Here is a 57,367-nt window from a genome sequence, read left to right as displayed (position 1 = left end):
TATCGATGCCTGACGACTTGTTTTGCTTTGCTGTCGGTCTCCCCCTTTTAGACTGTGAGCCTGTTGTTGGGCAGGGATTGTCCCTAACTGTTGCCGAATTATACATTCCAGGCACTTAGTACAGTGTTCTGCACACAGTAAGCACTCAATAAATATGATTGAATGAATGAATAAATAAATTACAGTTAAGTTAACAAGTGTGGTGGGGATGAGGGAGTGGTAAATAAGGGAGTGGGAAAAGAGGAAATGGCTCAGAGCTTACGGTATACAGAGCACTGTATTAAATGCTTGAGCAATTACCATCCAGTTGGGTCTGATGACTCAGCCAATGGGGCTTTCTGGGGTCCATATTTCTCCTCCATCCATCTCTCCACCGTGATTTTTCAGTGGTTTATTAGTCCCTCTATTAGGAACAGAGCAAGGACAGAGGTGTAGGCAGGCGTGGGAAGTGGACTGTTTTGTAAGATCTGGGGGGCTCTTTAGCACAGTTCTGGAAAAGTGTCACTTTTGCTTTCATTCATTCAATCATATTTACTGAGTGCTGACTGTGTGCAGAGCACTGTACCAACAACTTGGGAGAGTATGATACAACAATGAACAGACACGTCCCCGCCCACGATGAGCTTACGGTCTTGAGGGGGAGAGACAGACAGACGTCACCCTGACTTGCTCTTTTTGTTCTTTCCTCCTCCCAGCTCCACGGCACTTATGTACTTCTCTGTAATTATTTATATTTATGTCTGTCTTCCTGACTCTAGACTTTAAGCTTGTTGTAGGCAGGGAATATGTCTGCTCATTGCTCTGCACACAGTAAGCATTCAATAAAGCCGATTGAATCAATTGAATTAAATGAATGAATATTAATATAAATTAATTACAGATATGTACATAAGTGTTGTGGGGCTGGGGGTGGTTGATGAACAAAAGGAGCATGTCAGGGTGATGCAGAAGGGAGTGGGAGAAGACCAGAAGCTTAGTCAGGGAAGGCCTCTTGGAGGAGATGAGCCCTCAATTAGGCTTTGAAGGTGGGGAGAGTTGTCTGTCAGATTTGAGGAGGAAGGGCATTCCAGGACAGGCAGGACGTGGGCGAGGGCCCGGCAGCTAGACAGACGAGATTGCGTTACAGTGAGAAGCTTAACAATAGAGGAATGAAATGTGCGGGCTGGGTTGTAGTAGGAGAGTAGTGAGGTGAAGTAGGTGGGGGCAAGGTGATTGAGTGCTTTGAAGCCAGTAATGAAGAGTTTTTGTGTAATGTACACCCCCTTCACCTCCCCTGAGCTAAGCCCTCTTTCCCCCCCTTTCCCTCTGCTCCTCCCCCCCTCCCTTCCCCTTCCCTTCAGCATTGTACTCGTCTGCTCAATGTATATATTTTCATTACCCTATTTATTTTGTTAATGAGATGTACATCACCTTGATTCTATTTATTTGCTATTGTTTTAATGAGATGTTCATCCCCTTGATTCTATTTATTGCTATTGTTTTTGTCTGTCTCCCCCGATTAGACTGTAAACCCGTCAAAGGGCGGGGACTGTCTCTATCTGTTACCAATTTGTACATTCCAAGCACTTAGTAAAGTGCTCTGCACATAGTAAGCACTCAATAAATACTATTGAATAATGTAAAGGTGGATGGGCAATCACTGGAGTTTCTTGAGGAGTAGGGAAACATGTCCTGAATGGTTTTGTACAAAAATGATCTGGGCAGCAGAGTGAAATATGACCTGGAGTGGGGAGAGACAGGAGGTTGGGAGGTCAGCAAGGAGGTTGATGCAGTAATCCAAGTGACCTCGGATGAGGGATTAAGGATTATATTACTACGGTAGCAGTTTGGATGAAGAGGAGAGGGCAGATTTTAGCGGTGTTGTGAAGGTGGGACCGGCGGGATTTAGTGATGGATTGAATATGTGGGTTGAATGAGAAACAGCGGTCAAGTATAACACCAAGGTTAGGGGCTTGTGAGACGGGAAGGACGGTGGTGCCGCCTAAAGTAGTGGGAAAGTCATGGGGAGGACAGAGTTTGGGTGGGAAGATAAGGGGTTCTGTTTTGGATATGTTAAGCCTGAGGTGATGGGAGGACAGCCAAGTAGAAGTGTCTTGAAATCAGGAGGAAACGCGAGACTGCAGAGAGGGAGAAAGATCAGGGCCGGGGATGTAGATTTGGGTCTCATCGGCCTAGAGGTGATAGTTGAAGCCATGGGATTGAATGTGCTTTTCGAGGGAGCGGGTGTACGTGGGGAACAGAAGGGGACGCAGAACTGATCTTTGAAGACACCAAGCTTGAAGATACCTTGGGGGTTCTCAGTGGTGGGGCTGCCCACTGTGCCACCGAGGCACACCCCTCAACGGACCAGCGAGACCCAGATCTTCTCCCACCGGCTCTCTGAGTACCTCCTGTTGTTTGGAGCCCAGCCCCACTGGTTTGCTGTGAGGAGAATCGTCCCTTAGCCCCCTAAACAGTGGCTCCCCCCGTATCAACTTCCTCGGGCCTGGACGTGCCCCTTAACCTGTGGTCACACAGCTCCTCCTGGATCTAGCCCACTGTACCCTACTCTCTGTTCCTCACCCTTTAATTCAATTCACTGCCGCCCTCTTGCCCGCATCCACCCTCAGGCCTGGAACTCCCTCCCGCTCCATATCCAAGAGACCACCCCTCACCCCACCTTCAAAACACTGCTAAAATCACATCTCCTCTAAGAGACCTTTCCCCAGCCAGGCTGTCTTTGCCACTATCCTCCCTCCACTCTGCATCAACTGCACGCTTGGCTGTGTACTCCTTAAGCACTTCGACAGTTACCCCAGCCCCATAGCGTTTGCTCTACTTTTTCCCCTACTGTAATTTATTTTAATTCCTGTCTCCCCCCCTTTGACTGGAAGCTCCCTGAAGAAAGATATTATATCTACCAACTCTATTACATTGTAGAGAAGCAGCGTGGCTTAGCGGAAAGAGCACGGGCTTGGTAGTCAGAGATCGTGGGTTCTAATCCCTGCTCCGCCACTTATCAGCTGTGTGACTTAACTTCTCTGTGCTTCAGTTACCTCATCTGTAAAATGACGATTGAGGCTGTGAGCCCCCCGTGGGACAACCTGATTACCTTGTATCTACCCCAGCGCTTAGAACAGTGCTTGGCACATAGTGAGCGCTTAACAAATGACATCATCATTATTATTACCCTTCCAAGAGCTTTTTACAGGACGCTGCATAATGAAAGCACTGAATAAATGTGACTGATGGATCGATTGCTCCCTTATGGGACTTTCCAGCTCCTGCTTACATACTATAACAATAATAATAATAATGATGGTAATAATTATAATGATTAAGCACTGATAAGCACTTAATACCGTGCTCTGCACGCAGGAAGGGCTCAATAAATTCCATTAATTGATTGACTGAGTTTTGATGAAATGATCGATTGATGGCGGTCCTGCTCCACTGTCTAAACTGTGTACCCAAAACCCACCACCTAGACCCCTCTGGTATAAAACTGCTTTTCCCACAGTTCTCAGAGGCCGATCGAACCCCCTGAAAAACTGCCTGTAGAATGGGAAAGACAGAAAATGTAAACATTTTATTTGGCAGCTGTTTTCAACCCATGAATAAATAGAAGGAGAGACCACACTCATATTTGTTCAAAAAACAGAAGCCGCGGCTCACATATCTACAGATTATCAATGCAGCGCAGTTCATTCACTTTAGAAAAGGTAACTTCCAACATCACTAGACTTGACAGGTAAAGATGAAGACACTAGGAATGCTTTGCTCTAGCCATCTCAGCCTTGGTGAGGCGGTCGCTTGGACGGACGGGAAGGAGAGAGCCATCATGCATTGCGTCGTTCCTGTCCGCTTCCTGGAGAACGGGTAGAGGTCTGCCCGGGATGGGGGTAGGAGGGGGGTGTCACGCGCTTAAGTCGACTATGACGTGTTTATAAATCTGTGTGGTGCCCTTAAAACTGGAAGCAAAGAGAAAATGGCGCTTATCGATCGTCACGCGGGTGAAAGACCTTGGGGCCTGCACATTTAACTCTTGAAATTTCACGAATTTTGCTTTCTCCGAATCCCAGTTGTATACCTGGGTGAAAGAGTAGTCACTTCCCAGGATGGCATATTGGTAATTTTCTACCTGCAGAGGCTGGAAGACCATGGCTCCTCGAGATGGCATCCTCTGGACGTCCAGAAAGGCCGACCCCGCCCACTTCATCACCTTGGAATCCCCAATGAATCGCGTCAGGCAGATGTACACATCCCCCCTGACGGTGAAGTGCTTGACGGCATAAACATCCTCCGTGTTGGGGATGTCCGTCTGGTTGGCAAACAACTGGATCCCCTTGTTCCACTGGTACATGACCGGGCGCTGGGAGCTACTGGACAAAATGAGATGCGGCGTTCTTGCCCTGTGAGGCATCCTGGGGATTTCCAGGTATTCCACATCCGTGTCCCTATGCCAAGCGTGCAGAGATTGATGAGAGTAAAATCCATTTCCATTCCACTTGTAGACAGTTGTGAAGCCGGCCTTGGAGCTGTCGGCCACCACGAAATACCAATCGTTCTCAATCCTGAACGTCTCGATGTCATTTGGTTTGCGAATTTTGAGAATTTCGATATCCTGAATTTTTATGAACTTGTTCGCAAAGCTGTCTCGCTTATAAATATGAGAGCCTCCGAAGAGCTGGGCCACAATCACGTAGAGCTGGGTTTCGATGACGATAGGCTTGCACACCACCGTTGAGGTTCCTGGAAAAGCGCAAGTGGAGGATCAGGGCCGGGGATCTTAGGCCCTGTTACACACAGAATAAGAGAGGCGACGTCTGCCCCTCCCCACCCTGCAGGCGCGGTCATTTTCATCAGTCAGCATCGCCTCTCATGCTAGAGGACAGACGGAGGAGCAAAAGGTGTCCATCCTTGCCCTTACTGAGCTTACACTTTAACGGGGAAGACAGACAGACATAGCGCAACAAATAAACGATAGAACCAGTCTGTACAAATGCACGTTTCAATTACATGATTTGGATCTAACTCTATTGGGGAGCTGTGGAATGTCCTTCCCATTGATCTGGTTATCTAGTTCAGTGCTTAGGACAGTGCTGTGCAACTAGGAAGCGCTCAATAAATACCACTGATTGATTGACATGACATGACCTTTCTCTGAGCCTCGGTTACCTCAACTATAAATGGGGATCAAGACTGTGAGCCCCACGTGCGACAACCTGATTCCCTTGTATCTACCCCAGCGCTTAGAACAGTGCTTGGCATATAGTAGGTGCTTAACAAGTACCATCATCATTATTACTATTATTATTATCAGTAGTAGTAGTAATATGACCTCCGTTGATGTGAAGAAGATTCAATGAGGAAGCAATAGTTGCATTCAGGCATGTGGAACTGGACAAGATTGAGTACAAGCATATGATTTTTCCACAAAAGGAGGTTCTTCAAGAACACAACTGTCAGGTTGTAGCAGCGTTGGCTCTCTGAGGTGCGAATGATTAAAAACAAAATTGAGTAACTTAAAAGAATAAATAAAAAATATTGTTAGTAAACAGAGTGGTGAGTGGCTGATTGGTTCCAAGAAGCTGGAAATTAATCAAAGAAGACTTCCTGAAAAGAGATGACTCTTTAAAGAGGCTTGGAAAGTGCAGTGGGATGTGATTTAGTGGACTTGGAGGGGTGGTGTGGGGGAGTTTCTTGATGGGGTAGAGAGGTGAGCAGTGGTCCACAGGCAGGAAATTTGAGGATCGTGTACTAGGAGAAGGTTGGGTTGGGAGGAGTGAAGAAAGCGTTTGAGCCGAGATGTAGAGGGAGAAAAGAGGGACGAGTCGGAGGGAAAGAGCTGGTGGAAAGCCTTGTATCCCTTGATCAAGAGTTTTTGTTTTATGCAAGAAGAAATGAATAGCCATTGGAGGATTTAGAAGAGAGGAGTACCTGTAAGTGGGGTAGAGTGAAGAGGGGAGAGTGAGGGCGGGAGGCAGGGAGATGAATAGGGAGGCCAATGCAGGTGTTCAATCAGGAAGTGATGAGGGTTAGAACCAGGGTGGTGGCTTCACGAGTGGAACAGAGAGGTTGGATCCAGGAAATATTATAGGAGAAAGATGGCCTGGGATTAGAGACAGACCAAACGTGAGTGGAAAAAGACAGAAATGAGATCATTGCGGGCTCACGGGATAGGGAGAATGGTGGCATTGTTCCCAGTTGGGAAAGTTAGAAAGAACCTGGGAGGGAAAAGGAGATTGTTCCCAGTTGAAAATAGAAAGGACTTGGGAAGGGAAATGAGAAGATCCGGTTTAGCCACATTGAGTTTGTGGTGTCAGTGAATCAACTGGCTAGGGATGTCCTAGAGGCAAGAGGAAATGTGAGGCCGTAAAGCAGGGGTGGGGACAGGACTGAGGTGTCAGTTGGGGAGTGATCCACATAGAGGATGAAGCTAAGGCCATGTGAGTGGATTTGATTCCAGATCAGTTCTGGTTCTATGTGAGTATAACCGAGGAGTCAAAAGAAAAAAGGGAATAAAAGAGAGCCTTGAGGAATACCCACAAGTGAAAGGGGAGGGGAGGACAAGGAACCAACGAAAGATGCTGAGAAATGGTTAGGGAGGAAGGCGGGGGCAGGGGGAGCACCAGTTAAATCCAGGGTTGGTGAAACCAAGGCCAAGTTTCCAGGAAGAGGAAGAAATTAACAGACGAGAAGGATTAGGCAGAGTATAACCACCTCCATTAAACTTGTTCAGAAGGCGATTGTTGGAAACTTTAGAATGTGTGCTGAAGGGAGTGAAGTTCAGGTTGAAGTGGTTCAAGAAGAGAGTTGGTGGATGTATATGCCGCATTCAAATAATTCGGGTAGGATGGGGGCAGGCATAGATGGAGGCAATAGATGGAGGTAGTGGAGCCAGGAGTTGGCTTTTTTAGAGTGGGGTAACCTGGCCTTGAAAGAAAGAAGAACGGAAGAAGCCAGAGGAATGTGAAGCAAGGGAGGAGGGTGAGATCAATCAATCAAATTATCAGTGGTATTTATCAAGCCTCTCCTATGAATCCTCCTTACCATGGCAGGACGATGTGCATATGCCAGTGAAGCTTAGAGCTATGCCATTGAGAGATATTCTCTCACCAGGGTTACCCATAGTGGAAAGGTCTAAGCCGAAGCATCAGACAAAGTAGATTCGCCTTTGCTGGGCAGCGGCGGCTCGGGAAAAAGTCAAAGGTGGATGATCAAGTGATCAAAGTGTTGATCAAGACAACGGCAGAAACTTAAGTTTTTTACTGAGAGGAAGAAGGCAATGGTAAACCACTTCCGTATTGTTTTAATCAAGAAAACTATGGATACATGTCCATCGAGTCATTATGACTCGGAAACCACCCGACGGCATTTGAAGAAGAAGAATTTATCAAGCGCTTACTGTGTGCAGAGTGCTTGGGAACTTTCAATATAACCGAGTTGGTAGACACGATCCCCGCCCACAAGGAACTTATAGTCTACAGGGGGAGACAGACCCTAATATCGATTAGGGATAGGGGAAATAGTAGAGTATAAGAATATTTACATAAGTACTGTAGAACTGGGGTGAGCATCAGAGTGCTTAAGGAGTACACAGTCAAGTTCAGAGTTGATATAGAGGAGAGGGTGAATGGGGGAGTAGGGCTTAGTTTGGAAAGGTTTCAGGGAGGAAATGTGATTTTAGGAGGGTGTTGAAGGTGGGGAGAGAGGTGGACTGTCAGACATGAAAGGGGAGGGAATTCCAGGCTCGAGGGAGGACATGTGAAAGGGGTCCGTGGGGGGACAGATAAGATTGAGGTGCAGTGAGTAGGTTGGTGTTAGAGGAGTGGAGAGTGCAGGTTGGTCTATAGAAGGAATTCAACAAGGTGAGGCAGGAGAGAGCCGACTGAGTGCCTTAGAGCCAATGATAAGGATGCAAACATGGGAGGTTTTTGAGGAGTGGGATGATAATGGACTGGAAGGTTTTTCAGAAAAATGATCCAGGCAGCGGAGTGAAGAATGGACTGGAGAGGGGAGAGAGAGGAGGCGGGGGGTCAGTGAGGAGGAGGATGCAATAGTCAAGGAGTGAAATGATGAGAGCTTGGATCAGTAACATAACAGTCTGTTTGGAGAGGAAATGGTGGAGTCTAGAGATGTTGTGAAGGTTGAACCAACAGGATTGGGTGGGATGAATGAGAGAGATAAATTGGGGATAATGCCTAGGTTATGGGCTTGTGAGATAGGGAAGATGGTGGTGCTGTCTACAATGATAGGAAAGTTAGGGGGAGGCTAAGGTTTGGGTGGGAAGATGAGATCTGCTTTGGACATGTTTGAGGTGTTGGCATCACATCCAAGAAGAGATATCCTGAAGGCTGTAGGGATGGCGGGAATTCGGAGGAGAGAGACCAGGGCTGGAGTTGTAGATTTGGGAATCAGCTGCTTAGAGATGGTAGTAGAAGCCATGGGAGCAAACGAGTTCTTCAAGGGAATGGATGGAGATGGAGAATAGAAGGGGACTTGGACTTAACATGTCTAAACAGAGTTCCCAGCCAAACCCTGTCCTCCCTGTGACTTTCCCATCTCTGTAGACACCACCACCATCCTTCCTGTCTCACAAGCACCTAACCTTAGCATTATCCTTGACTCCTCTCTCTCATTCACCCTACATATTCAATCTGTCACCAAATCCTGTCAGTCCCACCTTCACAACAGCACTAAAATCCGCTCTTTCCTCTCCATCCATACTGTTACCATGTTAATACAATCACTCATCCTATCCTGCCTGGATTACTGCATCAGCCTCCTTGTTGACTTCCCAGCCTCCTATCTTTCCCCACTCCAGTCCATACTTCACCCTGCTGCCTGGATCATTTTTCTACAAAAATGTTCCGGACACATCACCCCTCTCCTCAAGAAATTCCAGTGGTTGCCCATCCACCTCTACATCAAACAAAAACTCCTCTCTATTGGCTTTCAAGCTCTCCATCACCTTCCCCCTTCCTATCTTACTTCACTTTTCTTCTTCTACAACCCAGCCTGCAGACTTTGCTCCACTAGTGCTAAACTTCTTACTGTGCCTCGGTCTCACCTGTCTCACCGCCGACTCCTAGCCCACGTCCTGCCTCTGGCCTGGATCGCCCTCCCTCCTCTAATCCAACAGACCACCACTCTCCCCCACTTCAAAGCCTTATTGAAGGCACATCTCCTCCAAGAGGCCTTCCCAGACCAAGCTCTACTTTTCCTCATCTCCCACTCCCTTCTGCATTACCCCAACTTGCTCTCTTTGCTCTTCCCCGTCCCAGCTTCAGAGCACTTACGTACCTATCTGTAATTTTATTTATTTGTATCGATTTCTGTCTCCCCCACTCTAGACTGTGACCTCATTGTGGGCAGGAATGTCCCTGTTTATTGCTATATTGTACTTCCCAAGTGCCAGTACAGTGCTCTGCACACCGTAAGTTCTCAATAAACACAATTAAATGAATGAATAAATGAATGAACTGAACATTGAGGCACTACCATAATTAAAAGGTGGGAGGCAGAGGAGGATCCTGCAATAGAGACTGAGAAGGAGTGGTCAGAGAGATAGGAGGAGAACCAGGAAAAGATAGATTGAGTGAAGCCTAAGTTACATGGGAGCAAGTGTTTTTAAGAAGTGGGAGTTGGGGCACCAAGCACAGGTAGCGGGGGTAGAACGTCACGGCAAGCGGGAGACCTCCAGATGGGAGGTAGCTGTGAAGAAGAATTAAGTGTGGGGGCCTACATTTTATCAACAGAGTTGTTGGCGAGGTTATTATTATTATTATTATTATAGTTATTATATGGTATTTGTTAAGTTGTTATTATATGCCACACACTGAACTAAGCTCTAGGGTAGATACGAGATAATCAGGTTGGACACAGTCCATGTCCCACATGGGCCTCCTCACGGTCCCTAATTAATCCCTATTTTCAACGGATGAAGTAACTGAGGCACAGATAAGTGAGTTGCCGATTTAGCAGGCATGTTTACGCAGGTATGTAGCAGAGCTAGGATTAGAACCCAGGCCCTCTGATTCCCAGGCCCATGCTCCACTAGGCTATTCTGGTTATTGGGGGCTAGTAGGGGGAAGGTGTGAGGACACTTGGGGCTTCGGGAAAGATTTAAAGTTGTTGGTGGAGACTTCAGACATGGGAATGTGTGAGGGAGGAGGAGTGGATGAGAGGGCAGAGTTTTTAGCAAGGAAGTGGAAGTTAAAGAAGCAGAAGTTGACCTGCTTTCTGGATACAGTTTGGCCCAGCTCTGCCACTTGCTGGTTGTGTGATCTTGGGCAAGTCATTTACCTTCTCTCTGCCTCAGTTTCCTCATCTGCACATTGAAGATTAAATGACTAGTCTCCCACTAAGACTTTGAGCTCCATGTGTGGACAGGGACTGTGCCTGATCTGACTGTCTTGTTTCTACCCCAGCACTTAGTATAATGTTTTGGACATTGTTAAGTGCTTCACAAACACAGGCAGGTGTATCAGTCAGTCAATTGTATTCATTGAGTGCATACTGTGTGCAGAGCACTGTACTAAGCGCTTGGGACAGTACACTATAACAGAGTTGATAGACACATTCTCTGTCCACAACGAGCTTACTGTCTAGAGGGGAAGACAGACATTAATATAAATAAATAAATTTTGACTTATGGTCATCATAAGTGCTGTTGGGCTGAGTAAGAGACGAGTCCAAGTATAAGGGCGGGGAGTGAGAGAAGTGAGGGCCTAGTCGGGGAAGGCCTCTTGGAGGAGGTGTGCCTTCAATAAGGCTTGAAGGTGAGCAGATTTCGACAGACAATGAAGAGGGAGGGTGCTCCAGGAGGTGAGAGGTCGGTGGCAAGATCGACAATCACGGTACAGTGAGTAGGTTGGCATTAGAGGAGCGAAGTCTGTGGGCTGGGTTGTAGTAGGAAATCAGGGAGGTAAGGTAGGAGCGGGAAAGATGATTGAGTGCTTCAAAGCCAATGGTAAGGAGTTTCTGTTTGATGCGGAGGTGGATGGGCAACTGTTGGAAGTTCTTGAGGAATAGGTAGAGGTGGACTGAACATTTCTGTAGAAAAATGCTCCGGGAGCAGAGTAACATATGGACCAGAGTGGGGAGGGACAGGAGGCTGGAAGGTCAGCAAGGAAGCTGATGCAGTAATCAAGGTGAGAAAGGATAAATGTTTGGATTAACATGGTAGCGGTTTGGATGGAGCGGAAAGGGTGGATTTTAGTGACGTCGGGAAGGTCGAACAGACAGGATTTGGTGACAGAATGAGTATATGGGTTGAATGAAAGGGGTGAGTCGAGGATAATGTTACGGTTACAGGCTTGCGTAACAGGGAGGATGGCGGTGCTCTCTACAGTGACAGGAAAGTCTGGAGGAGGACAGCAGTTGGGTGGGAAGATAAGGAGCTCAGTTTTGGACACGTTATGTTTGAGGTGTCGGCAATACTTCCAAGTACGGATGTCCTGAATGCAAGAGGAAATGTGAGACTGCGGACAAGGAGGAAGATAGGGATTGGAAATCAGAGTTGTAGTTGGCCCCCTCTGCTCCTTGAAGCTGCCAAGGGACCCGAGGTGGAGCGGAGATCTTGGCTCCATCTCCTGCCCCCATCCTCCATCACAGTCACATCACCACATCCCTGTCACCTTCCACGGTCACCGCTGCCACTGTCATTTTCCCCACAGCCACCGTCCCTGCTCTGGGTAGGTACAAGATACGAGATAATTGGGTTGGACTCAGTCCCTTTCGTACATAGGGCTTGCAGTCTTCATCCCCATTTTACAGATGAGAGAACTGAGACACAGAGGAGTTAAGTGACTCGTCCAAGATCCCCCAGCAGACAGGGGGTGGACCTAGGATTAGAAACCAGGTTCTTCTGACTCCCAGGCCCCTGCTCTATCCACCAGGCTGCACTCCTTCTCTACCTATAGGCTCTCAATAAATACTATTGGTTGTGCTCAGCCCCAGAGCCCGGGGAGGAAGAGAGAAATGGCAGTAGGAGAGGAAGGGGAGAACACCGCATTCCTCTAGAATGTAAACTCCTTGTGGACAAAAAACATGTCTTTCAATACTGTTATACTGTAGAGAAGCAGTGTGGCTCAGTGGAAAGAGCACGGGCTTAGGAGTCAGAGGTCGTGGGTCCTAATCCTGGCTCCACCATCTGTCAGTTGTGTGACTTTGGGCAAGTCATTTGACTTCTCGGTGCCTCAGTTACCTCATCTGTAAAATGGGGATTAAGACTGTGAGCCCCAGGCGGGACAACCCCATTACCCTGTATCTACCCCAGCGCTTAGAACAGTGCTCGGCACATAGTAAGCACTTAACAAATACCAACATTATTATTACTCTCCCAAAATCTTGGTACAGTGTTCTGCATGCAGTAAGTTCTCAGTAAATACCATCGACTGATTGATTAATTGAGGATCTTTCATTCCCTCTTTCCCTTTCCTCCTCCTTTTCCCCCTTGTCCCGCTCCTCCTTTTCTCCTCCCTCACTTCCTTTAACCCCTCCTCTTTCCTCCTGCCCTCCTGTTGCCCAAATTCTGACTGCCGTGTTCTGCGCACTATAGGTCCTCAACAGAGACCATGATTTGAGTATTTAAGCACAGTCTTTGCCCACAGTCAATATTTAGCAGTGTTCTTTCCCAGTGTTTTTTGCACACAGAGCTCTATACATAATAGGCACTCAGTACAGTGCTCAGTGTCAGAAGAACCCTGAGTACAGTGCTCTTCACCCTATTCACCCTATATCTACATATATATATATATATATATAGGTCAATATAGTGCTCCGCACACTGAAGACACCCAGTGCAGTTCTCTGCACACATACGCATTAAATAATTGCACGAATGAACAAAGGAAAAAGGAAACACCCAGTATAGGGAGCGGGGACAGAAACCTGGAGAAAGATTAGGCTGCCCCAGAGGAGGAAGGGAGAAGCTAAGGGAGAGATGGTGAAGGTAAGACAAACTGGACATAGCTACACCTGTATTCACACTCTTTTACACACCTGTTCATCCACTTCTCACACTTTTCATGCACTCGGGTTGCCCCAAACCCTTTTCGTGCACAAAAGGTCCAGGTGAGCAGGTTCGGTCTCTCCACCGAACACCCGCAGGGGATGGCCCAAGGCCTGATGCTCAGGGCCGGTGTTCCCGGAGATGGCTGACTGAAGCAACTCGTGAAATGGCTTTTAAAGCAGTTTGAGGAGCTCAGACTGAGGGCAATTCTAGGAGGGGCAGAGTGCATCTCTCTTCCTAAACCCACATGCCTCATCCAGTAGGCCCAAGCCCCCCGATTCCCCTGTTGCCCTGGCTCCCAGGGGACAACCACGCCGGCACCCACGGGCACACCATCTGGGCTTGGAAGAGATCCTCGGGCGGACCCTTCGGCCCCAGCGCCGCCAAACCTGTGATGTTGTCGTAGTTCCTGAACGTCATTTCCACGTGATCCCATTCGAGGAAAATGCACTTTCCAGTGAAGGGCTGAGCCACGACCACATACTCATCGTCCAGGTAGGAGAAGGTGTCCACAGCCAGAGACTGATAGGGCAGTGCTTGGGACCAGGCAAATTCTGCAAGAGACACCAACATGCCTATCAGGACTGGGCCGGCCCATCCCTTGCCTGGGGAAAGGGAAATCCATTTATCTAAGGAAATCCAGCGACGCCACGATCTTCCTTCGTCCTTAGAGAAAATGGATTTTTAGTGACTTCCTTTTTTGGCTTCTCAATTGCTTTCCAAAATCAAATCACTCACTGAACTTGGACAGCAAGAAAATCAGCTCCTGAGCCAATGAAAAAGCACCGTGTTGGTTTTAAAGGGGTGCGTAGTTACCGGTGATTATGCAATCAAAGTCCTTTCCTGAGAGGCTACTGATTTTGCGCTTCTTATATTCAGCCGGGCCCTCGCAGTAGATCTCTTCCACTGTGGCATTGGTGTGGCCCAGCCATTCCACCAACCACTTGAGCCTGCAGTCACAGTGGAATGCATTTCCTCGCAGGTCCCTGGAAAACAAAAGCAGCCCCTACAGCGGTATGGAACAACAGGGGTCTACTCCAGTTGGGGTTCTGGAGGAGTCCCCTCGCGTCGCAGGTTCTAGGTTAGGATGCCCTGGTTGAGCTTCACCCCGGGAGTCCTGGAAAGGTTTGGAGTGCTACAGACAGAAACCTGCCTTGGCCAGCTCCATTTACACCCTCAGTTGTGGCCTGTTTAGGAATGTGTCAAAGCTCGGCTTTCCGTAACAAAGGAAACTTCCGGGCACTCTCCCCTACCCCCTTCGCCCCCCACCCAGCGGATGGCAGCTCCTGCTGATCTGAATCCTTCAGACTTTGATCTTTTGGTTTCCTTTAGGCATTCATGTCCTCTCCTGAAAGCCCTGTGGACAGGCCAGGGAGAGGAGGGGATGGGGAGAGAGAAGGAAGTGCACAGTCTGGGTTGTCTCATAGGTGCAAGCACACCCCTTCTCAGGAGGCAGCTGATGAAGTGGGGAATGAGACTCTGTCATGGGGCAAGATGATGCTCTGACAGCCTCCTTTCCACTAAGCCACTCTGAGAAGCAGCATGGCCTAGTAGAAAGAGCAAGGGCCTGGGAGTCAGAGGACCTGGGTTTTAATCCCAGCTGCCCCACTTGTCTGCTGTGTAACCATGGGCAAGTCACTTAACTTCTCCGGGCTTCACTTCCCTCAACAGCAATATGGGGATTCAATAACTGTTCTCCCTCCCATTCAGACTGTGAGCCCCATGTGGAACCTGATTACCTTGTATCTACCCTAGCACTTAGTACAGTGTTTGACACACAGTAAGCACTTCACAAATATCAGTTATCATTATTATTATCCTCAGTTTGGCCAGGAGTGCCGATGGATGGCTGCCAGTCCTGCCTCTCCCCAAAGGGAGACTGAACACCCTTTCACCTGGAAGACTATTCCAGAAAAGCAGCTCAGCCTACGGGACAGAGCACGATACAGGGATGCAGGAGTCCCAGTTTGGCCACTGGCCTGCTGTTTTATCTCAGGCAATTCAATTAACCTTTCCAATCCTCCTCCTCCGCCTTTGAAACATACCTCGGGGAGCTGCTGGCCGGTAACGTGAGATCAGTGATGGGAAAGCGGTTTGGAAAACCAAGAGTCCTCAACCGCATTCAAGACGTGGTTGTTATTTAGCCTAGCACTTCCTGATCCACAAGCCCTAGACCCAGGCTCTGAGGCGGCAGGATCACATCCTGGGCACCTGAAACGATGCAGTGATCCCCTGGGCAGAAACAGTCAGCCCACTCCCACCTCAGCATCACCAAGAACCTTCCATACCATCCACTCTCTACCACCCTGATGGGACAGAGAGAAGCAATTGCAGGCTGGCACCATCTCCACAAAACCTCAGAAAAGATGTGGTGTCTGCTGCTGCTATAGCAGTCATTGTGGACTCTAAGATGCGAGAAGCCAGAAATTCTACCCCTCTAGCTGCAGCCCCCCTACAGATCTTTGTTTCTGCCTCTGTGTTGTCCTAGTGCTTTTATTTCATCTCTCCTTATGTTTCTGTAACCAGTCCTCTCTCCCCATTTTTACTAGTAGATTGTTCACCCTCAGAGCAACAGGGACCATGTTTAATTCCCACCTGTGTATTCTTTTCCACCAAGGCTCACACACAGGAAGGCTCACAATCACTCTCAGACAGAGGCAGAGTCTGGAGAGTTTTGCAAATCTGATGGCTACAACATCAGGCCTTGACCCGCCCAAGTCATCTGTAAAGGCTCAGGACATTCCCCACCTTCAACGGAGCATAGGCCTAGGAGTCAGCGGACCTGGGTTCTAATCCCAGCTCTGACAAATGCTTGCTGTGTGACCCTGGGCAAGTCACTTAACTTCACCATGCCTCAGTTCTCTGGTTCTCCCGCCAACTTAGACTGTGAGTCCCATGTGTGGACAGGAACTGTGTCCAACCTAACTCACCTGTATCTACCCCAAAACTTAGAATAGGATTTGACACAGCTTAACAAATACCACTTAAAAAAAAACACCACAAAAAAGCACATAGCTTGCCCTGACTGGATCCACTCTCCCTCTCTCTTCCCTGAGTCAGACTACCAGGGGGAGTCTGGTTAAAGATAAGGACATGACTGGAGTCAGGGTGGGGGTATTTCAATACCACATCCATATTGTAGACTACCCAGCCGCACTTGTTCCATACCTGCACAGAGAGTCTACTTATCCAACTTCGGCTTCAGTTTTGCCGTGGGACTCTGTAGGATGGAGCCAGATGGGTAAACTGCAGAGTAAATGGTCCCTGGAGTAGGGTGGGCAGGGTGGGGCAGGATCCATGTCACCAGGATGCCTCTAGACCTTCAGCAGAGGTGGATGGAAGAGTAGCTGAGGCCCTTTCAAAGGGGTGTGGAGGGGGTAGGAGAGACCCTATCCCAGGGAGGGGGCCACCAAAGAGCCCGTGCTATGGCCAGACCCACCCAGGAAGCTCACACATCCAGGTTGCACAGATAGGAAACTGAGGGCTGTAGGGACTCCAGGGGAGATTTGGGGGTTTCATCTTGTTTTGTCTTGTCACTGCCCCCTGCAAGCGAGCTGACGCCCTCTTGCCTTCCTGGTCCAGGGAAGAAGCTATGGGGATGGACCAAGTGGAGTGGGGGGTTCTCTTCTGGCTATGACATGCTAATTCTGCCTCTAGAAACACTTCCTCCATGCCCCCCACCAGGGCCTAAGTGCTGGAGGATGCGGCTCACCTCCCAAACTGTAAGTCTGTCCCCTCCCTGACCTCTTGTAGGGAACTGGGAGACTCTTGGGCTCTCTCCTTCCAGCCAAAATTCAGGAGAATCAGGGGCCGTGTTCCTCCTCATCTGTGAGAGTGCTGGAAGGATGGAGGGTCTGGGGTGCCCTTGGGACTGGGGTGCCCTATGCCTAGCTTGCTCTCTCCCGATCCTATCCAGCGAAACATGAAAGATCCCGGGCAGGGGCTGAAAAGAAGCCGGGGAGAGACCGGGGGAGGAAATGGGGTCTCCAGGTTAAAAATGGGGGAGAAGTTAGTTCCAAAATCCCAGACTTGCCAGGAGCCTTGTTACAGAACGCTAGATCTGTGCCATCGCTACCCCCACTCCCACCCACCATTCAAGCACTTTTCCCTTTCTCTCTATCCCCTGACTCAGTGGGTTGGACTGGGGGGATACTGCAACAGCCCAGGAAGGGGCATTTTCATCTCAGATGGAGAGAGAGCAAGACCCACTGGCCTAAGCCAGACCAGGCCTTCCCTTTCCTCTGCCTTGGAGCCATGTAGGCCCCGGGAGGTTCTGGTCCCTGAGAGCTTCCACTCTCCCTTGACCCCTGGAATCTCCAGCTCCCCGGAGAATTCACTGCTGGGCCTAGCCTTCAGCAGGCTGCCCTCTGAGGCTTAGGACGCATGTTCGCCTGGCCCAGCTCCTGTACTCCTCTGAATGGTTAGTAGGCCAGAACGGCATGGCTCCAGGGAGAGGGTGTCGTGTACCAGGAAGTCTCCGGTGGGGGGACTGTGCTGATGGCCTAGCCATATGGCCCAGGAGAGTAGATTTCTGCTGGTTCCACAGCCAGGCAGAGCAGCTGGACACTGGTATGGTGGACATGTCAGACCCAGAATTCTCTCCTCAACTAAAAAATGCCATTTCCTCAAAGGGTCCTTATGGCGACAAAGATGGTCAGGGAGATACTGGGGGTGAGGGGCGGGGGTGCCGAGCCCCGGGGTCATGGTTTCCTGAAGACAAAGGGGCTGGCCATGACTGACCTATTCCTGCACACTGCCCACATCCTGGAACGACCACCTAGTCCCTCCACTCTGCTCCCACTCGTTCCTTCCACTCGAGCCCATGGATCCCGGGCAAGTCCCTGTTGGGAGAGAGAACCAGAGCACTTTTGTGGTAGGGGAGCAACTATGTGCTGGTGTTTTCTGATAAGAACGTAGGAAATGCCGTTCCTGGGCCAGACCAATGTTCCATCCAGCCCAGGATTCTAATCATGTTATTTCAGAATTCAGAATCCATCTCTGAATGAGAGGCCCTGCCCAAAGGCCTGGCCTTTGACCAATGTATTTCAAGCTGTCTGGGGAGGGTAGTTCAAAAGGATTAAGGTTATGGGACATGGGAGTGGGTGAGAGGAGGTTTTGCTGCAAGATTGGTTATCAATCAATCAAGAGTATTTATTGAGCGCTTACTCTGTGCAGAGTGCTATACTAAGTGCTTGGGAGAGCACAATGCAACAACATAACCCACATTCCCTGTACACAATGAGCTTGATTATGTGCTCCATGACTGCTCCCCGACTCGAACAGGCGGTCAGTGAGAGCTGGGGGAGCAGATTTGGAGAAGGGCCTTATTTTGCCACGTTATGCTGGATTAGGATTTGGGAAAAGTTAGTTTTTTGTGGAGGAGAGGTGCCCTTTGCAAGCCATCAATCAAACGATGGTATTTATAAAACAAATTGCCAGCTCTGTTACTGCGGCAGCTTGAAACATTCTGGATCAAAATTCAGCAGGATCTTTTGACTCAAACTGCCGTTTACATGCATTTAAAGAGGATTCAGTCAACTGCCCACCAGTAGAAAAAGACTAATCTGGAAATAGATATTTCCTGATGAACCTGATTGGGAGGGGGTGATGGAGATAGGATGGACTGTGTGGAATTGGGCCATTTTTCAAATTAAGAGTTTCCATTAAATAAAATACTTCTGCCACTGGGGAGATTTGCAAGGGGCCAGAGACTAAGAACCATCTGCTTGCAAATCCGATACCCAAGTGGAGTCATTCTAATGGTGGGATGAGGACCTACCCAGCACTAGTCTAGGGAAGCTGAGCCGTCCTTCCTTCACCAGGAGCTCTACCTCAGAGCCATAATGTTGACTCTGAGCTGGACTGTCCTTTGGGGATGACTGTTGCTCTCCCTGTCTAGTATTGTCCTGATGCTCTGGGGTGTGATTTTTTTTTCTATTTTTCATCTGTGCTAGCACGGTGGGATTGAAGTCCAGCAGGGACAGTCCTCTAGTGAGCTAGTTTAGATTTGTGAGGCAGGCACCTTTACTGACAGTCCATTTCTAGTCCCCTCCCTACTCCGGATGAGCAGTGCATTCGATAACACCACCATCTCACTGTCCCAGAAACCCGCAACCTTGGCATCATCCTCTTCTCCTCTCACTGTCTTTCATCTCTCACATTCAATGAACAGCTAAACCCTACCACCTCTTCCTTCAAAACCTTTCCCGAATCCTCCCCTTCCTCTCCATCCAAACAAACACCACCCTGGTTCAAGCGCTTGACGTATTGTGGTTAGACTACTGTACCATCCTTCTCACTGGTCTTCAAGTCTCCAGCCTCTCCTCCCTTCAGTCCATAGTCCACGCTGCTTCCCGGATCATCTTCCTGAAACATCGTTCAGCACACGTCTCTCCACTCCTCAAAAATCTCCAATGGCTGCCCATCTCCCTCTGGATCAAACAAAAATTCTTTACCATTGGCTTCAAAGCTCTCCTCCCATTCTGTTTCTCCTGTCTGTACTCTCTAAATCCCCCTCTGCCCATCCTATTAACTCTCCCTGTTCACTTCCTAATATCCCTTGTCCCCATTTCCTTTCCTCCTTCGTGTCTAACTTCAACCTTCCCTCTCTGTTGGCTCCTCCCCTTCTGCCTTCGAATGTGACCAAGCCTCTCCCAAACTACAAAAACCCTCTCACAGGCCCCTACAGCTGTCACTGCATCTTCCTGCTCCCATTTCTGTCCAAATCCCAAGAACAGGTCATCTGAACCTCTGCCTTCATTTCTTCTCCACCAACTCTCTCCCTGACCCACTCTAATTGGGTTTTTGACTCTTTCACTCCACTGAGCCTGTATTCTTTAAGGTCCTAAATGTCATCCTCATAGCTAAATCTCAAGGGGCTCTGATCTGCCCTAATCTTCCTTTACATCTCTGCTTGCCTTTGGTACTGGACCACCCCATCTCCTTGAAACCCTCTCAAGCCTGGGTTTTGTTGAGGTGGGTCTAACCTGGTTTTCCTCCTACCTCTCTGACCACTCCTCGCTTCCGCTCATGGGCTCTTCTGTCTTTTATCCCTAAATGTAGTTGTCGTAGAAGCCCCTGTTCTGACTCCCTTGCTCACCTCACTCTATGCCCACTCTCCATGGCTCTCATAGCATCAGACCCCACCTCTATGGGGGTGATTCCCAAAGTTACATCTCCAGCCCTGCCTTCTCAATTCACCTTCGGGCCCATATCTCTTCTTACCGCCGAGATATCTCCACCAGTATGTCCCACTGCCACCTCAAGATGAACTTATTGAAAACCGCATCATTGTTCCTAAATCTCCTCCTCCTCCTAACTTTCCTATCTTAGTTGATAACACCTCCACCACCCTCCCTGTCCCAGAAAGCCACAACTTGAGTGCCATCCTCAGCTCCCAACTGTCTTTAAATTCTCACATTCACGTTGTTTTTTCCTCCCAAACATCACACAGGTCTACCTTTTCCTCTCCACTCAAACTGCTTCCACCTTGGTCCAAGCTCTTGTCAATCATAACAAGATCAATAATACATCATCATCATCATCAATAATACAATAATAATAATAGTTGTTAAGAGCTCACAATGTTGTGAGCAGGGAAGGTGTCTGTTTCTTGTTGTATTTTACTCTCCCAAGCACTTAGTACAGTCTTCTGTACACAGTAGGTGCTCAATAAATACAATTGAATGATGTACCAATCACCATATTAAGTGTTGGGGTTGATGCAAAATAATTACATCAGACACTCTCTTCAACCTATTCACCAGTTTCCCCGCTTCTAGAACCTCCCTCCTTCCAGCTGCTGCATGGACCATCTTCGGGAAGCACTGCTCGGGACCCATAATGATTTTGGCATTTCTTAAGCTCTTACAATGTGTCAAGCAGTGTGCTAAACCCTGGGTATAAGCAGATTGGACACAGTTCCTGCCCCACAAAGGGCTCACGGTCTCAGGACTGGGGGGTGGAGGGAAGAGGTTTTTTATACCCATTTTATAGTTGTGGAAAATGAGCATGGTGAAGTTGAAGGACTGTCACACAGCAAGAAAGTGGCAGAGCCAGGATGAGAGACCAGCTGTCTTGACTTCCAGGCCTTTGCTTTTTCCAATAAGGCCATGCTCCTTCTCTCCTCTCCTCAGAAATCCCCATTTGCTTCCCATTTCCCTTTGCACCCAGCAAAGACTCACGATTAGTTTCAAGGCTCTTCATCAACATTCCCCACTTTACTTTTTGGTTCTCTTCACTACTACTTCCAGGCTACTCTGTGTTCGTCCAAAGTTAACCTTCTGTTTTTACCTTGCTCTTGACACCTCTGTTGCCTAGCTCACACTGCTTCCCCAGCCCAAAACTTCCTCCACCTCCTGATCTGACAGACCATAGCTCTACCCCGTTCAAAGCACTCCTAAAATCCTCTCTCCTTCCACAAGCCTTCCCAGATTAACTCCCTAAATCCCAAATCTCATCAACTGTGGTCCAGTGGACAGAGTATAGACCTGGGAGTCAGGGGACCTGGGTTCTAATCCCAGTTCCACCTTTTGCCCACTATGTGACGTTGGACAAGTCATTTAGCTCTTCTGTGCCTCACTTTCCTCATCTGTAAATTTGGAGATTAAATACCTGTTCTCCCTCACACTTAGACTGTGAACTTTATGTGGGACAGGGACTGTGTCTTAATTCTTAGTTTAAAATTTAATGCTTAGTTCAATGCTTGCTACGTAGTTAGCATTTAACAATTGTTATTATCAACCCATCGGTCACCTCTAGCACTTATTTATGCACTTGTTCAGCAACACTTGTGTATATATGTTAATCAGCTGTACAGTCTACTATTTATTCTCATTACTCAATTTGTAAATATTTCTCTCTCCCGGCATTAGAGTGTAAGCCCCTTTGTGAGCAGGGAAAACATCTTATATAATCTCTTGTAATTTTCCAAGGGATTAATACATGCATTATCCCTAGTGGATAATAAAAACACCTACTGAAACACCTAAGAAAAACACCTATTAAACACCTAATAAAAACAGTTCCTACTACCACAATCCCTCCTCTAGACCATCGCTGCCACCCTATCTTTCTACCACTCCATCGCTCTGCTGCTCTCCATTTTACAGTTCAGTTCTCTTCACCACTAATCCCCAGCTGACACTCTTTGCTTCTCCCAGCTGGAGCCGGATTCAGACATTTAGCCAATCTGAGATGGGGAAACTTTGACACCCTTTTCTAATGCCCATGTAGTCATTATGGTACAACCTGCATGCTGCACCAGCCACCCAGCAAAGTGGAGTGATGGAATTCCACAAGAACCCCAGAATAGAGAGCATATCTCTGCTGAGACCCTAGACCTTAGAGCTTCTCTCCACCAGGACCCTGAACTTTGAGTCTATCTCTTCCGGGAACCCTGAAGTTATACTCCACAGGGACCCCTGAAGTTAGAACTTACTTCCACCGAGACTCCAGACCTTAGAGTGCATCTCTACCAGGGCCCTGAAGTTAGACTGTATCTCCACCAGGACCCCTGAAGTTAGAGTGAATCTCTTCTGGGATCCCCTGAAGATAGAGCATATCTCCTCTGGGAAGATTCCTAGCAACATGTTGCTAGGAAATCCATTGCATTCCTCTCTCAGGCCCCTGTTCCCACTGACATCTCTTCCAGTGCAGTCAGAGGGAGGCTGGGGACTTTCAAATTCATTCAGCAGCTTCCCCCAGGGGAACTTCCCCCAGCTCACTTCCCAGCTGAAGCCAGCCCCATTCCCAAGTTCTGTTCTCTGTACTCTGCTCTCATTTCACTTGCTTCTGACCCCTGTCTCGCTATGCCCCCAGCCTAGAACTACCTCCCCTGCAAATCTGCCTGGCCTCAGCCCTTCCCATCTTCACAGCCCTCCTGAATTCCCATCTCCTTCAGCAAGCCTTCCCTGATTCATTCCCACCACCTCCAGATCATAACCAGCCAACAGCCACTCCTAGCATTTGAGTATTCATAACTATCTGGGCTGACCCATTTTAGTGCGATTTTACGAGTTTGATGTTAGGGAAGCAGCGTGGCTCAGTGCAGAAGGCACAAAACTGGACTTCAGGAGCCCTGAGCTCTAATTCTGTCCTCTCCCCCTCCCTTCAGGCTCGCATCTCCTCCTGCCTCCGGGACGTCTCCACCTGGATGTCGGCCCGCCACCTAAAACTCAACATGAGCAAGACTGAGCTCCTCATCTTCCCTCCCAAGCCCGGTCCGCTCCCAGACTTCTCCATCACCATGGATGGCACGACCATCCTTCCCGTCCCGCAGGCCCGCAATCTCGGTGTCATCCTTGACTCGTCCCTCTCGTTCACCCCACACATCCTATCCGTTACCAAGACCTGCTGGTTTCACCTCTACAATATCGCCAAGATCCGCCCTTTCCTCTCCACCCAAACAGCTACCTTACTATTACGGGCTCTCGTTATATCCCGGCTAGACTACTGTGTCAGCCTTCTCTCTGACCTCCCTTCCTCCTCTCTCGCCCCGCTCCGGTCTATTCTTCACTCCGCTGCCCGGCTCATCTTCCTGCAGAAACGATCTGGGCATGTCACTCCCCTTCTTAAACAACTCCAGTGGTTGCCTATCGACCTCCGCTCCAAACAAAAACTCCTCACTCTAGGCTTCAAGGCTCTCCATCACCTTGCCCCTTCCTACCTCTCCTCCCTTCTCTCTTTCTACCGCCCACCCGCACGCTCCGCTCCTCTGCCGCCCACCTCCTCACCGTCCCTCGGTCTCGCCTATCCCGCCGTCGACCCCTGGGTCACGTCCTCCCGCGGTCCCGGAACGCCCTCCCTCCTCACCTCCGCCAAACTGATTCTCTTTCCCTCTTCAAAACCTTACTTAAAAATCACCTCCTCCAAGAGGCCTTCCCAGACTGAGCTCCTCTTCCCCTCTACTCCCTCTGCCATCCCCCCTTTACCTCTCCGCAGCTAAAGCCTCATTTCCCCTTTTCCCTCTGCTCCTCCACCTCTCCCTTCCCATCCCCACAGCACTGTACTCGTCCGCTCAACTGTATATATTTTCGTTACCCTATTTATTTTGTTAATGAATTGTACATCGCCTTGATTCTATTTAGTTGCCATTGTTTTTACGAGATGTTCTTCCCCTTGACGCTGTTTAGTGCCATTGTTCTTGTCTGTCCGTCTCCCCCGATTAGACTGTAAGCCCGTCAAACGGCAGGGACTGTCTCTATCTGTTGCCGACTTGTTCATCCCAAGCGCTTAGTACAGTGCTCTGCACATAGTAAGCGCTCAATAAATACTATTGAATGAATGAATGAATAATTCTGACTCTACTTGCCTGCTGGGTGACCTGGGGTTAGTCCCTGAAAAGGACCGCTCAGACCCACCGCGTGTCATCAAATATCATGGCGGAAGAACGACCGATACCCTGGGCCTTCTATTTGTATAAAACTATTGTTCAGGGACCGACATATCCCAATATCATGAGCTTGAGTTGTTTATGCAGTAGTGGTGATGGCTTGCATAGCACTATCCACTCTCTCTCTCTCGGTCCCCCTGTGCCCAGTTCCACACACTGTGAGACAGCTGGTTAGAACGCAAGATGCAGACGGCGGGCTAGCTCTGTGGCCCTCTGCCTTTGCCCACAGAGATTTGTTACTCATTTTTGTTATCAAAACCTCTAGTTTTAGGTTGCTGGTAATAATAGCATTTATTCTCCCCCGATTAGACTGTAAGCCCGTCAAACGGCAGGGACTGTCTCTATCTGTTGCCGACCTGTTCATCCCAAGCGCTTAGTACAGTGCTCTGCACATAGTAAGCGCTCAATAAATACTATTGAATGAATGAATGAATTGAGCCCCACTTGGTTCTCTACAAGGTGACCTCGTGGAACGAGCAAGGGCTTGGAAGTCAGCGGAAAAATGATTTAATCTCAGCTCTGTCACTTGCTGGCTACATGAACCGGGGCAAATCACTTTTCCTTGCTGAGTCTGTATCCTCATCCGTATGTAGAATGGGGATTTAATACCTATTCTCCCTCTTACTTAGCCCATGAACCTCATGTGGGACAGGAATTGGGCTCAACCCAATTTTCTTTGGAGGAGAAGGAAGAGAATCTGTGCTATGCCTCACCCCTCCAATGCCCCTTTTGCTCCCTCTCACCCCCTCAATCTCTCACCACCTCTTCCTTGGAAGCCCACCTCACTCTCCTCTACCACCCCCAGCAGCTTCTCTTTGCTTCCTGATCGCTCAGATTTTCTGGGTAAATTTGATGCTTTTCTCCCCTTCTACCTGTCATCCTTGTGTGGTGTTCCCAACTGCTCCTCCAGGCCGCTGAGGAGGAGATATTTTTCAACTCCACCGACCTCTGACTCCTTTGGATCTCATCATCTCCAGTAACTTGGACCATTTTTAACCTCCCTGACTCTGAAATGCCAATCTCTGACCACAACTTCCTAACTTTCCCCCGCACGTACAACGCCCTCCTGCCCCAAAACCATTCTCCCACCACACCCCACAGAGACCTCTGCTCTTTAGACAGTCCCCACTACTTATTCCCATGCAATATGTTCCTCCTGAACTCCCTACCAAGCTTGCCCTCCACTGCTGCCCAAATCCATGTCTCCAGCATCAACCTCTCCACTGAACTCAACCCCTTTCTCCCCTTATTCCTTCTTTGCTCTTGCACCACCAGGCCTGGATTGCCTTATAGTATACTTCCTCCACTCCTGTGCTTGAGCGCCTGAGTGCCGATGCCAGAAACCCAGACACCGAGCTGATGTCACCCTCACTTGCTACAACTCTGCCCTTTCTTCTGCTCAGCATCTTGAATTCTCTTCCCACTCAATGAGTACTTACTCCTCTTTGAATCAGGCAGAAACTCCTGCCCTTGGGCTTTAAGACATTCCATCCCATTCCATCGGCTCGCTCCCTCTTTTTATCTACTTTCTTCTCCCACTACATCCCAGCTTGTCCTCTTCATTTCTCCCAAATTAACCTTGCCCCCATGCCTCATTCTCAACTGTCCCACCTCTAATCCCCGGTTCGTACTCTGCCTCCTGCTCAGAACTCCCCCGCCTTACAAATCTGTCTTATCCTCAAAGCCCTCCTGAAAACCCACGTCCTCCCGGAGGCCTTCCCCAGTTAGGCTCTCCTTTCTGAGGTCAGGTCCATCCAACTGCCACCCATAGCACTTCTGCTTATTCATCTACCCTTAGCACTTACATTTACTTCTATTTATTTATTTAGCTAGCTATTTATTCTTTCATACTTTTGCTATTACCAAACATAGCATTTTGCACCTCAGCCTAGTGTCTGTCAGTTTCCCTCCTCCCTTCACTAGACTGCAAGCTCCTTTCGGGGAGGGACCACGTCTCTAACACCATTATATGTTTCCAAACACTCAGTTCAATGCTTTGCCCTCAGTAGGTGTTCCAAAAATATGACTGATTCATTGACTGCCTCCTGTTTCTCCCTACTCCAATCCACAATGGGTTGCTCCACTCTGTTTTCTAAAAAACATTCAGTCCACGTTTCCCCACTCCTCACGAATCTCCACTGGTTGCACATCCACCTCCACATCAGACAGAAACTCGTTACCATCATCTTTAAAACACTCAAGCATCTTGCCCCCTCCTACCGTGCCTCACCGCTCTCCTATTACAACCCAGCCTCTACACTTTGGGCCTCTAATGCCAACTCGCTCGCTGTACCTCGACCTCGCCTAACTCGCCGCCATCGGCCTTTCGCCCACGTCTTGCCGGCAGCCTGGAACGCCCTCCCTCTTGATATCTGACAATCACTCTCTCCACCTTCAGAGGCTTATTGAGGATACATCTCTTCCAAGAGGCCTTCCCAGACTAAGGCCTCATTTCCTCTTCTCCCATTCCCTTTTGTGCCACTCAGAGAAACAGCGTGGCTCAGTGGAAAGAGCCCGGGCTTGGGAGGTCATGGGCTCGAATCCTGGCTCTGCCACTTGACAGCTGTGTGACTGTGGGCAAGTCACTTAACTTCTCTGGGCTTCAGTTACCTCACCTGTAAAATGGGGATTAAGACTGTGAGCCTCACGAGGGACAATCTGATCAACCTGTACCTAGCCCAGTGCTTAGAACAGTGCTCTACACATAAGCACTTAACAAATACCAACATCATCATCATCGTCACTCTTGCACTTTAATTTGCTCTCTTTATTCACTCCTCCTGCAGCCCCACGGCACTTACATATAGCTCCATAATTAATTTATTTATATTAGACTCTGAGCCCCACGTGGGACAGGGGACCATGTCCAACCCGTTTTACCTGTATCCACCCCAGGGCTTATTACAGAGCCTGGCACATACTAAGCACTTAACAAATACCACAGTATTTAATAATAAGAGTAACGTCTGTCTCCTCCTCTACAGTGAAAGCTCTCTGTTATATTGTCCTCTCCCAAGCCCTCAGAGCAGTGTTCTGCACATAGTAAACTCTTAATAAATATGACTGATAGATTGATTGACTGACTAACAGTGAATCACGATTCTCCCCGAGAAGGACCCATTTGATCAATCGATCTTGACTAGGCCTATGGAAAAAGGGTTCCCTCAAAACTGATTTGTTAATTGTTGAAAACTAATCAGCACCATCAAGACTGGTTTGCTCAAAATGATTCAGAGATTAAAAAATGACTTGAAGCAAAGCAGGCAATCCACCAGCATCACCTTGCAGCACCTCAGGATCTTAATCAATCAATCGATCAATCAGTGGTATTTATCGAGTGCTTCTGTGTGCAGAGCACTGTACGGAGAGCTTGGGAGGACACAAAAAAGTTAGCGTATACCATCCCTGCCCATAATGAGTTTACAGTCTATGATGGCACAAACAGATTAAAGGACGTTTCTTCATTCATTCATTCATTCAATCGTATTTATTGAGCACTTACTATGTGCACAGCACTGTTCTAAGCACTTGACCCAGGATGGGAAGCCAAAGCTGAAGAGATCTAGGGATATCCTGACTGATCCTTAACAACAACAACCAAAAAACCACTTCCGTTCCTCACCGGCTTACACTATTACTTCTCAGTTCATCTTCTAAGTGCAATAATAAACACCGGTAACATCTGGTAAATGCTTATTTTGTGCCAAATACTTTACTAAAGGCTAGAATAGATACAAGATAATCAGGTAGGAAACAGTCCTGTTCCCCATCGGGTTCACACTCTAAGTAAGAGGGCAAATGGGCAGGGATTGTCTCTATCTGTTGCTGATTTGTACATTCCAAGTGCTTAGTAGAGTGCTCTGCACATAGTAAGGGCTCAATAAATACGATTGAATGAAAAAGGTATTAAATCCCCAAGTTAGAGATGAAGAAGCCGACGCACACCCACTCAGCAGGTAATCTGCAGGGAGCTGCAAAGATCGGTAAACCAATCAATGGTATTTACCTAGCACTTAGTGTAAGTGTGTAGAGTACTGTCCTAAGCACTTACACTGTAATAAGCACTAAGACCTGTGGGGATCTTGGAAATGCTCACCCAGGAGATGTGGTTTGCTGCTGACTGGGTTCAGGAGGTAAACACATGAGACATGTATTGCTCTGCAGAGGCAACACAGTTGTGCCCTGGCAATGAATAATAATAATAATAATAACGATGACATTTGTTAAGCGCCTACTATGTGCCGAGCACTGTTCTAAGCACCGGGGTAGATACAAGGTAATCAGGTTGCCCCATGGGGGGCTCACAGTCTTCATCCCCATTTTACAGATGAGGTAACTGAGGCCCGAGAAGTTAAGCGACTTGCCCAAAGTCACACAGCTGACAGCGGCGCAGCTGGGATTAGAACCCACGACCTCTGACTCCCAGGACCACGTTCTTTCCACTAAGACATGCTGATCATGATATTTGTTAAGCACTTACTATGTGCCAAACCCTGTTCTTAGTCCTGGGGTAGATACAGGCTAGTCATGTTGGACACAGTCCCTGACCCACGTGGGGCTCGCGGTCTTAATCCCCATTTTACAGAAGAGGTAACCGAGACACAGAAAGTGAAGTGACCTGTCCAAGGTCACACAGCTGAAAAGTGGCGGAGCGGGGATTAGAACCCATGTCCCTCTGCCTCCCAGGCCTGCGATCTAACCAGTAAGCAAGTTCAGAAAGTATACTCCTCTCAAGAGTTGTAAGTTTCTTTCTTGTTTTTAAAAGCTCTGCTGGAGCATGGAGTTAGAAAGACCCGGGTTCTAATCCCTGCTCTGCCACATATCTGCCGTGTGACCTTGGGCAAGTCACTTAACTTCTCTGTGCCTCAGTTACTTCATCTGTAAAATGTGGATTAAGACTGTGAGCCCCATGTGGGACCACCTGATTACCTTGTATCTACCCCAGTGCTTACAACAGTGCTTGGCACAAAGTTAGCGCTTCACAAGTACCATAATAATAAAAATCTGTTGCCAAATATTTGTTGCCAATTTGTACATTTCAAGCACTTAGTACAGTGCTCTGCACATAGTAAGCGCTCAATAAATACTATTGAATAAATAATAATAATAATAATAATTATTATTATGCCATGCTGCTTTCCTATAAATGTCAGCAACGTTAGCCAATAAATGTTAGGAAAACTGAGGTACTGGGCCAGTCTGCATCCAGGCACAGGGTTTGGGCTTCCGGTGGTTGCGGGAGTTGGGCAACCCCTGAGCAGAAATAGGGGTGTCGGCCTCAGGTAACCTGGCTCATCCCTGCCCTGCTACCCTTCTGCCCTCGGCCCCATAGCCATTCTTCCTTTCTCTCCGCTTCTCCTCTGTTCCCCTTTTCCATCTCTGTCCCTGCCTCCTTCCCGTCACATCTCTGCTGTCTTTAAGGTGATCAGCTTGGACCCATATGGTGGCTGGGCTGGGGCCAATCTCCTGGAGTTTTAGGGAAACATGGAATGAGCAAGTGCTAGGCTTAGACATTTCGTCTTGTGTATGCTCTTGTTGGAGCAGGAAAAACGTCATTTTCCTACTAGTAGCAGTAAAAGTAGAAATACTAGTTATAGTAATAGTAAGAATAGTGAGACTAGTAAGCAGTGCTTATTGTACGATTCTGCATCAATCTCTCAGACAGCCTCCCTGCCTTCTGTCTCTCCCCATTCCAGTCTTTATTTCGCTGTGCTGTCCGCATGGTTTCTCTAAAAAAAAGCATCCACCTCCTCATCTAGCAGAACAGAAACCCCTTACCACTGAATCGAAAGCACTCAATCGGTCTCCCCCATCCTACCTCGCCTCCCTAATCTCCTACTACTGACCAGGCTCCGCATTCCGCTCCTTTAGCCCCAGTCTTGTCTATCTCACCCCCGTCCTATTTCCCACATCCTTCCCGTAGCCTGAAACTCCCTCCCCCTCCAAGTACCCCAGACCACAGCTCTCCCATTTTCAAAGCCTTATTAAGGTCACATCTCCTTCACATCTCCTCCAAGAGGCCTTCCCCAATTAAACCCTCTTTCCCCTGGCTCTCTCTCCCTTCTACGCACTTGGATCTGTGACCCTTGGGCATTTGATATTCACCGCCCCCCTCAACCCCACGGCACTTACATACATATCTTCAAATTCTGTATTATAACATTTATATTATCGCCTGTCTCCCCCTCTAGACTGTAAGTTCATGGTGGGCAGGGAATGCGGCTGTTAACTCTGTTGAATTGCACTCACCCGAGCGATTAGTACAGTGCTTTGCCCAGAGGAAGTGCTCAGTAAATGCAGCTGATTGATTGATGGTAGTGAATACAGTAACAGTAATAGCAGTAGAGAAGCAGCGAGGCTTAGTGGAAAGAGCCCGGGCTTGCGAGTCAGAGGTCTTGGATTCTAATCCCAGCTCCGCCACTTGTGACTTGGGGCAAGTCACTTCACTTCTCTCAGTTACATCCTCTGTAAAATGGGGATTAAGACTGTGAGCCCCACGTGGGTTAACCTGATTACCTCGTAACTACCCCAGTCCTTAGAACAGGGCTTAGCACCTACTAAGCGCTTAAGAGATACCATCATTTTTATTATTAGTAGTATTAGTAGTAGCAACAGCCCCTGGGAAGATGAACTAAGCTGAGCTCCTGGGAGAATGGTAGACATAATCCTTGGCCTCAAGGATCTTAAGAGGAGCAGACATAGCAAAATGTCTAAATGAAGCAATCGGAATCAATAGAAGACTGTCGATTGATTATGCTCACGCACCCAGGGTGTAAATAATGTTGGTATTTGTTAAGCGCTTACTATGTGCAGAGCACTGTTCTAAGCACTGGGGTAGATACAGGGTAATCAGGTTTTCCCACATGAGGCTCACAGTCTTAATCCCCATTTTACAGGTGAGGGAACTGAGGCCCAGAGAAGTGAAGTGATTTGCCCACAATCACACAGCTGACAAGTGGCAGAGCTGGGATTCGAACCCATGACGTCTGGCTCCCAAGCCCAGGCTCTTTCCCCTGAGCCACGCTGCTTCTCTTAAATAATAATTATAATAATGATGTTGGTATGTGTTAAGCGCTTACTATGCGCCAAGCACTGTTCTAAGCGCTGGGGTAGACACAGGGGAATCAGGTTGTCCCACGTGGGGCTCACAGTCTTAATCCCCATTTTACAGATGAGGTAACTGAGGCACCGAGAAATTAAGTGACTTGCCCAAAGTCATACAGCTGACAAATGGCCGCGCAGGGATTCGAACCCATGATCTCTGACTCCAAAGCCCATGCTCTTTCCACTGAGCCACGCTGCTTCTCAATAGCAAATAGATATGGTAGCAGTGGAGGTGGCTGGAGGGTTGATGAATCAGGGTGTGGGAGTTAAGCATGGAAGGCTCGCTAAAGAAAGCAGGGTTTCAAGAGGGCTCTGAACTTGGGGAGAGCTATGGCCTGTCGGATTAACCACGGAGTTTATGGGCCACTGAGATCACCAACCCATTCTCTCCTGGCAGCCTCCCTCTGGGGCTTCCCTGGATGAGCCTCCAGACCCTTTTCTTCTCCCTCTTGGACTTTGTTGGTGTCCGAGTCACCTCGCCCATGACACGGGCTTGAGGCCATGGGAACAGCGTCCCGGCCTCTCCCTCCCAAGCCTCCAGCTCTGCCTCACAGACCAAACCCATGGCCCAGTGAATATCCTTCCTGGGACTCAAGTCTTCTGCCCGGAATTTTTCCCTGTCCAGTCGGGATGGCTGGATCTTCACCGGCCTGAGGTGACCCTGGACTGCCCTCAAGCCACTCCATGAGATTTAGCCCGAGTGAAAAGAAAGACCTGAGGCCTGAAAATTAGAAAGAGCCATTGACCGAGAAGAACCAGCAGCTCACTGAGATCACGAGGACGAAGGGGTCGGGGCCTAGGAAAACGGCCAGAATGTTTTGGTCTGTGTGCAGAAAAGACAGAAAGAGATACTCTGGGACAGAGGGAAAAACGAGAAGTTACTTGTGAAAACAAGCACAACTCTGTTGAACAAGGCTCCTCTTTCTGAATGTAGTGATAATTGGCACTGCTAAGAAATAGTCGCCACACATAGACACGCAAAAATCTCCACTACTTTTAGAGCAGAAGCAAAGGGCTGTGGTCATCCCTCCTCTGGGAAAACAGGCCGAACAGCGAGAAGCAAATCTTGAGGAAGGGAAAGTCAATTTTGTTCCCTTCGCCTGAACTAGAGCAGAGAGACCCGACCAGTTTTCCGGCACGTCCCAGCTTTGGTGAAATTTTAGCTATGGAATTTTGGGGCACCTATTGGGTCCCTATGTTCTTCTATGCTCTGTGCTTCACTGCTTCACAATCAGGGTGACATAGATGATATTTTTACCAGATATTACTAGGCGTTACTTAATCATGACATTAATTAAGCCTTTACTGGGGGCCGACTTGCCGTGTTAAGCACTGAGGTCGATACGAGATAAGCAGATCAGAGACGGCCCCCCTCCCACTTTGCGCTCGCAGCCCAAGAGGCAGAGAGGGCACGTACCTCACTAATTCTTATTTTACGGCTGAGGAAATGGAGATCCAGAGAGGTTAAATGCCCAAGGTCCTATATTTCATTCTCTCTCATCTCTTGCTCTTCTATTACAATTTTCTCCATCCTAATGATATACTCTTCCCCACAGTGTTAAGAGTGACCCAAACGGTGATACCGCACATGTCATCTTCTGGAATTAGTGAAGTGACAGTGAGTGGCAGGCACTCGGGTGGCAACCTGGCCTGACCTCCCAGCCTCTCCCCAGAGGAAAACGGTTTGAAATTTCTCCCGTGCGGTCCCCAGGAATGGGCGCTAGCCAGGTAGTCCAAGTTTCCAGGGCCACTCGGGGTCAAAACCAGCAGCCCGGTGTCCCGCCGGCCAAGCTCCCCCAGTGACCAGGCAAGTCCCGGCCCCAACCGAGCCCCACTCCCGGGGCCATTTTACAACCGGGTCCGGAAACCGATCGCTGCTCATCTCTTACACATTCGTCAGCGAGTCCAGGCCTTTGAAAATGTCCTTTGGAAGAGTCTGGAGATTGTTGTAGGCAAGGCTCCTGCAAGGTAAAGAGAGGTTCCGCATCAGTCCGGGCCGATGGCTCAATCCGACCTAATCAGGCCGGATCAGCGGTCGTTCCCGCCCACCTGCTCCCCGGTCCGGAAGGAGCTGGCAACCGCACCTGCCCACCGTCACAAGAGCTGGAGCGGTACCGCCTGAACTCTGAGATTGGTGCCATGGGGACCAGGTCCCTGGAACCCAACCATGCCCAAATAAGCTGAGTCGGGCGGAACAGCCACCTGCAGGGCCCGGGACCTGCACAGTTGGCAGTTGCCCTAGGAAAATCCCACTTCAAATGGTTTCCCCTTTGAAACCTACTATCCTCATGGGGATCGGGGCCAATGTGTCCAAACCCCCAGGGGTGTCTGGTTCCTTCCCGGGCCTTCTGGTCCACTCAGTACCTCCAGACCATTCCACCCTTTGAACGTCACCAGGAATTGAGCTATCCCCACTTCTCTCCACCACCCCACACTGCTGGGGCCTTGGCCTTCCTCTCGGGTGTACTTGTTTCCTTGGAAAAGAATCAACGTGGGTGTCTCTGTGGGATTGCCCTGCTCCTCTCCATCCCTGGGAGCTGCTCTGCTCAGGCCCGGCCCTTGCCTCCAGCCTTAGTCATCCTCAGAGGGAGGGTCTCGAGTGGATGGCTGCGGGGGAAGTCTCAAGGGAGCTGAGGCGAAGGGGAAATCCAAGCTCAGTCTTTGGTCTTCTAGCTGGGGAGATTCCTGGGACCAGCTCCGTCCTCCTGGGTCAGATGGTCTAGGGTGGGAAGGGGTGGAGGGGCGGGTGGAAGGTGGAGCGGGAAAGCCGCAGTCGATCCTGTTTCCTGCACTGGCTGAAGAGCCACGGGCGAGTTAGACTCCTCAGTTTTCCCTGCCATAAAATGGCCATTCTAGCTGCTCAAACCTTGCCCCAGGCCAGCGCTCAAGGGAGAGAGTTGCTGGGTCCTGGGGCACTTCTGGGGAGTGGAAGCTGGTGGAGCTAGGAGGAGGTGGCCTCTGAGAGAAGTGGGGGGTAAGGGAGGGCAGAGCTTATCAACGTGAAGCATTTCACCTTAAAACCGTACTTGAGGCAATTCGAAACTCTGAAGCTCTGAGCTCTGGTTCTGGTCCAAACCCTGCTTGGCTGATTCAGCTCCGAGAGGGTGCTCTGGGGGCCGAGGGTCACGGGAAGGTAGCCAGGAGCTGGGAAGGACGGGGGCGTTCTGTGGCCTCCGTTCTGGTCCTGCTCTGTAAAGGGTTAGCCCCCAGATGCGAGGTGGGGAAGGAGACGGGATGCGTATTCCAAAGAGACCCCCCCGAGCCACTCCCTTCACCCCCATCGAGCCCAGGCTCAGTGGCCTGGCCCACATGGTCCACTCCCTCCTCAGGTCCCTTCTGGAGGATGACCAGGCGGGCAACGGGCTCTGGCCTGGCCCAGCTTCAGTTCAGCAGGGGTTCAACCTCTTTGGAGGCTTCACCCCTCTGAAAGACCTGGCAGGTGGGAAGGAGGGGGCGAGGGAGCAGGGGCGGGGACTGGGAAAGGAAGGAGGGAGGCGGTTGGGGAGAGGACTCGTTCTGCCCAAGGACCCCATCTGAACAAACCAAGGAAAGGTGTGAGTCTCTCTAGAGAGTCATCTTTCCTTGGGGTTTCTGGCTATTCTAGATGCCCCTCCCCCGGTCCCATGGGGGTAGAACACTCCCATGTCTCTGCTGCCCCGTGCCTTCCCTTCCAGCTCCACAGCTCTCATGCTTTGCACCTCTTTCTCTGGCCCTAACACTGTGAGCTTTTTGTCTCGTTCTGTAATTCCCCAGTGCCTTCTCAAGTGTGTGGCACTAGATGACTCTAATGCTTCTTCCTCCTCCTTATTGTCCAACTCCTCTTCCTCCTTCTCTTTTCCTCCTTTGCCTCTACTCCCTTCTCTCCCCCCACCCCATCCTCTCCCTCCTCCTCCTCCCGCCCATTGACTAGACTGAGACCTAGGATGCTGATTTTGGTGGTTGCTGCCGGGAAGGAGCTGCTGTGAAAGGACTTGGTCAGCAAAGAGAAAATAACGGCCCCGATGACTAAAAGAGGTTCCACCTTCAGCCTCGGCTCTCACCCTGAAGGATTCCTGGGAAGAAAACCCTCGGAGACACAATCCCTTACGGCCCCAAGGACAAGCCTCCAAATCATCATTTTTCTCACTCAGTTGGATCATCCAACCTCTCTTTCCCTGCTCTTTTCAGGGTCTGTCCCTCTCGAAAAAAAACCCTCTCAGCCCCCTCGCTGCTCTGCCACTCCCTGCCCAACCCCATTCTCTCCTCAACATCGATCCTCCCCACATTCAAAACCTTCTAAAAAATCGCCTCCTCTAGGAGACATTTTTCAACTAATTGCCCCCACCTTCCTGGTCACCCCACCCCACCCCTCCTCAGATTTCCTGGATTTATCTCTTTCGTTCTTCTCGACTGACTGATCCCCTTGTGCCTATTACCATATTTGCTAGCATAGTTGTCCGCTTTGGGCATAATTTTCACCACCCCAAAACAGTTGTGGGGTTAGAGAAGCAGCGTGGCTCAGTGAAAAGAGCCCGGGCTTGGGAGTCAGAGGTCATGGGTTTGAATCCCTGCTCTGCCACTTGTAAGCTGTGTGACTGTGGGCAAGTCACTTCACTTCTCTGGGCCTCAGTTACCTCATCTGTGAGCCTCTTATGGGACAACCTGATTACCCTGTATCTACCCCCGTGCTTAGAACAGTGCTCTGCACATAGTAAGTGCTTAACAAATACCAACATTATTATGTGAGGTCATATAAGAATTAAGCCTAGCAGTAAAGGGGAGCAGGAGAATAAAGATGAGAAAGAAAAAGGAGAAGGAAAGGAGGGGAGAAGGAAGAGGAAGGTAAGACAGCACTTGAAACTTGGTTCTGTTGTACTCTACTTACAAGTGCTGCATACAATAGACACCCAATAAATTAACTCCCCGTAACTCCCTGTCTTCTCTCCCCTTTCTAACTCCAAGTGTCTTCACATCTCAGTGAGGAACTCCCTCCCCTTCACCAGCCTATATTTGTGGTCTCACTGAGTTTGATCCCTTTCCTCCTTCTACCTCCAGGCACGCTGCTCTCACTGCTTACAAAAATAACCTCTAATTTCCTCTTCAAAAACTGAGTTTGGGGGGAAATTATGTGGTGGATGCAATTAGGCAATATAAATATTGCAATATAAATGTGGTATTTATATACATTCTCTCCCTCCTCCGTCTACTGACTCCCTACATTACACTGTGAACCTCTCAAGAGCAGGAATCTTGTCTTGTGCTTCTTCCACATGGTCCCCCATGCACTTTATTAAAATGCTTGACACACATTGCTTAGTAAAGTGCCTAGTACAGGGTTCTGCGTGCAGGGAGCACTTAATAAATATTACTACTGATAAAGCAGGTGCCCAGTACAGTTCCCTGCCTGTAAGCATAAAGGAAACACTATTTTTGACTGTGAGTCCCACGTGGGAGGATTTTCTTTTCTTGTATCTTCTCCAATGCTTAGTACATAGTAAATACTTGGTGAATACCAAGGCTATTATTATTTTTATAGTACTGCACACCTCTACCCTCACCCTCTACTGCTCAGTAGATTGAGGGGAACAGAAATACGAGTCAGCTGGGATCAGAGAAACCCACAAGCAGCAGGTGATCAGTCCCTAGCTTCCACTCACGTGGGTCAGGGCCTGAATTCCTCCCAAGGCCCAGAGGTAGGTGAGAGAAACCCGAAGAGGTGAAAATTCATCCTGACTTGTCTGTGCCTATGACCTGGACTTTCCTCTCCTCTCCCGCCCTTCTGGAAATGGCTGAGAAAAAGAGGTTTAGAGCAGCCCACCCTATTCTTCTACCCTCCCCCTGCCCACCCCTGACCAAAACCACCCCAGCTCTCTCCTCCAGTCCCCAGGGTGGAGTCAGACCAACAGGAGGCCGTGCGGGGAAGGCACTTCTAACTGCACTCGGATGTGCCCCTGGGGGATTTCCAGGGTTACCATGGGGACTGCTGGCCCAGGGGGCAGGTCTGGCTGGAACCTATTTCCAGAGCCGGTGGAAACAGCTGGTTTGTACCTGGCCTATCCGCTGGCTCTGCCCACCCTGACGGCCCCAACTCAGACCTGTCGCTCAGTGGCAGTGGTAGAGGGAAGAAGGGCACGGGGCGGGGGGGGGGGGTCTGAGAAATGGGCCGCTGAAGCCCTGGGGCTGGGGCTGGTGAGGTTGAGGGTGGGGTTGGAGGGTTAGCCGGGGTAGGACTGGGACTGGGCTTGGACTGAAGCTGGGGTGGGGCAGGATTGAGGGTGGGGTGAGACTTGGGCTGGGTTGTTGCTCGGGTAGAGGTGGGATTGGTTTGGGCTGGGCCCTACCCAGGGGCAGGGTAGCTCCAAGGTATCAGCAGAACGGGTCACCTTAATGCACCCAGATGCCAAGTAGAGAAATAGAAATGCTTTATTTCCTGCACAGACCCTCTCAGATCTCAGGCAGAAGTCACCAGAAAGCAGAGGTCCCAGCTAAGGGTGCAGAGAGGGGCCAGACACCGGTGTCTGATTTCACTTCCTTCTTGGACTGACCCTAGAGCCCCAGCAGGACAGGAATAGGTGGAGCTGAGGGACAGCTGTGACTGCGGTCTGGCAGGGGCCCGGACTGATCCGCCACGGGCCGGGGCTGAGCCGGATTCCAGGTCGGGCTCTATCTGGGCCGGGCTGGCTGGGCTTAGACCCAAGGGGGCAAAAAAGGCTCCAGCCCTGTGGGCACAAAGCAATCAGACAGATAGTGGGTGCTGGGAACCCTGACTCCTGTCTCCCCTCCCCGGGAGGCGAGAAGAGTGAGCTAGGGAAGTGTGTGGGGTGGGGGGAGGCGGGGCAGGACTTTCTTCCCCTTCACTCCCTGCTCGTTCTCCTACCCCCAGGAAAGTCCTTGCCCACCTCAGGTTGCTCTGACGAAGCAGAATGGCACCCACACCCTAAAGCTCCCTTTGTTTTTCCCCTGCTCCCTTGATTCATGCCCTCTCCCAGCCCTGCAGCACTTATCCAGAATTTATTTATATTCATGCCTGTCTCCCGCTCTAGACTGTAAACTCACTGGGGGGCAGAGATTGTGTCAGTTTATTGGTGCATTGTACAGTGCTTAGTACAGTGCTCTGCACACAGTAAGAGCTAAAGAAACGAACGAATGAATGAACCTCCGGAAGACCGGTGGATGCCGGAGCGGATGCTGTGGCTAGGGATGAGCCTGCGACTTGTACCAGAAGGAAATGGAAATTCTTCCCCTCTAGCTACGGCACCCTGCTGAGATTGATTTTAGTTTGTGTATTTGTCCTTGTGCTTTATACTCCTTTAGTGTTTTATCGCTGCATCGTTCAGCACTCCCGTCTCCGGTCCCTTCTTTCCACTTATACTCTTAGGCTGGGAGCCCCTCTGAGCTAGAGGGACTGTGTCTAATTCCCATCTGCATATTCTCTCTCAGGGTACAGTGTCTGCACCCGGTAAGCACTAACTACGGCTTCTACCATTAGTAGAAATATCTACTACCCGTCCGCAGAGTCCGATACGGGGGAGGCCCCCAGAGGAATACCCATTCCCTGAATCACCCTGCCTTCCTGGGGGCAAGTAGGGTGAGGGGCCAGGCTTCTGAGGGAGTGGTGAACCCGGGTCCGGGCCAAGGCGCAGCCCTCTGCCCCCCTCCTCGGACATTTGGCCCGGATTCCTTGCTGCCAAGAGCGAGCTGGCCAACAAGGACAAGTGCCGTCCGGCCCCCAGCTTGCTCGTGGCCCCAATCCAGGCTCTCCTGAGCCTCTTTCAGTCTCCCAGCATCCTGCAAGGGCTGGGGACGGAGGGGTTGGGCACCATCAGGTTGCCCTTTCTATCCGGGGTTTCGGAATCCAGGATTTGGGATTTGACCCCAGGACAACGTAGCTCGGCACGGTATGAGAATCTACTGGCGGCCAACTCCCACTGGCTTCTAAACAGTCATTACACCCGGCTCAGATTTCCAAACACCTCTGCAGGTTCTTTTCAAACGGAAATGGACAGTACAGGCAGCCAGCAAACGAGAAGCAATACGCAGCTATTATACTTACAGGTGAATTAAAGATTTTAGTCCCCGAAAAGTGTGTTTTGAAATTGACTTGATATTGTTGTTTTCTATGAATCTGTAACAGGTCATAAAAAATGGCTCTGTAAAAACGATTTCAGCAACTCGAAGCGCGCAGACTAAATAGATGGGATAAATGCACGAACAAGTTCACTCACAAATACTCTAGATGAGGAAGCCCCATGAAAGCATCATCACTAATAACATCAAAAGAGTTTGATGTAAACAACCTGCACGGAAAAGAAAATACAAAATAAAATGATTACCCGGCCGGATACCCATCCTTTCCGCTCCTGAGTGCTACGGACATGTCATCTACCCTCCCGGTGCCGCTCTCTCCGACGCTTTTATTCATCTAATTCCCGTAGCCTGTGGTACAATCCCCGAAACGCCTTCCTAGAAAGATGCTGCGCACTTCCTCGGGCTTATCACACATATTCCCATCACCCACTTAGAAACATTTACCGCGTGACCATTCAGGTTCTCTTAGGCACGATTCTCCCAATCAATCGATCCAACCACTGATCAGTCAGTGGCATTTATTGAGCCCTGGGTGCAGAACACTATACGGAGAGCTCGGGTGAGTAAAATACTATAGAGACGGTAGATGTGATCCGGGCTACGGTCACAACGCCTCTCTGGGCTTTACCAAGGAATGGCTCTCCCCCAGCCCCGGCTCCTCCCCAGCCCCCTGGGTCCCGCAGAGTTCCTTGGCAGGCCCCCGGCCCCCGGCCCCCAGAGAACTCTGTGAAAGCCACTGGCTAGTGGAGTCATCCAGCCTTCCCGGGGCTTCCCCTCTGAAGCTTGGGAAGGAGTCAGACTCATTCCTAGGATGACTCTTGGCTGGGCAGAAAACCATGGACGTTTTCAGGGCCTCAAGGATTTGGCACCTGTGTGAATGAAGTCCACGGGAGGGAGGCAGAGGATGCCACCCTGGGCTCGTGGCTGGTCGGCGAGGACCATGAACACGCGGGAGGAAGCTCAGCAGACTCTGCCCAAGACTGGGAACCTTGAAGCTGCACCGGGAGGGCTTCCACTTCCCACAGGGATGGGCTGGGTTCAGCGGGCGTGACTGGCACGCCCCGGGACATTTCCCATTTACTACTGGAATCTTCTTCTGGGTCACTTGGCCTCGGTTTCATAGAAACGGATGGACCGCTGGAGCGGCCCCTTCCTCCTGGCCTGGGGCTCCAGAGGGGGAATGGGCAGGTCCCCAGTTCCCTGCTTCACTCAAGATGGGGGCGGGGAGCACGGGCCCAGGGGGATCTCACCAGCCCAGCCCGGGAGCTCAGCAAGGATGGGGAACCACAGACCCCCGAGCACCACAGACCCCTGGGCACCCAGGAGGGGGCTAGACGTTTTCCGGAGCTCTTACAGAGCTCCTCCCTAAGAGTGGTGTGACACGCTGGGAAAATGAAGAGCCCTTTTCCAGGACCGACCGACTCCCTGAGGGGTCGGTGGTCCCACCCTGGAGCTGTCCTAGGCGAAAGCTCAGTTAGGTGACGATGCTGATGGTGAAGAAGAGCATGAAAATGATTTGCGGGCTGCCGGGGACCCAAGAGCTGAGGAGCAGAGTCTGGGCGGAGACCGCCCAGCCGAGACCTCCCTGGGGGACTCCCAGAGACTGGACTCCACGATGCCTCCCGCTCCCTCCCCAAGAGGACACGGGTGGCCAGCAGCCCGAGGGCTGGAGTGGGGCAGCTTGAAGGGCACAGACCACCCTCCTACTGAGTGCGAGCACGAGCCGTCGGCCCAACTCTACAGGTCCGGGTTGGGGTCAGGGAGAGGGAGAGGAGCAGCGGCCACGGGACAGAAGGGTGGAGGGGCCGAGAGTGGAGTCCAGGGCCTGGATGCCCGGGGCCTCGAGATGCTGGCAGCTGGGGAAAGCTCTCAGTAGAAAAGCCAGTCTTCCTCCCCATGGTCCAAACTTGCCTGTGGGGGAGACGGGGGTAGGGGGAGAGAGGGGGCAATCATCTCTTTCCCGCAGGCAGGAGCCAGTGCCTCCAGATCCAGAAGGGAGACTCGAGCACCAGCAATTTCAGATGGAATGCCTGGCCTGCCGTTTTGGCCACCTCCCACCCTCACCCGTTATCTGGGACAGCCTGTCCAGCCAGGCACTGGGGCAACGGGGCCGCCTCCGTAAACCTCATCTTTCTGAACCCATGGGTCTTTCATGGGAATAACAAACGGGCCATTCTGATGGGTGGCGTACATTTTCCAGGCCCAAGATTCCAGCTCCGTCTCTAATACGCTAACGTTCTACACGCTGATGGGGGAAAGTCTGGGGAGAGAAATCAATGTGGAATCAGCCCTGACCCCTCGAACTCATCTTTCTCAGAGAGAACCCGGGCCCCCCACGATGGACAGATCGATGTCCTCGGGACAACCGCGTATCTTCCCTCTCCCGGAGAGGAGGAAGACATCCCCGCTTCTCGGGAGACGTTGGAAAAGAATGAAAGAAAATGGTCCGCTTTCCCAGTTCCCCGGCTTCAGGTGCAGGCGAGGGGGATGCTTGTGAACGCTGAAGGCGTACCACATTAGTGGCTGTTCCCTGGACAGATCTGACGGTTCTGTTGCCAGGAGTCAAGGCCCGGGCTCCCTGCCAGCCGGACACCGGGAAGTTCCTGTCCCAGGCAGTTTTCAGCGTTTCCGCTCTTTCCCCTTCTAGAAGCGAGACACCCAGCCTTCTGCGAGCCCACCCCACTTCCCCCACCCCTCCCCTAAAGCCAGCTTAGCTCTACCCCGGCACTAGCCGGCCCACACCTAGGAGGGGGGCCGGGAGAGGAGCCGGTCGGTGGCGGGAAGTGGAATTTGCTCTCCCTCTCCCGAGTCCTGGATTGCTCCTCGGGGTGTCCCATCGGTGCCGGGCTCAGGCTGGGCTTCCCTCAGCTTGGCCGGGGGACGGCAGATGGGGGGTTGGTCGGAGGGCACGGGGAGGAGGGAGTTGGGTTGTTGCGAGCAGATCCTGCTTTGCCGGGCTGACCCGGTTATTTCTGGGCCCCGGACTGTGGGTTTTCCTTCTCTGTCGGGAGGCCGGTGGAGCAGCTGCAGAGTTACGCAAAAGAGAGCAAAACCGAAATCTTCACCGTCCCAGTTGGCCCGATTCATCAGCCCTCGAGGAGGCTTGCGGTGTCCATTCCCGGGTCCTCAAGGACAGAGATCGTGCCTATCGGCTCTGTCGCATCGGACACTCCAAGCGCCGAGCACAGCGCTTGGCACACAGTCAGCACTCGTTCGATACCGCCGATCGATCGGTCAATCGACCGACCGATAGATATGTTGAAAGCTCGGCGTGCCTCAGCCCCGAGAGTCATCCCTCTTCGCAGCCCGAATTCTCCGCGGAGTCCGTCCGGCTCAGCCATTAGGAGAGTTCCCAGATTAAGGCGAGCTGGCAGGCTTCCACCCGGAGTTTCTCTCCATTAGTTTCTCGCCTCCTCGCTCCTTTAGAGGCTGGACCCCAGGGGGACTCTAGCTCAGAGAGAAAGGCACAGCAGACGGGACGAGCACATCACTCCCCATTCGAGTCACTCCACCGGGAAAATGAGGCCGAAGAAGGTCCTCTCAAACCTCGGTCTCCACAGCGGTATCTCAGGTTCGGCCCGAAGGAAATCTGCGGAACGCCGGGTTTGCCGAGCCGGACCTCTCTGACTTGCGTCGTGAATGGAAATCTCTCTGTCCATTATGGGGGCTTGGACTCGGTCCAAGAAATTCAATGATTCTAATACGGCCACAATCCGCAGTGACCGATCTCTCTCTCTTCCCTTTCCAGCAGTCCACTGAATGGCCGCATTCTCGAGCGCAGGTCGGTAGCTCTGACCTCTCCCCCGTGAGGGCTCTCCTCCTGATGCAGCGGACCGAGCCGGGCCCACGGCTCTCGGTCAGTCACACTGGGCCCCTCGCTCCGACTGCCCCGGAAACACCAGGACGCCAGAGAGGAATTTCGGCCCCGAGATGAAAACGTCGGCTTGTCGGAGCGAAGCCTCCTTCCCCGTCTCCGCTCCGGCTGCTTCTCGGGGCTGCAGAGGGGCAGGCGGGCTCTCGATTCGAGGCGGGGGGCCAGGCCCGTCACCGCTCCCGGGCTCCGACCTGGTACTCCACCGGCTTTGGGCTGCCCGGCACCAAGCGGAACCCCGTAGGAGGGGGTCTTGAGCCCGTCCCCCTCCGGCCTGCCGGCCCCGGTGCCGCCCCGAGGCCCAGGGCCTAGGTCTGCCCACGGTCTGGAAGAACGTGGGCTGAGCTGCGGTCCCCGGGAGCGCGCTGGGTTTCCATGGGAACTTGGGCTATTTAAAACCAGGGAACATGGCTTCCTCTGGGTGTCACCCAGCGAGTCCCATCTCGAATGAAGGGTGGGCGATATCTTTCCATCGGGAACCTCCTCGCCCGTCACGCAGAGGAACGCGGTGGTAGGCGGCGGGCTGCGAGGGGCAGCTCGACCCCGCCGACGCTCCCGGAAGGCCCACGGGGCTGCAGGTTCCTTTCCGGCATCCCGAGGTGTCTGGAACCGTGGGGAACCGGTCTCTGGTCTCCTTGGATTCCCCAGGGGAACCTCGCTCCTGCCAGCCCAGAGGCTGCTAGGGAGTTAGAGGGGTTAGGGGAACCTGTGGGACCCCCACACTCCCCGATCCCCGGCACCTCCGGGACTCGGCCCCCGGGGTCTCTCTGAGCTAGGTGGCGCGGCCTGATCTGTTCCGCTCCCCGAGGAATTCAGACTGGACTTTCCTCCCTGAGCCCCCGAAGACACCCAGGACTTGGGGTGGAGAGCGGGCCTCCCGTGGCCGAAATCTGGGCATTGCCAGCCACCGGCTGGTGGGTGGGCGAGGCCTCGGGGAGTCGGGCAAGGGTCCGGATCTGTCTGGCCGGGGCCCCCGGGCTCCTGCCGTCGACCGTTCGTCGGGGGAAGGGAGTCTCCCCCGCCACCCCGACGGGGGTACCTCTCCCCCGACATCTCCCTACCCTACGGCTCCCGGCCCCACGCCTGGGGATCCGCTGGCCGGTCCCGCCCCAGGCCGGAGAGCTTCGGGGACGGAACCCGGCTGGCTCTTCCCATCCTGGCCAGGGTAGAGCATGGGCAAGGGGTACTCCTCCGGTCCCACCCGACCCCTCCCATGCCCGCCGGACAACAGAAATGCACGCCGCGGTCCCCAAGCCATAGAGATCGATATAAATATTTCTCACAGGAGCTGCAGAGACGGTGTGAGGGAGAAGCTCCCTTCCGGGATCCCGGTGAAACCGCACCGCACAAAGGAGCTGAAAAGAGAAATCCCCCCCACCCCGGGCCCGTCAACCCCGGCCGGCCCGGCGATGATGCTCCCCGCACCCGCCCCGACTCTCCCGGACCCTGGGTACCCCCGGTCCCCGGATGCCCGCCCCTGGCTGGTCCCCCCCAGACCCTAGCTGCCCGCCCCTCGTCGGCACCCTCCCGCCCCCGTCGTGCCCGGGCTGCCGGCTCCCCCCTGGTCGCCCCCCCGACCTGGTGCCCAGCCTGCCTGCCCCCCGCTGGTGTTCCTCCTCCCTCCCGGTGCCCAGGCTGCCCTTCCTTCGCTGGTCCTTCCTCCATGCCCAGGCTGCCCATCCCTCGCTGATCCATCCCCCTGGGCCCAGACAGCCCATCCCTTCCTGGTCCCCCTGTGCCCAGGCTGCCCCCCCCGCGCTTGTGTTCCTCCTCCCCTTGGTGCCCGGGCTGCCCTTTGCCCGCTGGTGCCCCCCAAGTCTGCCCATCCCTCGCCTGTCCTTCCTCCGTGCCCAGGCTGCCCATCCCTCGCTGGTCCCCCGTGCGCAGGTTGCCCATCCCTCGCTGATCCCCCTGTGCCCAGGCCACCCATCCCTTGCTGGTCCTCCTGTGCCCAGGATGCCCACCCCCCTCGCTGGTGTTCCTCCTCCCCTCCGGTGCCCGGGCTGCCCTTTCCCCGCTGGTCCCCCCCCCCCGAGTCTGCCCATCCCCCGCTGGTCCTTCCTCCGTGCCCAGACTGCCCATCCCTCGCCGGTCCCTCCTCCGTGCCCAGGCTGCCCATCCCTCGCTGATCCCCGTGCCCAGGCTGCTCATCCCTCGCCGATCCCCCTGTGCCCAGGGCGCCCATCCCTCGCTGGTGTTCCTCCTCCCTCCCGGTGCCCAGTCTGCCCGTCCCTCCTCCGTGCCCAGGCTGCCCATCCCTCGCCGGTCCTTCCTCCGTGCCCAGGCTGCCCTTCCCTCGCGGAACCCCCTGCGCCCAGGCTGCCCATCTCTCTCTGATCCCCCTGTGCCCAGGCCGCCCATCCCTCGCTGGTGTTCCTCCTCCCTCCCGGTGCCCAGTCTGCCCGTCCCTCCTCCGTGCCCAGGCTGCCCATCCCTCGCTGATCCCCCTGGGCCCAGGTCGCCCACCCCCCGCTGGTGTTCCTCCTCGCCCCCGGTGCCCGGGCTGCCCTTTCCCCCGCTGGTCCCCCCCCCCCCCCCCCCCCCAGTCTGCCCATCCCTCGGCCGTCCTTCCTCCGTGCCCGGGCTGCCCATCCCTCGGCGGTCCCCGGGTCTGCGGCGCCCTTACAGGGAGATGACGCCGGGCGGCACGCTGCGGGGGATGGTCCTGGCGTTCTCGCAGAGGGCGTTGTCCCTGGTGCAGGTGCACCAGGCGGGGCACCTGGGCTTGGCCGCCCTCTTGCCCTCGGCCAGCAGCGGCAGGAGCCGCAGCAGCAGCAGCAGCACGGCGGCCAGGCCCGCCCGTCCCATCCCGCCGCCCGGCCTGCTCCGCCTCGCTCCCGGGGGCCTCCGCCGCTCCTCTGGCCAACCCCGGGCCGGGCAGGGCCGGGCAGGGCCGGGCAGCAGCGGGCAGGGCAGCGCCGGACCGGCCGCTCGCTCCGTCGCCCGCTGCCGGGGGCCCAGCTCGGCCAGCGGGACCTGCCGGGGGCGGGGCCGGAGGAAGGACCGGCCGCTCCCCTCCTCCTGCCCCTCCCCTGCCCGCCCCCGGCCCAGCGTGCGGGGCAAAGTGATGTCACCGGCCTCCCCCCCATAGAGCACCCCCTCCCCCACCTCCTAGTCCCACCCCGGGCTGGGAGGAGGGACGCTCCACATGACGACGACGCCGGCTTCGCCTTGGTTCGCCCACTCCCGTCGAGCGAGCGCTCGCCCCGTGCGGAGCGCCGGACGGAGCCCTCGGGAGGGCACGACTGGGCGACAGGGAGAGACGGTCCCTACCCGGCAACGGGCTCCCGGACCGGGAGGCGGGCGACGGGACGAGGAGGCGTCGACGGCGTCGGGACGGATCCGCGGAATCGGAGACGGGCGATCGCTACGTGCCGAGCGCCGAGAGTCGTGGCGGTGGCGGTCGGGACGGTATCCGTCGAGCGAGCGCTCACCCCGTGCGGAGCGCCGGACGGAGCCCTCGGGAGGGCACGACTGGGCGACAGGGAGAGACGGTCCCTACCCGGCAACGGGCTCCCGGACTGGGAGGCGGGCGACGGGACGAGGAGGCGTCGGCGGCAGAGGGACGGATCCACTGAATGAGTATCGAGCGCAGAGAGACGTAGCGATGGTGATTGGGACGGTATCCGTGGAGCGAGCGCTCACCCCGTGCGGAGCGCCGGACGGAGCCCTCGGGAGGGCACGACTGGGCGACAGGGAGAGACGGTCCCTACCCGGCAACGGGCTCCCGGACTGGCAGGCGGGCGACGGGACGAGGAGGCGGCGGCGGCAGCGGGACGGATCCACGGAATCAGTGCCGAGCGCGGAGATTCGTAGCGATGGTGATTGGGACGGTATCCGTGGAGCGAGCGCTCGCCCCGTGCGGAGCGCCGGATGGAGCCCTCGGGAGGGCACGACTGGGCGACAGGGGGAGACGGTCCCTACCCGGCAACGGGCTCCCGGACTGGGAGGCGGGCGACGGGACGAGGAGGCGTCGACGGCGTCGGGACGGATCCGCGGAATCGGAGACGGGCGATCGCTACGTGCCGAGCGCCGAGAGTCGTGGCGGTGGCTGTCGGGACGGTATCCGTCGAGCGAGCGCTCACCCCGTGCGGAGCGCCGGACGGAGCCCTCGGGAGGGCACGACTGGGCGACAGGGAGAGACGGTCCCTACCCGGCAACGGGCTCCCGGTCTGGGAGGCGGACGACGGGACGAGGAGGCGTCGACGGTGTCGGGACGGATCCACGGACTCAGAGACAAGCACGCGCTCCGTGCCGAGCGCGGAGAGTAGTAGCGGTGGTGATCGGGACGGTATCCGTCAAGCGCCCGCTATGTGCCGAGCGATGTTCTAAGCGCCGAAAGTAATAATGACGACGATGATGATGGTATCCGTTAAGCACGTGCTTTGTGCCAGACACCGTTCTGGGTGTCGAAGCGCTCTTCCAAGCGCTGAAAGTAATAATAGTAATGGTATCCATTATGCGCTTGCTACGTGCCGAACGCCGTTTTGAGCGCTGGGGTAGATGCAAGGCAATCGGTTTGTCCCACGTGGGGCTCACGGTCTTCGTCCCCATTTTACAGAGGAGGTAACCGAGGCACCGGGAAGCGAAGCGACTCGCCCGGAGTCACACGGCCGACAAGTGGGCCCGGGTTCCCACGTGGCCAGCGGCCCAACGGGAGGGCCCGGGGCCGGGCCGAGGGCTCCGAGAGGTGACCCCTGGCAGCCGCCGGCCCCCGGGTTGGTCTGCCCCGTTCACCTGCCCGCGGCGGCCACGGGGTCTGGGGGGGCTTCGCCCGGTGCCCGCCCTCACACCTCCAGGCACCGAGCGGCGCCTACCTCCGACCTGGCTCAAGGCCCCTGGCCTCGGTCGTTCCATCTGGAAGATGGGGGCAACAGCCACTTCGCTTCTGCTGTCAGTCTGACCTGCCCCTTCAGAGCCAAGAAGCTCCACGCAGTCACTCACCAAGAAAATCGATCAACGAATGGTATTTATCGAGCGCTTACCGGGTGCGGAGCACTGGTATCAAGCGCTCGGGAGAGTTTGATGCCGACCTTTTGCCACCCGTTCCCGCCTCCTTCCTCTTGGACCTGCACACAATAATAATGATGATGATGTTGATGATGGTATTTGTTTAAGCGCTTACTATGGGCCCAGCACTGTTCTAAGCAACGGGGTAGATACAAGGTCATCGGGTTGTCTACATGGGACTCAGAGTCATCATCCCCATTTTACAGAGGAGGTAACTGAGGCACAGAGAAGTGAAGTGACTTGCCTAAAGTCACACAGTGGGATTAGAACCCACAATCTCTGACTCCCAAGCCCGGGCTCTTGCCACTAAGCCACGTGGACAAAGGATGGTGCCAAAAAGCTGCCAGCAGAGAGCCACCGGAGTCGGTCAAAAGCGACCGACTCCACCCCCAGCAACATGACACTTGTGTAATTATTACTGTCATTGTTGTTTTATTTGTTAAGCGCTTACTACGTGTCAAGAGCTGTTCCAAGGGCTGGGGTTAATCAGGTTGACCACAGTCTCCGTCCCACATGGGGCTCACCGTCTAAGGAGGAGGGGGAATGGGTAACGAATCCCCTTTTTACAGATGAGGACCCTGAGGTCCGGAGAAGTTAAGTGACTTGCCCAAGGTCACAGAGGAGGCAGGTGGCGGAGTTGGGATCCGTGCTCTTTCCGCTAGGCCACACTGCATCTCTGATATACTCTGTTGCTTTCTTTATCGATAATTTATTTTAATGTCTGTCTCCCTGTCTAGAACGTGAGTTCCCTGCGGGCGGGGGTCGTGCTCATCGACTGTTAGTCGGTACTCTTCCAACCCGCAGTACAGCGTCTGCCCACGGTAAGCGCTTAATAAACACCCCTGATTCATCTGACTGGCTGATTGGTTGAGAGCCTCTGGCCCCTGTGGAGCCTCTGGGTCACTCTCTGCCCAGTGTGTTGCCCCAGGGGTCACTTCTGGGGCCACTTTTGATACCCCAGTCTGGAGCTGAGGGTCAGGGGGCTGAGCTGGCCTCAGAACACGCGAGACAGGGAGACAGACATTAAAATGTCTGGAGCTGGCGTCAGGCAGGGGGTGAGGAAGGATGACTTCTCCTGGGACCGACCCACGGCACGTAACATACGGCAGACGTGGAGGACTGGCCCGTGGGCCAGGCCAGGGTGCTTTGGGTGGCCCCCGCACACCCCTTTGGGGGCACCCCGCCGGGGCAGCCCGATTTGTATGTGGCACGGCTCTGCGGCTCCTCACCGCCAGGCAGCTGGCAGTAAGCTCCAGGGGCACCTTTCTTCGAATGGGCTACGCCACGGAGCGTGAGGAGAACCTGCAAGGGGCTGGAAAAGGCTTTTCTCCTTCTGCTTGCGGGAGCAGAGGTTGCCCAGGACTGCCCAGAGCCATTTCAGAGAAATGCTCTGAGAGTGCGGAGATAGAGGGCAGGCGAGGGAGAAAAGAAAGGGGGATTTCAGAGCTCGGATTGGACAGGAGGGCAGCAGAGGAGCAACGGAGACGGCGGAGGCTGCTGCAGCAGTCGGCGGGGGCAGCAGAGACCGCGGCAGGGAGCCGGTGCTGCAGTGATGAACAGCGGGACAGCAGGAAGCTACTTGGGGCAGCAGAGGAGCAACTGAGGCAGCGGCGGGGGACAGTCAGAGGCAGAGGAGGCTCGGGGGTGGGCATCGGGGTGGGCAGCAAGGAGCTACTTAGAGCAGCAGGCCCCTTGCGAACCCTCTGCCAGGCTACCCACCAGCTGCTCCCCGCTCAGCCCCCCGTTTTAAGATTTCCCCCGGAGGGAGGCGTTGGCGGCTTCAATAAGATAGGCCCCAGACTCAAACCGCTTTCTCTCTGGGGATCTTCTTCAGGCCATGGCTCCTGATGGCGGTCCTCGGCCCGACGGGGAGGTGGGGGGCAGGGAGGGGTGGGTTCCCGGAGTTTGGGAAGGGAGGCAACAGGCCTTGGCTTCAGAGCCTCTGGCCCACGGTGTCTCCTCAGCCACCCAGAGGCGACCCAGCTCTGGGGAGGCCCCCCGGGCTCCCTAGGCCACCAAGGCCCGGGCACGCCGCATGACCCCCGTGTGTTGTATCGACAGGCCTCGTCCCGTGGGCCACCGCACGTTGCCTGTTGCGTGTCCCTGGCAGTTTTCCGGGTTCTGCCGGCTGCCACTGGGGCTCCGGACCAGGGAGTCGTGGAAGGGTGTGCCACCTGGGCCGGTCCGGACAGGGAGCCGGGGCGAGGCGGGCTGCTGGGGCCGGCCCGGACAGGGAGCCGGGGCCGGGCACGCCTCTGGGGCCGGTCCAGGGAGCAGCTCCAGAGTCAGGAGGCCGGAAGAAACCCTTTCTTCTAATGGGTTCTAATCCATGGGAAAGATGACTTTCCCATCATCGCTGTAGACGGGACCACCGTCCTTCTTGACTCACAAGCCCGTAACCTTAGTGTCATCCTCGATTCCTCTCTCTCATCCAACCCACATATTCAATGCATCACTAAATCCTGTCGGTTCCACCTTCACAATATCACTAAAATCCTCCCTCTCCTCTCCATCCAAACTGCTACCTCGTTAATACAATCCCTTATCCTATCCGGCCTTGATTACTAAAACAGCCTCCTCGCTGACCGCCCTGCCTCCCGTCTCTCCCTACTCCAGTCCGTACTTCACTCTGCTGTCTGGATCATTTTTCTATGGAAACATTCAGGGCTTGTTTCCCCACTTCTCATTCATTCATTCATTCATTCATTCATTCATTCATTCATTCAATAGTATTTATTAAGCGATTACTATGTGCAGAGCACTGTACTTAGCGCTTGGAATGGACAAATCGGTAACAGATAGAGACTCAAGAAACACCGGCCACCTCCGCATTCAACGAAAACTCCTCACCATTGGTTTTAAAGCGCTCAACCCCCTTGTCCCCTCCTATCTCACCTCACCACTCTCCTACTACAACCCAACCCTCACATTTCACTCCTCTAGTGCCAACCTCCTCGCTGTTCCTCGATCTCATCTATCTCACCCCGAACCCGTCGCCCACATCCTGGCTCTGTCCTGGAAGGCCCTCCCTCCTCAAATCCGACAATTACTCTCCTCCCCTTCAAAGCCTTATTGAAGGCACACCTCCTCCAAGAGGCCTTCCTTGTCTAAGCCCTCTTTTCCTTGTCTTCAACTCCCTTCTTCTCCCCGTCTTGCTCCCTTTATTCACCATTCCCCCTCAACCCCGCAACACTTAGGTACATTATCCCTAATTTAGTTATTTATATCAATATCTGTATCCCCCTCTAGATCGTAAGCTCGTTGTGGGCCGGGAATGGGTCTGGCTTACTTAGTACAATATAGCTCTATAGTACAATATAAATATTTAACACAGTGCTCTGCACATAGTAAGTGCTCAATAAATACAATTGAATGATTGAATGAATAAATAAGATTGAATGAATGAATGGGAGAAGGGGCGACCCGTGAGGCTCGGACCAGGTGTCTGGGTTGCTCCCTGATGGTGGGTCTGTTGGTATTTAAGCTTCTCATTTCGCTAAGGATGTGCCCCTCCTCTCAACCAGCCCCTCCATCCTGGCGGCTTCGGACCCTGGGAAGCCGGACACCCACAGTCCCAGGCCGGGATCGGCTCTCCCGAACTCCAGCCTTCTCAGTCTCTTCATTTCTCTCTGCTGCTGCTGAGCCTCAGTTTCCCTCCTCCCAGTTGGACATCCCCAACCTTTCTCCTTTCCTTGCCCCCTAGCTTCTCCTTGGGTTGGTGGTCGATTGAAGCAGAGCCCCTTCCTCTAAGGGCAGGGGGCAGGAAAGACTTCTCCCCCACTTTGGTTTGCAAGTTGGGTGGGATGGGGGTGAGGGTGGATCTTCAAATGAAAGCTCGAGGGTACCGGGATTCGGTTTCTGAGAGTAATTAATTCATTCATTCAATAGTATTTAATGAGCGCTTACTATGTGCAGATCACTGTACTAAGCACTTGGAATGTAAAATTCGGCAACAGATAGAGACAATCCCTGCCCACTGACGGGCTTACGGTCTAATCGGGGACACAGACAAAAACAGTAGCAATAAATAGAATCAAGGGGATGTACATTTCATTAACAAAATAAATAGGGTAATAAAAATATAGACAAATGAGCACAGTGCTGAGGGCAGGGGAAGGGAGAGGGGGAGGAGCAGAGGGAAAGGAGGGAAAGGGGGCTTAGCTGAGGGAGTAATTCGTCGGTGTGGACAGGCAATCCCCTGGCATCAACGGACAATAGCCTGATGTGGACAACCAGAGTAAGAAACAAGTCAGCGTGGGGCCAATCGTGTCACGGGTTCCCCCCGTTGGCCCTGAGTAAGCTGTGAGGGATTGTGGGGAGACTCTGGCTGGCTGGCTTCCCAGGGAACATTTCCATCTGCTCTGCACAATTGGGCCCAGCCCTTTTGTCCCTCTCCGCTGGGCTGGTTTCTGCAGGGTGACGGGAATCGGGATGAAATAGTCCAGCAGGGCTCTGGGCCGTGCTGCAAGACCCAAGAACCTGGACACTCCAGGACGGGCTCCAGCGCAGACCCCCCACCGTCCAGTTCCCGAGGTAGGTGGATCTGGCTGGGAAAGGGAGCCAGGCGGCAGGTTGTCGGTGGGGTATACCTCCCCGTCACTCCTCCTCCCCTCTTCCCCGAGGATTTATTTTTGGTAGCAGCTGCAGAAGTCAAAGTAGGAAGGAGAGGAGAAAAGACCCTGGGTTTAGAAGTGAAATGTTCCCGTCCATTGGCTGAAGGCTTCGGCAAACATATCCCTTCCCTGGTATTTGCAGGCTGCCCAGGAGATACCCGACAGTGTGGGTTTTAGGCCCGGACAATGTTCCTTGCAGAGTTACCCAGAGAAAGAGCACCGGCCTGGTAGTCGGAAGTCCTGGGTTCTAATCCCAACTCTGCCACTTGTCTGCTGTGTGACTTTGGGCGAGTCAGATCATTTCTCTGGACCTCCAGTTTCCTCATCTGCAAAATCATCCTAGACCTTTTGACTGCCTTCAACACTGAGGACCGCTCCCTACTCCTTGAAACTTTATCCAAACTTGGCTTCAGTGATAATATCCTCTCTTGGTTCTCCTTCCATGTCTCTGACCGCTCCTTCTCGGTCTCTTTTGCTGACTCTTCCTCTGTCCCCCACCCTGTGACAGTGGGGAAGGGGCTCAGTTCTAGATCCCCTTATATTCTCCATCTACACCACTCCCTTGGAGAACTCATATGCTCCCATGGCTTCAACTACCATGTCTATGCAGATGCCCCCCAAATCCACCTCTCCAGCCCTGATCTCTCCCCTCCCTTGCAATCTCACAGTTCCTCCTGCCTTCAGGGCATCTCTACCTGGAAGTCCCGCTGACCCCTCAAACCAAATATGTCCAGAACTGAGCTCCTCATCTTTCCACCCAAACCTTGTCCTGCCCCTGTCTTTCCCATCACCAAATCTCACTAGCCCACAACCGTGGCATTGTCCTCGCCTCATCTCTCATCCCTACTGAAAGCTCACCTCCTCCAGGAGGCATTCCCAGACTAAGCCCCTCTTTCCCTCTGCTCCTCCTCCCCTCCCCATCGCCCCGACTCCCTCCCTCTGCTCTGCCCCCACCCCCCGCCCCACAGCACTTGTGTTTATATGTACATATTTATTATTCTATTTATTTCATGAATGATGTCTATATATCTCTAATTCTATTTATTTATATTGATGTTATTGATGCCTGCTTACTTGTTGTGTTTTGTTGTCTGTCTCCCCCCTTCTAGATTGTGAGCCCGTTGTTGGGTAGGGAGTGTCTCTATCTGTGGCTGAATTGTACCTTCCAAACACTTAATACAGTGCTCTGCCCACAGTAACCGCTCAATAAATACGAATGAATGAATTAATGAATGAATTCCACCCCCATATTTAAAGTCACCAAATCCTGTCTGGTCTCCCTTCGCAACATTGCTAAAATCCACATTTTCTCCTCCATCCAAACGGCCACCACGCTGATCCGAGCACTCATCCTATCCCACCTCGACTCCTGCCTCCTGACATATCTGCCTCTTTGCTGACCTCCCTGCCTCCTCTCTCTCCCCACTCCAGTCCATAGGTCATTCTGCTACTTGGATCATTTTTCAACAGAAACATTCAGTCCACGTCTCCCCACGCCACAAGAACCTCCGACGGGTGCCCGTCCTCCTCTGCATCAAACAGACACTACCTACCATTGGCTTTAAGACAAGTAAGCTCATCCTAGCCTACCTCACCTCACTGCTCTCCAACTACAGCCCAGCCCGAACGCTCTGCTCCTCTAGCACCAGCTTACTCACTGTGCCCTGATCTCGTCCATCTCGCCGCCGAACCCTTTTCCGTTTCCTTCCTCTAGCCTGGAACTCCCTCCTCCAGACCTTCAATCTTTCCACCCCAGACCTTCAATCTTTCCACCTTCAAAGCATTCCTGAGATCACATCTCCTCCAAGAGGCCTCCCCCAATTAAGCCCCCTTTTCCTCAGTTCAGTCTCCCTTCTGAATCATCTACGCAGTTGGATCTGTGACCTTTGGTCAGTTGCTATTTCCCCCACCCCCTACTCCGCAGCAATTACGTCCGTATCTTTAAATTATTTATCATAAATTACTTATTTATTCATATTAATGTCTATCTCCCCCTCTAGGCTATAAACTCAGTTGGGGCAGGGAACATATCTGCTAATTCTGTTGCAGTGTGCTCTCCCAAGTGCTTAGTACAGTGTTCTGCACGTAGTAAGCATTCAATAAATACCATCTGATTGATTTATTGATTAAAATGGGGACTCAATAACTGTCCTCCCTTCCATTTAGAGAACGAGACCAATGTGAGACAGGGACTGTGTCCATTCCGATCACTTTATATCCACCCCGGTGCTCAATGTACGGCCCGACCCATAGAAAGTGCTTAACAAAACCCACCATTATCCTTATTACTTGGGGAATCCTGGAAGTGGACACGATCAGTCGATCAATCAGTTGTTTTTACTGAGTGCTTACTGTGTGCAGAGCACTGAAGTAAACGCTTGAGAGAGAGCAATATTCCCCGCCCACAATGAGCTCACGGTCTAGAGGTAGAGACGGACGTTAATATAAATAAATGAACTATGGTTATGTACATAAGGGTTGTGGGGCTGATGGAGGGGTGATTAGAAGGAGCAAATCAGGCTATGCAGAAGGGAACTGGAGAAGAGGAAAAGAAGGCGTAGTCAGGGAAGCCTCTTGGAGAAGATATGGCTTCAATAAGGCTCTGAAGGTGGAGAGAGTGCTTTGCGGATATGAAGAGGGAAGAGGTTCCAGGCAAGAGGCAGGATGTGAGTGAGTGGTTAGCAGCACGATAGTCGAGATTAAGATACAGTGAGTAGAATGGCATTAGAGGATCAAAGTGTGTCATCTGGGTTGTAGTAGGAGAGCAGTTAGGTGAGGTAGGAGGGGGAGAGGTGATTGAGTGCTTTTAAGTCACTGGTAAGGAGTTTCTCTTTGATGTCCAAGTGGTTGGGCAACCCCTGGAGGTTCTTGAGGAGTGGGGAAATATGGACTGAACCTTTTTCGCAGAAAAATGATCGTGACAGCAGTGTGAAGTATGGATTGGAGTGGGGAGAGACAGGAGCCAGGGAGGTCAGCGAGGAGGCTGAAACAGTAATCGATCTGCCTTTTCCTCCCCATCCAAACCCCTACCACGTTAATACAATCACTTGCCCTATCCTGCCTGGATTACTGCATCAGCCACCTTGCTGACCTCTCTGCCTCCTGTCTCTCCCTATTCCGATTCATACTTCACCCTGCTGCCCGGATCATTTTTCTACAAAAACGTTCAGGACACCTCACCCTCCTCCTCAAAAAACTCCAGCGGTTGCCCATCCACCTCCATATCAAACAGAAACTTCTGACCATTGGCTTTCAAGCACTCCATCACCATGCCCTCTCCTACCTCACCTCACTTTTCTTCCTCTACAACCCAGCCCGCACACTTCGCTCCTCGCAGAGTGGCTCAGTGGAAAGAGCTCGGGCTTGGGAGCTAGATGTCATGGGTTTGAATCCCGGCTCTGCCACTTGTCAGCTGTGTGACTATGGGCAAGTCACTTCACTTCTCAGTGCCTCAATTACCTCATCTGTAAAATGGGGATGAAGACTGTGACCCCCGCGTGGGACTACCTGATGACCTTGTATCTACCCCAGCGCTTAGAACAGTGCTCTGCACATAGTAAGCGCTTAACAAATACCAACATTATTAACTTCCTCACTCTGTTTCAATTTCACCTGTCTCACCGCCGACCCCTAGCCCCCGTGCTGCCTCTGGCCTGGAATGCCCTCCTTCCTCAAATCTGGCAATTACTCTCCCCACCTTCCCTTCAAAGCCTTATGGGAGACACATCTCCTCCAAGAGGCCTTCCCAGACTAAGCCCCAGTTTTCTCACCTCCCACTCCCTTCTGCGTAGTGCTAACTCACTCCCTCTGCTCTTTCCCCAGCCCCATAGCATTTATATGCATATCTGTGATTTTATTTATTTGTATTGATGTCTGTCTCGCCCCCGACTGAAAGCCCCTTCTAGACTGTAAGCTCACTGTGGGCAGGGGAATGTCACGGTTTTTTGTTGTGTTGTACTTTCCCCAGTGCTTAGTATTGTGCTCTGCACATGGTAAGTGCTCAAGAAATATGGTTGAATGAACGAACGAATAAATCAAGATGGGAGAGGGTAAGTGTTGGGATTAATGCGGTGGTAGAAAGGGAAGATTTTAGCAATGCTGTGAAAGTTGAGCCAACAGAAATTAGTGATTCCTGTCTCACAAGCCCGCAACCTTGGTGTCATCCTTGACTCCGCTCTCTCATTCGCCCCACATATCCATCTGTCATCAAAACATCGCCGAGATCCGCCCTTTCCTCTCCATCCAAACCGCTACCACGTTGTAAAATCATTCATCCTATCCCGACTGGATTACTGCATCAGCCTCCTCTCTGA

At 52.4% G+C, this 57,367-nt stretch overlaps 1 protein-coding gene across 3 annotated transcripts; it reads right to left on the bottom strand.

Moving 5' to 3' along the window:
• Positions 1–3,546: 3,546 nt before the first annotated feature.
• LGI1 (leucine rich glioma inactivated 1) lies at positions 3,547–46,430 on the bottom strand. Of its 3 annotated transcripts, XM_029060397.1 has the most exons (8): positions 46,058–46,430; positions 44,715–44,786; positions 39,698–39,769; positions 39,526–39,597; positions 33,383–33,454; positions 13,814–13,983; positions 13,387–13,551; positions 3,547–4,731 (listed from the first exon to the last, which is right to left on the bottom strand). In XM_029060397.1, the coding sequence occupies exons 1-8, from the start codon at positions 46,237–46,239 to the stop codon at positions 3,896–3,898; spliced, it is 1,641 nt and encodes a 546-aa protein (XP_028916230.1). In that variant the 5' UTR covers positions 46,240–46,430; the 3' UTR covers positions 3,547–3,895. The 3 variants fall into 3 exon arrangements, with proteins under 3 accessions (XP_028916230.1, XP_028916232.1, XP_028916233.1); XM_029060399.2 differs by lacking the exons at positions 44,715–44,786; positions 46,058–46,430 and adding an exon at positions 42,303–44,608; XM_029060400.1 differs by lacking the exons at positions 44,715–44,786; positions 46,058–46,430 and adding an exon at positions 42,073–42,219.
• Between the last annotated feature and the right edge of the window lie 10,937 nt (positions 46,431–57,367).

The sequence above is a fragment of the Ornithorhynchus anatinus genome, chromosome 3 (assembly GCF_004115215.2).
Source record: "Ornithorhynchus anatinus isolate Pmale09 chromosome 3, mOrnAna1.pri.v4, whole genome shotgun sequence".
NCBI classification, from domain to species: Eukaryota; Metazoa; Chordata; class Mammalia; order Monotremata; family Ornithorhynchidae; genus Ornithorhynchus; species Ornithorhynchus anatinus.
Note: the sequence above shows the minus strand (reverse complement) of the source record. Positions and strands in the feature narration are given on the sequence as shown.

Coding starts and splice junctions, on each gene's coding strand:
- LGI1 (XM_029060397.1), bottom strand. CDS start 46,239: ATGGGACGGGCGGGCCTGGCCGCCGTGCTGCTGCTGCTGCTGCGGCTC. Junction 39,598..39,697: donor CTTCCTCATCTAGAGTATTT/GTGAGTGAACTT, acceptor GACCTGTTACAG/ATTCATAGAAAACAACAATA. Junction 4,732..13,386: donor GAACTACGACAACATCACAG/GTTTGGCGGCGC, acceptor GCGCTTTTCCAG/GAACCTCAACGGTGGTGTGC.